The 72,089-nt window shown below is 44.7% G+C and overlaps 1 protein-coding gene and 1 non-coding gene across 2 annotated transcripts; one reads left to right on the top strand and one right to left on the bottom strand.

Annotated features, from left to right (window-relative positions):
- Nucleotides 1–17,655: 17,655 nt before the first annotated feature.
- LOC125538390 (1,4-alpha-glucan-branching enzyme 2, chloroplastic/amyloplastic-like) lies at nt 17,656–38,574 on the bottom strand. The gene is made up of 22 exons (XM_048701645.1): nt 38,309–38,574; nt 38,062–38,207; nt 37,109–37,338; nt 36,626–36,724; nt 36,509–36,551; nt 36,268–36,327; nt 35,730–35,810; nt 35,534–35,650; nt 35,267–35,350; nt 34,485–34,606; nt 33,551–33,670; nt 32,039–32,168; nt 31,834–31,944; nt 31,542–31,670; nt 29,158–29,261; nt 28,618–28,762; nt 22,370–22,517; nt 22,123–22,223; nt 21,715–21,792; nt 20,772–20,927; nt 18,255–18,329; nt 17,656–18,143 (listed from the first exon to the last, which is right to left on the bottom strand). Exons 1-22 carry the CDS (start codon nt 38,454–38,456, stop codon nt 18,060–18,062), a joined length of 2,511 nt encoding a protein of 836 aa, XP_048557602.1. The 5' UTR covers nt 38,457–38,574; the 3' UTR covers nt 17,656–18,059.
- Nucleotides 38,575–46,191: 7,617 nt separating this feature from the next.
- Nucleotides 46,192–46,273, top strand: TRNAS-AGA. Its single transcript has one exon. It is a non-coding gene; the product is annotated as a tRNA-Ser (tRNA).
- The last annotated feature ends 25,816 nt before the right edge of the window (nt 46,274–72,089 follow it).

The following is a 72,089-nucleotide window of genomic DNA, read 5'->3' as shown; positions in this document are numbered from 1 at the left end:
TTACAAGAACATGATCAATCTCATACATCACATATCATTCATCACATTCTTCTTGGCCATATCACATCACATAGCATACCCTGCAAAAACAAGTTAGACGTCCTCTAATTGTTGTTTGCATGTTTTACGTGGCTGCTATGGGTTTCTAGCAAGAACGTTTCTTACCTACGCAAAAACCACAACGCGATATGCCAATTGCTATTTACCCTTCATAAGGACCCTTTTCATCGAATCCGATCCGACTAAAGTGGGAGAGACAGACACCCGCTAGCCACCTTATGCAACTAGTGCATGTCAGTCGGTGGAACCAGTCTCACGTAAGAGTACGTGTAAGGTCGGTCCGGGCCGCTTCATCCCACAATGCCGCTGAATCAAGATTGGACGAGTAACGGTAAGCATATTGAACAAAATCAACACCGACAACTACTTTGTGTTCTACTCGTGCATAGAATCTACGCAATAGACCTAGCTCATGATGCCACTGTTGGGGAACGTAGCAGAAATTCAAAATTTTCCTACGTGTCACCAAGATCTATCTATGGAGAAACCAGCAACGAGGGGAAGGAGAGTGCATCTACATACCCTTGTAGATCGCTATGCGGAAGCGTTCAAGAGAACGGGGTTGAAGGAGTCATACTCGTCGTGATCCAAATCACCGGAGATCCTAGTGTCGAACGAACGGCACCTCCGCGTTCAACACACGTACAGCCCGGTGACGTCTCCCATGCCTTGATCCAGCAAGGAGAGAGGGAGAGGTTGAGGAAGACTCCATCCAGTAGCAGCACAACAGCGTGGTGGTGGTGGAGGAGTGTGGTACTCCAGCAGGGCTTCGCCAAGCACCGCAAGAGACGAGGAGGAGAGAGGGGTAGGGCTGCGCCAAGAAGAGATCAAATCGTCATGTGTTGGGCAGCCCCAAACCTCAACTATTTATAGGAGGAGGGGAGGAGGGTGCGCCCCCTCTAGGGTTCCCACCCCTAGAGGGGCGGCACCAGCCCAGATCCCATCTGGTGGGGCGGCCAAGGGGAGGGGGAGAGGGAGGCGCACCACTAGGTGGGCCTTTAGGCCCATCTGAGCCTAGGGTTGCCCCCTTCCACTCTCCTTGCGCCTTGGGCCTTGGTGGGGGGGGGGCGGCACCAGCCCACCTGGGGCTGGTCCCCCCACACTTGGCCCATGCAGCCCTCCGGGCTGGTGGCCCCACTTGGTGGACCCCCCCGGGACCCTCCCGGTGGTCCCGGTACGTTACCGATAAAATCCGAAACTTTTCCGGCGACCAAAACAGGACTTCCCATATATAAATCTTTACCTCCGGACCATTCCGGAACTCCTCGTGACGTCCGGGATCTCATCCGGGAATCCGAACAACATTCGGTAACCACGTATATCTATTCCCTATAACCCTAGCGTCATCGAACCTTAAGTGTGTAGACGCTACGGGTTCGGGAACCATGCAGACATGACCGAGACGTTCTCCGGTCAATAACCAACAGCGGGATCTGGATACCCATGTTGGTTCCCACATGTTCCACGATGATCTCATCGGATGAACCACAAAGTCGAGGATTCGATCAATCCCGTATTCAATTCCCTTTGTCTAGCGGTATTGTACTTGCCCGAGATTCGATCGTCGGTATCCCGATACCTTGTTCAATCTCGTTACCGGCCAGTCTCTTTTACTCGTTCCATAACACATCATCCCGTGATCAACTCCTTGGTCACATTGTGCACATTATGATGATGTCCTACCGAGTGGGCCCAGAGATACCTCTCCGTTTACACGGAGTGACAAATCCCAGTCTCGATTCGTGCCAACCCAACAGACACTTTCGGAGATACCTGTAGTGTACCTTTATAGCCACTCCGTTACGTTGTGACGTTTGGCACACCCAAAGTATTCCTACGGTATCCGGGAGTTGCACAATCTCATGGTCTAAGGAAATGATACTTGACATTAGAAAAGCTTTAGCATACAAACTACACGATCTTTGTGCTAGGCTTAGGATTGGGTCTTGTCCATCACATCATTCTCCCAATGATGTGATCCCGTTATCAACGACATCCAATGTCCATGGTCAGGAAACCGTAACCATCTATTGATCAACGAGCTAGTCAACTAGAGGCTTACTAGGGACATGGTGTTGTCTATGTATCCACACATGTATCTGAGTTTCTTATCAATACAATTCTAGCATGGATAATAAATGATTATCATGAACAAGGAAATATAATAATAACTAATTTATTATTGCCTCTAGGGCATATTTCCAACAGCTCGACCTTTCGGTCTCCGTGTTCCGAGGCCATATCTGTATATGCTTGGCTCATCAAGTATAACCTGAGTATTCCGCGTGTGGAACTGTTTTGCACCCGTTGTATTTGAACGTAGAGCCTATCACACCCGATCATCACGTGGTGTCTCAGCACGAAGAACTTTCGCAACGGTGCATACTCAGGGAGAACACTTCTTGATAATTAGTGAGAGATCATCTTAAAATGCTACCGTCAATCAAAGCAAGATAAGATGCATAAAAGATAAACATCACATGCAATCAATATAAGTGATATGATATGGCCATCATCATCTTGTGCTTGTGATCTTCATCTTCGAAGCACCATCGTGATCACCATCGTCACCGGCGCGACACCTTGATCACCATCGTAGCATCATTGTTGTCTCGCCAATCTTATGCTTCCACGACTATCGCTACCGCTTAGTGATAAAGTAAAGCATTACAGCGCAATTGCATTGCATACAATAAAGCGACAACCATATGGCTCCTGCCAGTTGCCGATAACTTGGTTACAAGACATGATCATCTCATACAATAAAATTTAGCATCATGTCTTGACCATATCGCATCACAACATGCCCTGCAAAAACAAGTTAGACGTCCTCTACTTTGTTGTTGCAAGTTTTATGTGGCTGCTACGGGCTTAAGCAAGAACCAATCTTACCTATGCATCAAAACCACAACAATAGTTTGTCAAGTTGGTGCTGTTTTAACCTTCGCAAGGACCGGGCGTAGCCACACTCGGTTCAACTAAAGTTGGAGAAACTGACACCCGCTAGCCACCTTTGTGCAAAGCACGTCGGGAGAACCGGTCTCGCGTAAGCGTACGCGTAATGTCGGTCCGGGCACTTCATCCAACAATACCGCCGAACCAAAGTATGACATGCTGGTAAGCAGTATGACTTATATCGCCCACAACTCACTTGTGTTCTACTCGTGCATATAACATCAACACATAAAACCTAGGCTCGGATGCCACTGTTGGGGAACGTAGTAATTTCAAAAAAAATTCCTACGCACACGCAAGATCATGGTGATGCATAGCAACAAGAGGGGAGAGTGTGATCTACGTACCCTTGTAGACCGACAGCGGAAGCGTTAGCACAATGCGGTTGATGTAGTCGTACGTCTTCACGGCCCGACCGATCAAGCACCGAAACTACGGCACCTCCGAGTTTTAGCACACGTTCAGCTCGATGACGATCCCCGGACTCCGATCCAACAAAGTGTCGGGGAAGAGTTCCGTCAGCACGACGACGTGGTGACGATCTTGATGTTCTACCGTCGCAGGGCTTCGCCTAAGCACTGCTACAATATTATCGAGGATTATGGTGGAAGGGGGCACCGCACACGGCTAAGAAAACGATCACGTGGATCAACTTGTGTGTCTAGGGGTGCCCCCTGCCCCCGTATATAAAGGAGCAAGGGGAGGAGGCCGGCCGGCCCTATAGGCGCGCCAAGGAGTCCTCCTCCTAGTAGGAGTAGGACTCCTACTAGGAGGGGGAAGGAAGTGGAGAGGGAGAAGGAAAGGGGGGCGCCGCCCCCCTTCTCCTAGTCCAATTCGGACCAGGGGGAGGAGGCGCGCGGCCCACCCTGGCTGCCCTTCTCTTTCTCCACTAAGGCCCATATGGCCCATTACTTCTCCCGGGGAGTTCCGGTAACCCTCTGGTACTCCGGTTTTCTCCGAAATCACCCGGAACACTTCCGGTGTCCGAATATAGCCGTCCAATATATCAATCTTTATGTCTCGACCATTTCGAGACTCCTCGTTATGTCCGTGATCACATCCTGGGACTCCGAACTAACTTCAGTACATCAAAACTCATAAACTCATAATATAACTGTCATCGAAACCTTAAGCGTGCGGACCCTACGGGTTCGAGAACAATGTAGACATGACCGAGACATGTCTCCAATCAATAACCAATAGCGGAACCTGGATGCTCATATTGGCTCCTACATATTCTATGAAGATCTTTATCGGTCAGCCTGCATAACAACATACGTTGTTCCCTTTGTCATCGGTATGTTACTTGCCCGAGATTCGATCGTCGGTATCTCAATACCTAGTTCAATCTTGTTACCGGAAAGTCTCTTTACTCGTTTCGTAATACATCATCTCGCAACTAACTCATTAGTTGCAATGCTTGCAAGGCTTATGTGATGTGCATTACCGAGAGGGCCCAGAGATACCTCTCCGACAATCGGAGTGACAAATCCTAATCTTGAAATACGCCAACCCAACATTTACCTTTGGAGACACCTGTATAGCTCCTTTATAATCACCTAGTTACGTTGTGACGTTTGGTAGCACACAAAGTGTTCCTCCAGCAAACGGGAGTTGCATAATCTCATAGTCATAGGAACATGTATAAGTCATGAAGAAAGCAATAGCAACATACTAAACGATCGGGTGCTAAGCTAATGGAATGAGTCATGTCAATCACATCATTCTCCTAATGATGTGATCCTGTTAATCAAATGAAAACACATGTCTATGGTTAGGAAACATGACCATCTTTGATTAATGAGCTAGTCAAGTAGAGGCATACTAGTGACGTTTGGTTTGTCTATGTATTCACACAAGTATTATGTTTCCGGATAATACAATTCTAGCATGAATAATAAACATTTATCATGATATAAGGAAATAAAATAATAACATTATTATTGCCTCTAGGGCATATTTCCTTCAGTCCAAGCCCTACCTGTCGAACTAGTCAAACAACTCATCGACCTCGGCCTCTATCCTGCTGTGATGATCCTCCACATCCTCCTTCTTAGGCGTCGTGTCCATTTTGACGTAGCACTACTAGGGAAAACCTTATACATAGAATATTACCAGCAGCGCTCTTCAAAATACGATGCTACTGCTATTTAGCAGCAGCGCGTTCCGGGAAAACACGCTGCTGAATAGAAAATAGCAGCAGCGCGTCATCTCTAAACCGCGCTGCTGCTCCCATTGCCATGACCTCGCCGTCCAGCTAGTTATAGCAGTAGCGCCTTATGCCTTACGGCGCTACTGCTATTCTCCTTAGCTGTAGTGCTTTCTCATGCCCGCGCTACTACTAACCCTACCTTATCCCCACACGTACGGCCGACCCTGTCTCTCTCACTCACTCTCCCTCTCTCAGTCACTCCCGCCCGCGCCGATAACCGTTGTTGTTCGTCGCCGCCACCGGCCGCCATCGTCCGTCCGCCACCGAGGTACTCCCTCCTTCCGTCCCTCCTCCTCCCACCGTGCCCTCCTCCCTCCTCCTCCCTCTGCCTGCGGCCGCCCCCTCCTCCCTCCTCCGCCGGAAGCCCTCTCCCACAGCCCCTCCATCCTTCTCCTCCGACCGCCCCTCCCTTCTCCTCCTCCGGCCGGCCCCTCCTCCTCCTCCTCCGGCCGCCCCCTTCCCCTCCTCTCTCCTCCCTCCTGTTGGGGAACGTAGCAGAAATTCAAAATTTTCTACGCATCACCAAGATCAATCTATGGAGTAATCTAGCAACGAGGGGAAGGAGAGTGCATCTACATACCCTTGTAGATCGCTAAGCGGAAGTGTTCAAGTGAACGGGGTTGATGGAGTCGTACTCGTCGTGATCCAAATCACCGATGATCCTAGTGCCGAACGGACGGCACCTCCGCGTTCGACACACGTACAGCCCGGTGATGTCTCCTACGCCTTGATCCAGCAAGGGAAGAAGGAGAGGTTGGGGAAGACTCCATCCAGCAGCAGCACGACGGCGTGGTGGTGGTGGAGGAGCGCGGGACTCCAGCAGGGCTTCGCCAAGCACTACGAGAGACGAGGAGGGAGAGGGGTAGGGCTGCGCCAACAGGGGAGGAACTTCATGTGTTGGGATGCCCCTTTGCCTCCACTATATATAGGGGGAGAGGGAGGGCTGCGCCCCCACCCAGGGTTTCCACCCTAGGGGTGGCAGCAGCCCCAATCCCCATCTGGGGTGGCGGCCAAGTGGGGGGGAGAGGGAGGCGCACCAGGCATGGGCCTTAGGGCCCATCTGCCCTTAGGGTTTGCCCCCTCTTCTCCCTAGGCGCATGGGCCTTGGTGGGGAGGCGCCCCAGCCCACCTAGGGGCTGGTACCTTCTCATACTTGGCCCATGTATGCCTCCGGGGCCCGTGGCCCCTCCCGGTGGACCCCCGGACCCCTCTGGTGGTCCCGGTACACTACTGGTGATGCCCGGAACACTTCCGATGGCCAAAACCATACTTCCTATACATCAATCTTTACTTCCGGACCATTCCGGAACTCCTCGTGACGTCCGGGATCTCATCCGGGACTCCGAACAACATTCGGTAACCGCATACATACTTTCCCTATAACCCTAGCGTCATCGAACCTTAAGTGTGTAGACCCTACGGGCTCGGGAACCATGCAGACATGACCAAGACAACTCTCCGGCCAATAACCAATAGCGGGATCTGGATACCCATGTTGGCTCCCACATGTTCCACGATGATCTCATCGGATGAACCACGATGTCGAGGATCCAATCAATCCCGTATACAATTCCCTTTGTCCAGCGGTATTGTACTTGCCCGAGATTCGATCATCAGTATCCGATACCTTGTTCAATCTCGTTACCGGCAAGTCTCTTTACTCGTTCTGTAACACATCATCCCGTGATCAACTCCTTGGTCACATTGTGCATATTATGACGATGTCCTACCGAGTGGGCCCAGAGATACCTCTCTGTTTACATGGAGTGACAAATCCCAGTCTCGATTCGTGCCAACCCAACAGACACTTTCGGAGATACTTGTAGTGAACCTTTATAGCCACCCAGTTACGTTGTGACGTTTGGTACACCCAAAGCATTCCTACGGTATCCGGGAGTTGCACAATCTCATGGTCTAAGGAAATGATACTTGACATTAGAAAAGCTTTAGCATACGAACTACACGATCTTTGTGCTAGGCTTAGGATTGGGTCTTGTCCATCACATCATTCTCCTAATGATGTGATCCCTTTATCAACGACATCCAATGTCCATGGTCAGGAAACCGTAACCATCTATTGATCAACGAGCTAGTCAACTAGAGGCTTACTAGGGACATGTTGTTGTCTATGTATCCACACATGTATCTGAGTTTCCTATCAATACAATTCTAGCATGGATAATAAACGATTATCATGAACAATGAAATATAATAATAATAACTAATTTATTATTGCCTCTAGGGCATATTTCCAACAGTCTCCCACTTGCACTAGAGTCAATAATCTAGTTCACATCGCCATGTGATTAACACTCATAGGTCACATCGCCATGTGACCAACATCCAAGAGTCTACTAGACTCAATGATCTAGTTCACATCACTATGTGATAAACACTCAAAGAGTTTTGGGTTTGATCATGTTATGCTTGTGAGAGAGGTTGTAGTCAACGGGTCTTGCCATATTCAGATCCCTATGTATTTCGCAAAACTTTATATCGTAGATGCTGCTACCACGTTCCACTTGGAGCTATTCCAAATTTTTTCTCCATTATACGTATCCGGTGTCTCTACTCAGAGCTATCCGGATAGGTGTTAAGGTTGCATTGACGTAACTCTTTACGTCGAACTCTTTATCACCTCCATAACCGAGAAAACATTTCCTTATTCCTCTAAGGATAATTTTGACCGCTATCTGGTGATCTACTCCTAGATCACCTTTGTACCCTCTTGCCAGACATGTGGCAAGGCACACATCAGGTGCGGTACTTCAGCATGGCATACCGTATAGAGCCTATGACAAAAGCATAGGGGACGACCTTCGTCCTTCCTCTTTCTTCTGCCGTGATCAAGCTTTGAGTCTTACTCAACTTCACACCTTACAACTCAGGCAAGAACCCCTTCTTTGACTAATCTATTTTGAACTCCTTCAAAAACATGTCAAGGTGTGCGTCTTTTGAAAGTATCATCAGGCGTCTTGATCTATCTCTATAGATCTTGATGCCCAATTTGTAAGCAGCTTTATCCAGGTCTTCTTTTGAAAAACACTCTTCAAACAACCGTTTATGCTTTCCAGAAATTCTACATTATTTCGGATCTACAATATGTCATCCACATATACTTATCAGAAATGTTGTAGTGCTCCCACTCACTTTCTTGTAAATACAAGTTTCTAGCAAACATTGTATAAACCTAAAAGCTTTGATCACTCCATCAAAACATATATTCCGATTCCGAGATGCCTGCTCTAGTCCATAGAAGGATTGCTGGAGCTAGCATACCTTTTAGCATTCTTAGGATCGTCAAAACCTTTTATTGTATCACATACAACTTTTCTTACGAAAACTGGTAAGAAAGCTTGTTTTGACATCCATCTGTAAGATTTCATAATCGAAAAATACAACTAATGCTAACATGATTCCGACGGACTTAAGCATCGCTACGGGTGAGAAATTCTCATCGTAGTCAACTCCTTGAACTTGTGAAAAGACTCTTTCCCACAAGTCGAGCTTCATAGACGGTAACATTACCGCCCACGTCCGTCTTCTTCTTAAAGACCCATTTATCTCAATGGCTTGCCGATCATCGGGCAAGTCCACCAAAGTCCATACTTTGTTCTGATATATGGATCCTATCTCGGATTTCATGGCTTTTAACCATTTTTCAGAATACGGGCCCACCATCGCTTCTCCATAGATCGTAGGTTCATTGTTGTCTAACAACATGATATCTAAGACAGGATTACCGTACCACTTAGGAGTAGTACATGTCCTTGTCGACCTACGAGGTTCGATAGCAACTTGATCCGAAGCTTCATGATCACTATCATTAACTTCCTATTCAACAGACGTAGGCGCCACAGAAAACATCTTTCTGTGTTGCATCACTCTCTGGTTGAAGTAAAGATTCGACAACCTCATCAAGTTCTATCTTCCTCCCACTCAATTCTTTCGAGAGAAACTCCTTCTCGAGAAAGGACCCGTTCTCAGCGACAAACAATTTGCCCTCGGATCTGAGATAGAAGGTATACCCAACTATCACCCTTGGGTATCCTATGAAGATGTGTTTGTCCGCTTTGGGTTCGAGCTTCTCTGGCTGAAGCCCTAAGCATCGCATCCCCAAACATTAAGAAACAACAACTTTGGTTTCTTGCCAAACCAATGTTCATATGACGTCGTCTCAACGGACTTAGATGGTGTCCTATCTAAAGTGAATGCAGCTGTCTCTAATGCATAACCTCAAAATGAAAACGGTAGATTGGTAAGAGACATCATGGATCGCACCATATCTCGTAGGGTTTGATTACGATGTCCGAACACACCATTACCTTGTGGCGTTCCAGGTGGCTTCAACTGTGAAACAATTCCATAATGTCTTAAGTGATTGCCAAACTCATAACTCAGAAAATCCCCTTTTGATCAGATCGTAGGAACATGATCTTATTGTTATGATGATTCTTAACTTCACTCTAAAGTCGCTTGAACTTTTCAAACATTTCAGACTTGTGCTTCGTGAGTGAAAATGAGAAAATAGCGATATCCACCGCATGCTCCAATTCTCATTGGATCACACACATCTGCATGTATGATTTCCAACAAGTCACTTGCCCGTTTCATTGTACCTGAAAACGGGGTCTTAGTCATCCTGCCCATGAGGCATGGCTCGCATGTGTCAAGCGATTCAAAATCAAGTGACTCCAAACATCCATCGACATGGAGTTTCTTCATGCATCTTACGCCAATATGACCTAAGCGGCAATGCCACAAGAAAGTGGTACTATCATTATTAACCCTACATCTTTTGGCGTGAACATGTGTATCACCACGACGGAGATTCAATGAACCATTCACATAGGGTGCATGACCATGAAAGGTATCATTCATGTAAACAGAATAACCATTATTCTCTAACTTAAATGAATGACCGTATTGCAATGAACATGATCTAATCATATTCATGCTCAGCGTAGACACCTGATAACATTTATCTAGGTTCAATACTAATCCCGAAGGCAGATGGAGCGTGCGATGGTGATCTCATCAACTTTGGAAACACTTCCAACACACATCGTCACCTCGCCCTCAGCCAGTCTCCGTTTAGTCCGTAGCTTTTGCTTCAAGTCACCAATAATAGTAACTGAACCGGTATCCAATACCCAGGTGCTACCAGGAGTACTAGTGAGGTACACATTAATAACACGTATATACTTCGTTTAAGTTTCCAGCCTTCTTATCTACCATGCATTTGGGGTAATTCCGCTACCAGTGACCGTTCCCCTTACAATAGAAGCACTTAGTCTTGGGTTTGGGTTCAACCTCGGGTTCCTTCACTTGAGCGGCAACTGGTTTGCCATCCATATGAAGTTTCCCTTCTAGCCCTTGCCCTTCTTGAAACCAGTGGTCTTGTTAAACCATCAACACTTGATGCTCCTTCTTGATTTCTACCTTTTGCGGTCTTAAGCACCGCGAACAGCTCCGGGATCAATTCCATCCCTTGCATGTCATAGTTCATCACGAAGATCTAGTAGCTTAGTGATAGTGTCTAGAGAACTCTATCAATCACTATCTTATCTTGAAGTTTAACTCCCACTTGATTTAAGTGATTGTAGCACCCAGACATTCTGAGCACATGCTCACTAGCTGAGCTATTCTCCTCCATCTTGTTGGCAAAAGAACTTGTCAGAGGTCTCACACCTCTCAACACGGGCATGAGCCTGAAATCCCAATTTCAGCTCTTGGAACATCTCATATGTTCTATGGCGTTCAAAACGTCATTGGAATCCCGATTCTAAGCCGTAAAGTATGGTGCACTAAACAATCAAGTAGTCATCAGGATGTGTCTGTCAGGTGTTCACAACATCCATAGACGACGTTGTAGGGGTTTGCACATCGAGCGGTGCATCAAAGACGTAAGCCTTTTGTGTAGCAGTGAGGACACTCCTCGGACTACGGACCTAGTCCGCATCATTGCTTACAATATCTTTCAACTTAATCTTTCTCTAGGAACATATTGAAACAGGGAGCTACAACATGAGCTATTTATCTACAACATATTTGCGAAGACAATTCAGACTATGTTCATGATAATTGAGTTCATCTAATCAAATTATTTAATGAAATCCCACTCAGATAGACATCCCTCTAGTCATCTAAGTGAAACATGATCTGAATCGACTAGGCCGTGTCCGATCATCACGTGAGACGGACTAGTCAACATCGGTGAACATCTTCATGTTGATCGTATCTTCTATACGACTCATGCTCGACCTTTCGGTCTTCCGTGTTCCGAGGCCATATCTGTACATGCTAGGCTCGTCAAGTCAACCTAAGTGTATTGCGTGTGTAAATCTGGCTTACACCCGTTGTATTCAAACGTTAGAATCTATCACACCCGATCATCACGTGGTGCTTCGAAACGACGAACCTTCGCAACGGTGCACAGTTAGGGGGAACACTTTTCTTGAAATTTTAGTGAGGGATCATCTTATTTAAGCTACCGTCGTTCTAAGCAAATAAGATGTAAAACATGATAAACATCACATGCAATCAAATAGTGACATGATATGGCCAATATCATTTTGCTCCTTTTGATCTCCATCTTTGGGGCTCCATGATCATCGTTGTCACCGGCATGACACCATGATCTCCATCATCATGATCTCCATCATCGTGTCTTCTTGAAGTTGTCTCGTCATCTATTACTTCTACTACTATGGCTAATGTTTTAGCAATAAAGTAAAGTAATTACATGACGTTTAAGTTGACACGCAGGTCATAAATAAATTAAGACAACTCCTATGGCTCCTGCCGGTTGTCATACTCATCGACATGCAAGTCGTGATTCCTATTACAAGAACATGATCAATCTCATACATCACATATATCATTCATCACATCCTTTTGGCCATATCACATCACAAGGCATATGCTGCAAAAACAAGTTAGACGTCCTCTAATTGTTGTTGCAAGTTTTTACGTGGCTGCTATAGGTTTCTAGCAAGAACGTTTCTTACCTACGCCAAAACCACAACGTGATATGCCAATTTCTATTTACCCTTCATAAGGACCCTTTTCATCGAATCCGATCCGACTAAAGTGGGAGAGACAGACACCCGCTAGCCACCTTATGCAACTAGTGCATGTCAGTCGGTGGAACCAGTCTCACGTAAGAGTACATGTAAGGTCGGTCCGGGCCGCTTCATCCCACGATGCCGCCGAATCAAGATAAGACTAGTAACGGCAAGTAAATTGACAAAATCGACGCCCACAATAACTTGTGTTCTACTCGTGCATAGAAACTACGCATAGACCTAGCTCATGATGCCACTGTTGGGGAACGTAGCAGAAATTCAAAATTTTCTACGCATCACCAAGATCAATCTATGGAGTAATCTAGCAACGAGGGGAAGGAGAGTGCATCTACATACCCTTGTAGATCGCTAAGCGGAAGTGTTCAAGTGAACGGGGTTGATGGAGTCGTACTCGTCATGATCCAAATCACCGATGATCCTAGTGCCGAACGGACGGCACCTCCGCGTTCAACACACGTACAGCTCGGTGACGTCTCCTATGCCTTGATCCAGCAAGGGGAGAAGGAGAGGTTGGGGAAGACTCCATCCAGCAGCAGCACGACGGCGTGGTGGTGGTGGAGGAGCGCGGGACTCCAGCAGGGCTTCGCCAAGCACTACGAGAGACGAGGAGGGAGAGGGGTAGGGCTGCGCCAACAGGGGAGGAACTTCATGTGTTGGGCTGCCCCTTTACCTCCACTATATATAGGGGGAGAGGGAGGGCTGCGCCCCCACCCAGGGTTTCCACCCTAGGGGTGGCAGCAGCCCCAATCCCCATCTGGGGTGGCGGCCAAGTGGGGGGGGGAGAGGGAGGCGCACCAGGCATGGGCCTTAGGGCCCATCTGCCCTTAGGGTTTGCCCCCTCTTCTCCCTAGGCGCATGGGCCTTGGTGGGGAGGCGCCCCAGCCCACCTAGGGGCTGGTCCCTTCTCACACTTGGCCCATGTATGCCTCCGGGGCCCGTGGCCCCTCCCGGTGGACCCCCGGACCCCTCTGGTGGTCCCGGTACACTACCGGTGATGCCCGGAACACTTTCGGTGGCCAAAACCATACTTCCTATACATCAATCTTTACCTCCAGACCATTCCGGAACTCCTCGTGACGTCCGAGATCTCATCCGGGACTCCGAACAACATTCGGTAACCGCGTACATACTTACCCTATAACCCTAGCGTCATCGAACCTTAAGTGTGTAGACCCTACGGGCTCGGGAACCATGCAGACATGACCGAGACAACTCTCCGGCCAATAACCAATAGCGGGATCTGGATACCCATGTTGGCTCCCACATGTTCCACGATGATCTCATCGGATGAACCACGGTGTCGACGATTCAATCAATCCCGTGTACAATTCCCTTTGTCCAGCGGTATTGTACTTGCCCGAGATTCGATCGTCGGTATCCGATACCTTGTTCAATCTCGTTACCGGCAAGTCTCTTTACTCGTTCCGTGAAACATCATCCCGTGATCAACTCCTTGGTCACATTGTGCACATTATGATGATGTCCTACCGAGTGGGCCTAGAGATACCTCTCCGTTTACACGGAGTGACAAATCCCAGTCTCGATTCGTGCCAACCCAACAGACACTTTCGGAGATACCTGTAGTGAACCTTTATAGCCACCCAGTTACGTTGTGACGTTTGGTACACCCAAAGCATTCCTACGGTATTCGGGAGTTGCACAATCTCATGGTCTAAGGAAATGATACTTGACATTAGAAAAGCTTTAGCATACGAACTACACGATCTTTGTGCTAGGCTTAGGATTGGGTCTTGTCCATCACATCATTCTCCTAATGATGTGATCCCGTTATCAACGACATCCAATGTCCATGGTCAGGAAACCGTAACCATCTATTGATCAACGAGCTAGTCAACTAGAGGCTTACTAGGGACATGTTGTTGTCTATGTATCCACACATGTATCTAAGTTTCCTATCAATACAATTCTAGCATGGATAATAAACATTATCATGAACAATGAAATATAATAATAATAACTAATTTATTATTGCCTCTAGGGCATATTTCCAACACCTCCCTCCCTCCCTTGTCTCTGTTTTTGCAAATCATAGGTAACTAGTTTATTTAGTAAGTGATTATTATAACTAGTTTATTTATATTAAGTGCTTAATAGAACTAGTTTATTTAGTAAGTGCTTAATAGAACTAGTTTATTTAGTAAGTGCTTAATAGAACTAGTTTATTTAGTAAGTAGTTAATAAAACTAGTTTATTTAGTAAGTAGTTAATAAAACTAGTTTATTTAGTGTTAGGATTATATATAAGATATTTTCAAATGTTTTTTTTTCATATTTTGAACCATTGAAATGCAATGACCATCGATAAGTGGCCTATGTTTTGCCGGAGTGTTGATTAATTTCCGTTCCGGCAAATTTCAGGCGCTCAATATGTCCTTTTTTAGCAAAGGTCATGCCGGATTTTTTGGGTTTTGCCGTCGAGTTATAATCTTTGAATTTTGAACACAGGAGATGTCTGATGACGATGGGATCCCGGAATGTGTGTACTGCTACGATGACCGAGGTGTGTGCGACAGGTTTCCTCACCTGCAAAACGATAGGTTTTTCACCGTGAAGCTGGAAGAGACCTTCGATGTTTGTACGGTACACAACTACAAGCATTTCATCGTAATTAATATCATCACTTGTGCTTCTTTTGTTCAACGTGTAATTTATGGATTTCTTTCAATTCGATTAGTACATCCCGTGCCATGCTAGACCATATGTATTGGAGAAGTTTGGTTTTGGTTTAGATGACTTTGAGAATGTGGAGACGAGAAGGGCTCACTTAGGAACTAAACATGGTTATGAGTTTCTGGTTAAGTTCTACAATGCGGTCGATCGCTCCCATTTTCATTGCTCTAATTGGGAAGCTCTCTGCAAGTCATATGGATTTGAGGAGGGAATGCGAATAAGATTTGATATTCGTCCCGAGGATTATGATGATGATGATAATATCGACATCTGGGTGGATGTGGATATGCCTCCAGTTTTGCCTAGATGTGAGTTTGCCAAACTAATTTGTTAAGTTCAGTAATTTATGTTGTTAATTTAAAACTATTTGGTGTTCGTCCGTACTAAACTTATTTATTTATAATTTTCAGCTTATTTCTTATCTTCAAGAAATACTCAGAAGGTAGTAGAGAACACATACTACAACTATGACTCCAAGCTTAATTGTGAGGAGAAAGGTTATCTTGTCTCATTCATAGAAGATGTTGAGGCCTTCAAAAACAGTCACTCTATCAGCCCAAATTATACTAGATACGTGCCACTAGTCCATACATTGCTTGATGATAACTTCATTGCCAAAAACTTGGTAAGATTTTGTTAATGATGGTAACTTCATTGCATAAATTATTCTTAAGTAAACCATTGCTAACTATATATGTTACTATTCCATTTTTGAACAGAGGCTCCCGAAGTAGGTTGTGCCTGATATGCTATTTACCGAAGGTGATATGCATATGGTTAGCTTACGACCAACTCCTTCGGAGGCTTACCATACTGCATACTCGATTTCTTCAAATGATGGAAGGCTCAAAATCAAAGAATGGAGCAAAGTGATGAATGCGCACACGCAAATAATTGGAGACAAAATGAATGTGCGCAAGCCACAAGTTGGAGATAAGTTTATGTCTATTCTCCATTATGGTGAAGGACCGGTTTATCTGTTTTATGGTATTTTAGCTAGGAGAGAGGAGTAGGTTAGCTTATATATGACTACAATGTCTTAGACTTGATGGTGATGCTGAGTAGGAGTAGTGATTATGATTACTATGATGATGATGATGATGATGATGATGAGGAGTTGTTATTATAACTAGTGACGAAGTTGTTATATGACATTGGACGAAAATGATGATTATGAGGAGTTATGTGACAATGATGTATTATTATGATAAGTTGTTAATGATATTATGATGATGATGATGATAAGTTATTATGTCATTGGGTGAAAGAACCGCCGATTAGTTTCAAATGGATGGATCCAAAGTGACCATTGGTTACTTTGGATCCATGCACTTGAAACTAATCCAAGGTTCTTTCACCTAGTGATTTAATAACTCATTATGATATAAAAACAATCTCTAAATTGCTACTGTATGAAAAATTGTATACAGGTATATGAATACGGCCTAAAATTCAAGAGAAATGGAATAGGGAATGATAGTAGTAGCGATTGTTTTTGAAAGCGCTACTAGTAATTAGCAGTAGCGCTTGACTAGGCAAGCGCTACTACTAAGTAGATATAGCAGTAGCGAGTGCCTGTAGGCGCTACTGCTAAGCATTAGCTATAGCGCCTTATCAGTAGCGCGCCTACCCGCGCTACTGATAGGCCAAAAACCGGCGCTACTGCTAGGCTTTCCCCTAGTAGTGTAGAATGAAAGCTCCGCCACCATGCCGAGTTGGCCTTGGCAAACTTTGCCATGTACAACTGATCATTGGTCTCGCCCAGCAGTGCGCCTTCTCCTCCTCAAGGGACACAATTTACATGGGCGAGGTGAGGAGTTATGTGTGGTCGGCCTCCTCGGGAAGTCGAGCTTGGCCAACCTCCGGCTATACTGGACCGCCACCGCGTCACACATGCGCGCGGTGAGCTCCGGGGTCTTGAAGGTGGCGAGCCACTTTTGCACTCGCCACTCCACCACCACCCCCGAAGATGGAGGAGGATTAGACGGCCGAGGAGGCCTACATTGCGGACCTCGAGGAGTCCGAGCGCAAGGAGCTCACCAAGTGCCCTAGCCATTCATAGACGCTAGCCGAATCGGCGGCCAGGGTAGAGGCGAACACGTCTCCACCGGCAACAACCATGCCCACACATGTGGAGGAGCTGTGAGAGCTAGAGGGCCAATCTTGGTTGTGGACGAGCACGACACCGATGTAGGTGTCGTGCATGCCCGTGTGGCTAGGCGCATCCGATGAGTAGGCTGAGCAGCACACGTTGGAGGTCAAGGCGCAGCAAGAGGTAGCGGCACAAGATATGCAACAGCAGGCGGCTGGGTTGGCAGCCTTCCAGTAGACGTTGCCATGGATGCTGACACCGGTCTTCATCGACCTGACCGAGGAGGACGCCGCCGCCTAGATCTATCATTGTTGGATGGCTGTTTATTTTAATGTTTTCTAGTTTTAATTAATGTAAGACTGACTTTGGTGGGCTCTTTTTTTTTTAATTCCAAAATACGCCCCAAGTGTGAAATGCGTCGGTCTGCGTTGGGCGCATCTATAGGCGGCAGACAAAATAAAAATGATAAATCTTTTGTACGTGTGGGTTGGCCGGTTGGAGTTGCCCTCAGCAAAAAGATCTTTTAGCTCTAGATCATCTAGCTTTTGGGATTCTTCAATCCCTGATTTTATTTCTCATCTTCTTGTAAAAGACATGTCAATTATTTGAGGAATAGAGTCTATTAACTGTCAAAAAAATTTACAAAAGTAAAACCTCTATGCTAAACTGCCAATTTAGAGGATAGTAGCCATGGTTTACGACCACAAAAGTTTAAGGAGGCATGGGTATTTGGGGGAGGTTTCCTCGCTGATCCATAAAATGATAACACAGATGAGCATGTTTTCCTCGCAACGCCCTGGGAATTTGGGAGCACAGAGCACATCATCATGTTGTCTTGTCTATCCAGGACTCGTTGAAGCAAAAACCCTTATTAAACCTTGCACCTGGTTGTATTGACCATACGATTTTTTCTTGCTAGTGCTAGCAACAACAGCGTGCATGCGTATGCTGCACTTTGCTGTTTAGTTCATTGGAGCATAGACAACACAGGTTCTGCTAGGAGTGTACACTGAGAACGAATGGGGCCTGTTGTCATGTTGGCAGTCCTGCAAGTTACATGTGAAGCATATGTTACTTCAGGTTTACCAGGAATGAGATTACACAAGTACTCGTAGTATACTACGTAGAAGCAAACCACATCTGAGGAAAAGGCTTACAGAAGTGAAGTGCTCTGCAGTGTGATGGATCCTACCAAATCCACCAAAGAGTCCGGCGTCTGAGTCTAAGACAACCTGGTAGAAAGAATACAATTTCAGCACACCCAACACAAGAAGGTATATCTGTGCCTGCTTTAGAATCAGAACTAATTCGAGGAATTTTGAGTAAATTCCAAAACATGAATAGGCTGAACAATACACTCGGAATAAAAACTTTGCACTCTCGACCCCCGCGTCGCTCCACTTGGGCGACTCATGGGAAAATCTAGCACCGCTGCCAGGCTCCCCCGCCAGCACCTCCCTTCCTCCGCCGCTGCCGCTCAGATCTCCGTGGTGGCAGCGGGCCCTACTCTGAACGTGGCACCGGGCGGACTCACGGTGGACATGCGGTGTTGCTGCGTAACTGTGGTCGGCCGGGCGGCGGCTGTCATCGCGCACGCTAGTGTGGGTTGCGCGCTTGCAGGGTGCTGGAGGTGCCGAGGTCATCGCAGGCCTAGCTGGGTTCTTGGTCGCAGCGCGCGCGGGGCGGTTCCCTTCATCAGCGAACCTGGCTAGGTGTCGTTCTGGGAGGCGCGCTGGCTCGCACAACTTCGGTCCGGGGAGGCGGCAGCTTGGGCCGTCGGGTGGCGTGTGGTGTGCTCCTGGTGGTGCCGAATCCGGGGTCCTGGGTGTCGAGCTGCAGGGGATCTGGCCAGGGAGTGATCGGCAGGTGCAGGCGCAAGGAGGATGGGGCGGCGGCCCTAGGCTGTGGACGTTGGCGCGGTGGTGCCTGCCATTGCATGAGGTGCTATGGTGGGTGCTACGTGCGGAGGTGGGTGGTGGTTGCGGGCATGGTTGGCGGCAGCGTCTACAGTGGCTCGTCACACACGGGCGTGTGGTTCGGATGGTGGCCGATGCGGGAGTGGTGGAGCCTCGGGCGAAAGCCCAACTGCACTTTGGTTGGTGTCGAAGACGATGGCGACCGTGGGCGCCGCCCCCTCCCTGGAGGCATCATCGTGGGTGCTTTGGCTCATCTCTTGCGTTCACTGCCGTTGGTTCCTCCAGACGAAAGTTCGAGCTCCTGGAGTGGGTGATGGTGGCATCCTCATCACTTCCTCCTTGGAGGCATCGCCTTAGGAGGCCATGGCCTAGCCAGACAAGCATGCACCGCGTGACATTGCGGTGTGCATAGTGGACGTCATGGTCGAACCATCGGCTAGTGTGGTGCACGGCCTCGGGGCTGGCATGGAAGTCGAAGTGGTGGCTCCAGATCTTGACGTCAAGGAAGGGTGTCAGGCATTGGTCACTTGGGTGGTAGTGCCGTTGGCCAGCCTGGTGTGTGGCCTCAGGGCCAGTGTCGAGGTTAGAGCAGCAGCTTTGGAGATGGTTGCAGGATGTCGGCTCCAGTTGCTTGGGTTCACAGCCCCTCGCCTGGTGCGCGGCCTCGGGGTCGGCGTGTATGTTTGTTCTTTCTTTTGTAAGTCGGAGTGGCGACTTAGAAAACCGTCATGGTGTTGTAGGGTGTCGGCTCTGGTTGCTTGAGTGACTTCTGTCATCGACTCATCTGGTGCACGGTCTCAGGGCTGTCATGGATGTCGAAGCGGCGGCTTCGGATCTGGTTGTAGGGCGTCGGCTTCGGTTGCTTGGGTGGCGGAGCCGGCGACTCGTCAGGTGCATGGCCTCACGAGCGGTGACTTAGAAAACCGATACATTCACGATGTATCGGTTTTGAGACAATTTTCCTTATTAACGGGCCAATTCTTATTCTTCTTAATGAAAAGGCAGAGCTCCTACTGGTTGCTCGAAAAAAAAGCAGGCTGAACAATGGGAGGATCAAAAGATTAGGCATAGAACAACCCAACATAGGTGGTATTCTTTTTTTAAGGGTAAAGAACTTTATTCATCATATAATAGTCAAGTCATTTACAAGTAAAGATGAAATAAAACTATTTGTTAAGCTTCGTGCACTAGCCAATGCAACCAAAAGTCCGAACTGATAAAAAGGGCTAGGCAATCCACATATACATTTCAACACCTCCTCTCACGTGTGACGCGAGAAGTCAACACGTGAATAGACTCAAAGGTATGGCTACACAGAGGGGGGCAACAGCAATTTTTGAATAAATTTCGAGAGCCATGACTTGAACTCAAGACCTTAGGCCCTAATACCATGTTGAGTTTCATGCACTAGCCAATGCAACCAAAAATCCGAACAGATGAAACACTTCAACAGTATCCAACATAGGCGGTGAATTGTTAACTGAGATTGTGATTAAACTTGAAATATTTGTGAGAGAGATATTAATTCCAACAGGTATAAAGCATTTGGATTTTGCTTACTATGTTTGCTCGTACTACAAAAGCAACCCGATAAAGGTTTTTTCTAAAAACAAGACCGAAACAGAACCTAGTCAGACTACCAAGACCCCCCACACCTATCAGCGTATTCAAGGATGAGCATGAGATAATGTGTATAGTACAAGTGTACAGCAAAGAAAACTAACAAACTTAACATGGGGAATGGCAATAGCTGAATACCTTGTACTTCCCAGGCTTTAAACAGCCAACCCGGTAGTCGAAATAGCTATTACTCCAGTGGAAGTTGAACACAAATACCAAGTCCCCTTTTTCAAACACGATCACCTTATCTTCCTCATGTTTCCGAGATACGTACTGGTGGTCTGATGTCATAAACTGCAATTACATGGCCTGTTTCATCAGCGAATATTCATAGGTGCCACATAATGAACTTACTAGGATCTGCCTACGTTACCAGATATAATTTGAAGGCAAGAAAGCAGTAGTAGAGGTACTGTAAATACACTACCCCAATTTCAAATCTGAGTTTAGCACTCACAAGTGAAGACAAATCAAATGTTTTCAAAGGAGGAGAAAATGTGCAGCTTTCTCCTGACATTGTTGAAGTATGGAGATAATAGAAAGGAAAACATGGACGACTGATCCTTAATAAAGAAACAAAGGAAGATTATAGTATTATCCCCCACTGCCTTCTGTACTAATTTAATTGTTCTATCCAGCATATATGAAGGTAACTGTTCTGTTAAGGTTATCTTTTAAAAGAAAGGCCGTGTACTCTTCCTTATTTTAATAATGTAGGGAAAAGAATACAAGCACCAGGCCCCTAAGGAGGGAGGACACCTTAGAAACACCAGTATGATTTTGCTATTTTTTAAGCTAAATAATTAAGACGGACAACATATTAAAATGATTAATACAAAACGAGAGTACATGAATACAAAATGCTGCATTTTCTTATGTGGATTAGTTCATCAGATTTAGTGCATGTCCCTTGTACCATCATACCAAACTCCTCCTAATGTGACAGTTTAAATGAATATGAATAGAATGACATACAGAAAGAATGAAAGACCAACTCCTAATATGATGTTTTTAGTGGGAAAGACGCGAAATGATGGCGACTCAACCTACAGGAAAAGAAAATGATGTAAATAGTACATACGCCATATTTTTCCTCAAGATGCTGCATCGCCTGATCAAACTGCTGCATACCATGATACCTAAGAAATTCTGCATCACCCTGACAAGTAAAGCAAGGGAGATTTTCTTATCGATGACTCAGTCAAAAATATGGCTAAACTTCGACATATTACTTCTTCAATCAATACATTGAGAGATGTAAAGCTTTTGTGTTTCCTCAAAAATATAATAGTGATACTACTACCCAAATGCTAATGAGAATAAGAGCAGAGAACCAAGATGAACATCATATATGGTACCTTGTTTAATAAAGCACTAGAGAAGAGGTAAAAGAAGCTCTAAATTGACTCACCTTTTTAACCAAAACTAAATTGACTCTATGGAGGTAGAAAAATTACTGTTGTTAGTTAACACTCGAAAGAAAATTTACCAGGTCAAATCTTCGACGGCATTTGTCGTAACTGTTGTTGTTTCCTGGGATGAACTTACCAGTTGGAAGTACTTGTGGGCCTCTTGGAAAGTCTATCCATTCTACAAAATAAAAGTTTGAAACAAAACCTTAGAATTAATGCCTTCCTCAGACATTAGAACTACCATCTCAAGATTCAAGTGAAATGTCTGGTCAAGATTCAAACAACATGCAACAAAATATTTAAACTCTATTTAAAAAAACTCACCAGGATGCCCGAACTCATTTCCCATAAAGTTAAGATAACCCTCTCCTCCTAAACCCATTGTGATAAGTCTAATCATTTTATGCAGTGCTATTCCACGATCAATATTAGGTGTCGAAGGTCCGTTCAGAGCCATGAAATCATACATATCCTGCATCAGTAAAACATGAGGTCTCCTGTCATTCTTTAGTCAAAATTTATGATGGTGTGCTTCCACATGTACTTTCCTATGAACAATTAAATCAGATAAATCAATGAAGTCTTCAAACAAGGAAATCCCAGTTGTCAAAGGCTTAGTTATGAATATCATTCTATCAGACAAAAATACTGGTGTCAATCATTCTCAGGTGCAAAAGATTTTAAGAAATGCGGGATAAAATGATCGCAGATGCATACAACTGATATGAGAGAAAGCAGGGGCACTTGTCTAGCTAAACCAATAATCTAGCTCTGCCACCGTTCTCCCCCCTACCACCGCCGCATCCCTCTCTCCTTGCTGGCCTCATGTCTCCCTCGGTTCCAAGCGTGACAGGAGATCCAGCCCATGCTGGAGGTGATGGTGGCCACGAGTGAAGATGTTCCCCAGCATGGCGATGCAGCATTCTCATCGGTTTGTCTGGCATGCGCAAAGGCCGGCAGTGCCCAAGCGGCATTGTCCCTTGACAGCCGCATGGATATCGGGGCCTGCCCTCCTCCGGTCGGTGTGCGAGGGGGATGGAGTTTGCTGTCAGTGAGACGCAAGGGGTTGGGGAGTTTTCCAAAAGGCGTGCTTAGTGTGCGATGACTGATTTGGACGACTGTGCACCCGTGGTCAGCCGGAGGCAAAGGTTTGGCGTGTGGCCTGACGTGGTAACCAGCATGGTGTAGAACATTAAATGGCGCATGTCCTAGGGCATCACTAGTAGCGGTGAGATAGTTGTCAATAAATATTGCCATATAAGATTTTATGATGTAGCAAATATTGAGAATAGAAAGCAATGTTGTATATGGATGAATCAATAATCTTTGTGGTGCGGAGCACCCTAGGGTCATCACCATGGTGTTGGCTCGCCAAGGGACACACACAAGACATATACAAAGGTGAATTATATCCTTTATGTGTGCCTACTTGGTTCTCTCACGGATGGTGTGCTACTTGACCCTCCTTCATGTGTGCATAGGTTTGAGCCGAGCTTCACGTCGGTCAAGGAGGAGTGTAAGCACAAGAGTACGCCTACACCATCTGCGAAGGAAGCATGGAAGTAGAGGCGGAAGCACACGACGAAGGAGATGGGCTGCTAGAATCCAACAACCAGACAAAAACCTCCTTTGGATCACCGTCCAACCCTTCGTCCAGCTACGACGCGCAAGGCAACGGAAGCTAAATTGGCGAAGCCGGACTGTCCGGCTTGGAACCCAGACTGTCCGGCTTGGAACCCAGACTAGCTCCTGGAGCGAGCCCTTCGAGCGGCGCATGTGGAAGCTCTTATCTGAATCAGCTACAACGGCCAGACTGTCCAGCATGACCCTGGACTATCTGGCCACTAACCCGGACTGTCCAGCCCGTGTCTACGTGCAAAGCAGGCTAAGTGCCATGTATCCCTCTTCTACTTACCTCCTTCGTCCCTAACTATATAAATCGTACCATGGACTCACATTAGGGTTAGCAAAGCATTAAACTAGAACTTGGGAGAGCTTTGCTCCTTGTATCTCCTAGAGGAACAAGGCCTCCTAAGGGAGAAGGACTCTCCATAGGATCATCACGGCCTCCACCCTCCTAGGGTATGGAGAAGAACATCCAAAGTAAGAACATCTCTCTTAGAATTTGGGAAGAACCGTACCTTTTTACTCTACCCTTTGTGATTTTCCCCTTTGCCGCCTCCAAATTATGAAGATTGGGACAAACCATAGGGCTTGCCCTACATCATTTGGTATCATGAGCTTGCACGATTTAGAGCCCCTCCTCCTCATCCTTCTACCCTAATTTTGTTTTGTTCTTACCTAATTTGAAAATCCCCACCAAAAATAGCTCCACCCAATTTCTTACAATTTGTGGTTCTTGTGAGATTTTGTTGCTTTTCGTCCATGGATTTGATGTGTTGCTCATAGATCTGGCCTCCCTTTGCGTTGCTTTAGCCAATTTCTTCCATTTCCACCCAAAAAAATTCTCCCTCCCAATTTCGAGATCCAATTTCCACCGAAGAACAACTGAAGTTGACCTACCCAAACTGCCCGGACTGCCAACGCCCATCCGGCCACCAACTTGGACTATCCGACCTCCCCTGAATATGCTGAAATTTGTTCCTCTTTCGCCCCTTTTTGATTTGCAGTTATTCTTCCGCTTTGGTTCTCGTTACCTAAGGTGATTTGGCTGCTATAGGGACTGCTTCACCATCTACAACAACCTTTGACTCCGCTGCAACAATTTCATCAACGACACCAACCACTCCATCCTTTGACACCATAAGCAAAAGCAAGGCCGGTTGCCTCTGACCTCGACAAAGGTATTGTGTTGACGAATGATTCCGTCACACAATGTCTTCCCTTGCCATTGCACTTGATAGCCCGACCAATCTTTGCGAATACCTTAAACCTATAGAGACTAGTTATCTGAGAATTGTCGGGCCTCGTTAACTTGTGCGTCGTAGTGATACATTGCCTCATCTCGTGTACCATAGTCACTCTGTACATATCTTGGATACTTGTTTTTCATATTTGATCCAGGCTCAAGGAAAGTGGTAAAGAAAGAGATAGCAAAAAAAAGAGTGAAATAAAAATATATAAAGCAAGCTTATAAGCAAAAAGAGTGAGCATCAAAAGATATTTGTGACAAGGATACCTGGATAGGAAAACAATACGCTTGTTCCTATAGGTTGGTGCACAAGCACAAATCTAGCCCACGAGAGCAATCAAGCTAGCGTCTCTCCTATTGCTTGTGCAACACGAGCTTAGTCATTCCTAGGAAAAAAATTGTATGCTCATTCCTTGGTTGCACAAGCACCATTTATCTTTGCGTGTGTGTATCCATTTGCTCTATCTCTACTCATTGATCCACTTGTACCACATCTGCATTTTTTGATCTTACTCAACATTTTCAACATCTTGATCCACTATTGCATGATATCGTGCAACTAAGCCCTACCAAGCTACTCGATAAGCCTTTTGTGTGTAGGTGAGCTTGAACAAGGTTTACCAATTGTAATCTCTTAGTATTCCATAGTGTGAGATTGCTTGATCCTTCACCAACATAGGAAAGAGGTAACTTTGGTATTGATCTTTCTCTTCTCCACTCACACTTTGCTCAAGTGTCAATATGAATAGGGAAGGGCACATCACCACCGGTCTATGCCTACACCAAAAACTTCGACGCCGAGATGGACTGTTGGGACACCAAGATTGACGCACAACTCTCTTTCAAAACATGTTGAACCACCGTGAGTCATCAAGATCACACCAGCATCGACACCTCGAAGTCCAAGAGCAACATCAAGCTACACACCTTCGCGACGATGGGTTCCAAGGCCACACCGTTGACCGTGAACGCCATCAACAAGAAGAATGCCACCTACAAGAAGAGCGCTTCCACACACTCCAAGTGCATCATGAAGAGGAACGACCATGACATCAAGAAAACAACGCATGACGCCTACAAGAAATGTTCCCTTCAAGAATCTACACCAACAATGGACACAATACTACATCAAGCAACATGTCTCTTCCTAGAGCTACAAACAAGTGATACTCCTTCAAGCTCCAACGCTCCGACGACTACATCACGTAGACCACCAACTACAAGCAAGGGTGACCGCTCCATCTTCGAAGACACCTTGCGACAGTGACGGGATGGTTGAGCATGGGACTTACCCTTCAAACATGTCGGCGTATGGTGATGAGTTGAGAGACACTTTCACCCATATTGAACATGAGAGCGAATTCACCAAGGCAAGCACAAGAGTATGCCTACCACCATCTGCGAAGGAAGCGTGGAAGCGGAGGCGGAAGCGCACGGCAAAGGAGATGGGCTACTGTAATCCAACAACCGCATGTAAACCTCCTCTGGATCACCGTCCGACCTTTAGTCCAGCTACCACGCGCTAGGCAACAAAAGCTAAATTGGTGAAGCCGACTATCCAGCTTGGAGCCTAGACTATCCGGCTCCTGGAGTGAGCCCTTCGAGCAACGTCTGCGGAAGCCCTGATTTGGACAGAGTTACAATGGCCAGACTGTTAGGCTTGCAACCCGGACTTTCCATCCCATGCTTGCATGCAAATCGGGTCAAGTGGACATGTATCACTCTCCTACCTACCCCCTTCATCCCTAAGCTATATAAATTGTACCATGTATTCAAATTAGGGTTAGCAAAGCATTAAACTAGAACTTGAGAGAGCTTGCTCCTTGTATATCATCCTAGAGATCATAAGACCTCCACCCTATTAGGGTTTGGAGAAGAGCATCTTGCAAGGCCCCACCTATTGGAGATTTGGGAACTCTATCCTTTTTACCCTTACCTTTGTTGTGTGTGAATCTATATGTGTATATTAACTTGGATGCCTTGAGAGGACATGTGTGATGAGAACATTATTTGAGTGTTTCCACTTTAGATCTATGTGTTCTTTCTGAATTTCCCCTTTACCACCTACAAATTGTGAAGATTGGGACAAACCATAGGGCTTGCCCTACATCACTTAGCGATACCTAGGAGCAATCTTATATATCCTCTCACCTCCTATTCAACAAGCTAAATACCCTCCATTGGAGTATTTGTAGGTTAGCTTATTGGCTGATGAGGTTACTATGTTTTGTAACAAACTAACATTCTACAAGTTATTCGAGATGCTCTTAGTTCCCATCCAGCGTCATCTTGCGACATGTATAGATGAATGTACCTGGCATCATTTGTCATGCTTTACCCAGGGTTGATGATGTGTGCTCTAGAGGTGTTGTCGTACATCCGGACCTCACTGCAGGTATAGGTTTCCAAATACATAGGCTCCTAGACCATGTTCCGGCTCGTTGCAGTCAGTCTATGTTGGTCCTGATGTGAAGTGCATGGTAGTCTTTGTTGGTGGGAATGGCATGGCAATCAGGCTGTCGAGCTAGTGTGATTGTGGGTGGTGATACGATTTTGTGAAGGAGCCTTTGTGGGGCTGCAACCATGGCGTGAGAGGTGGTCATGCGGCTTCGGACGAAAACCATCCCCGACAATGTAGATGCTGGGAGGATATATAGTGCTCCCAACACTTAGGCACTCTCATTCCCCAGTCTAGAGAATCATTTTTAAATGTTTCAAACGATTCTAGAAAAAAAGTTGTGAAAGTTCATAAGATGTGTCTATGGCCCCTAAAAAATTGAAGTCAAAATACTTAGAGGAAAAAGACAAATTCATCATGAATAGAATCAAAAACAAAAATGACAATGTTCACATCTAGATTTGTCTTTTGTGTTGTCCTATAGGTATTTCGAGTTTGCATTTGTACTTTTTAGGGGTTGCAAACACATGTTTTATGAACATTCACAAAAAAAGAATTTTTTTTTGAAACATTTAAAATTGTTTTTTCTAGACACTGGAACACTTAAATGTTAGGGGCACTTGATATTCCCACTGTCACTGATGATGATGGTGACGCCTTCCTAACACCGTTTCCACCTTGGGGGCATTGTCAAGGAATACCAATTAGCACGGTTGATGTTGATACCTTTCCGATAACTTTGTTCTTCGAGGTTTCCTTCAATTGGTATGAACACAAGCCTTCGCTCTTCCAGCGGTTCCTACTTGCATCAGCCATGTGCCAATCCCGTGATGTGGCATCTTGGGGGCACGATCGAGTACGGTTGCGGATGTAAGTTTCAATAGATATAGGATATGGCAATGTGTGATGGTTCACCATTCAGGCGGCCAGGGTGGTTGGCGGTTCCGAGGTGAGACTGGCAGTGTAGGGGCCATTGATTCTATCCAGAGCAGGGGCAACCCAGTGCGTTTGTGTGGTTGGCATTTAGGCTAACAGTAGTTCGGTAACGTGTCTAACAACCGTTTGATTGTGGACTTCTCTTGAGTGGTCGGTTGTCGCCTATTCTTAGGCTGGTAAATACTTTCATTCTATAAATGCATAGGCACAAACTTTGCATACTTTTTGAGAAAAAAATATAGCTTGCATTTTTGTGGTGGAGGAAAATCAAGAGAGATAAGTATTCTTAAAAAAGCATAGATGTAAGGAAATTGACGAAACAACATAAATGGTAGTAGGTAAAGTCTGGACAAATAATGTGGTTACCTTGTCCATCAACCAGAATGCAATAGTCTTGTCTCCAACCAGTGCTTGATCGTGACTTTCGGCATAAGTAACACACTTTTCCAACCACCTTCTATTTGTTAGTGTGTGCACAATATTACCCATCTCCCAAGCTTCATCATTTCCTCTGTTTAGAATAAAATGTTGCAATTCATGTTTCAGATACAAGATACTTCACATCAATAACCAGAACACAAAACCAAACTTTTACAGTTCCAAAACAGAAACTTGAAACAATGAGACAATAGAAATGATGAGAGATGCAAGTAAGGATATAGCATATTAAAGAAGTGTAATATCATTATAAGAATTCCTAAAGTTAGTATGTGTATTCTACTTTTGTTATTATATACTGCATAAACTACAAAATAACGATACATGTTTTTGGACATTCATGTGAAAGTCCATATGTGCAATAGTGTTACACAAAGGAACATTTTAATTGCATTAACATACACTGTACAGTCAGATCTTCTGTCCAATAAAATATTAACATATACATACCAATTATGAAACACTTACTTGAGAAGTTCAATCCATTTGTCGGCAACAGCCATATGTAAGCGATAGTCAAAACCAACCCCACCAACTTGAACAGGAAGGGCAAATGTAGGCATTCCACTAACCTGAGAATTCAAATGAAAAACCAACACCTCAGTTGAACAATTAAGTTATTATTGTTGAACGTTAGATGAATCTTAGACCATATTATATAATTAATAACTCTTGCATAATCTCGAAGACCCATTAGTGGTTTCATGAAATGGTTGGAAATTTAGTCCAACCCCAGGAGTGGAGGAGAGTTTGGACCAGTATATAAGAAACTCTCTTCCAGGACCCATTGGAGCATGAGAAGAGGAGTGATACACGTGTGCATTTTCTCTGTGCCACGCAACAGAACCATGCACCGAGGCTGTGCCCCTAACAAATGTTGGATATATCAATAAGGTTATTGGGGAGCGTGTCTCCGTGATGGCTCCCTTCCGTCCTTTTGCATCCATGACTTCGACTACTTTCTTGACTTTCCCAACCAAATCCATGGGCGGGAACAATGGTGCCTTGAAGAAGGCCACCAATGCCAATGTTGTTGTTGCCACGGCCCTAACCCCTAAGTTTTGCTACGGGAGGGTATGATCCATTCATCCCACTTGTGCTTGGTTCGTCAGTTTGTAGTACTCACTATGTTAAGAGATATGCATGTTTTATGCAGGCACTCACATGTTGAAAAATTGCTGATATATCCAACAATTCGTTGCTTATTTCTGGGAAGTTCTATTTATTTATAGAAGTTGTTGATTTTCATCTGACTTTCATGAAAAGTTAGGAGTCTCACTCAAGAAAAAGAAAAGTTGTCACTACATGAAATGAATAGAAAATAGTTTTCCACGGCAAGAATTTTTTTTCGAGTAACCGACGAAAGCTCTGCCCTTTCATATAGGATAGAATTGACCGGTTAACAAGAAAAACTAGCTCAAAAACGGTTGTCACACACACACACCAGCCCCAAGGCTGCACCCCAAATGAGCCGGCGACTCAGTCACCCTAACGACTCGAGTCAGACACCATACAACACGACCTGGAGCCGCCGCCCTGGCGTACAAACCTCAACAACACACAAACATACACACACATCGGTCCCAAGGCCACGTACCTGTCGAGACGAGTCGACCACTCTGTAACTCAAGTGACCAAAATCGATACCCTATAACATAAAGGGCGTTCTCCCGAGCCGCCGCTCCTGCTACCACACCAGCCCTGAGGTCATGTACCCAACGAACCGACGACTCTGCTACCCAAGCGACCAGACTCAGCACCATATGCAACACAAATGCACTCTCCGGAGCTGCCTCTCTTGCTTCCACACCAACCCCGAGGCTGTGTTTCTGTCAAACCGATGACGAACCTTCAGGACCACACCAACCACTGACGCCTAACAGAAATCTGGACCTCCAAGACAACATCCCCAAGGGGGGAGCGACGGTTACGCCGCCACCGGCCCATCGCCCACTCCGGCCAAATCCAAAGCTTGTGTTTTCACCAGAGAGCTCGAGATACAAATGCGCAGGGAGGTAAAGGGGCTCCACACAACGCCTTCAATGAGGATAGCGACGTCTTAGGACACCAGCGGCAGGTTGGTGCTACGTATTTACCTGAAGTTCACCATGCCCTAAGACATTGCATCAAGTCCGTCCATCCGCCGAAACCCTAGCCGTGTGCACCAGTCACCTCGCCACCGCCAACAACCACTACCACCATGGCGCCACAATCAGCCGAGCGCCTCCATCCCGACCCCCAGTGCACCACCCGCTGCGACGAATCACCCCCTGAAGCTACCGGAGAAGCGCCCACTTCGACGACCCGAGGACGCTGCCCCGGCATCCTCACGCACCACCCGGTCCGGGCAAGCAGCAGCCACACCCGAACCTCGGCCCACGGGCCCGCAACAGCCACCGTCCCGCACGAAGCCACTCGAGGCCAGATCTGGCCGGACCTGGCAGCCCGCACGCCCTCCGAGCCTGAGCCACACAACCGCACAATCGCTGCACCTCCGGACGCCAGACACGCCGCCACCGCAGACTCGGGCCACTGCCGATGCCCAAGCTGCCACAAACCGCTGCAGCACAGTTCTGGGCAGGGGGGTGCGTTCTTTCTTTTGTCTCCACTTCAGAAACTTGACACTATCTAATGCAATGCCACGTCAGGAACTTGATTCCCCATGGCTCTCAAGTCTCAACTCGATATAGCTACTTCAAAGTAATGGCACAATGTGCACTGCATTTCAAAATCTAAAGCAACTTCTGTATGCACCTCCTGTAAGAATGGACAGAATAGCCTAAACTACAAAAAAGATGACCACAAATAGTTCTAACAAGTTCATATTGAAAGATGACTACAGAAACACTTACATCTTCACCGATAGTTACCGCTTCGGGATAAAACCCATGAATTAGATCATTCACCAGCATCAAGTAAACGACCGCATCTACATCAGTGGCAAAGCCAAAGTATTCATGGTAGCTCCCTGTAAAGGTTACCTAAAATAGAGTGCAATAATTTAGAAAAAAAAGAAGTAAATTAGGTTCCAAGCTCAGATAAAAATTGATACTATAACATAAAAGGAAATATTAGCTAGGTGTAATCTTATCAAAGTTGCCCAGGTAGTCAAGATAGAACAAGGACAATCAAGCAATGAATTACTTGTAATCCATGGTGGGTATACATCATGGAGGTCGCGCCGTCGAATCGGAAACCATCAAACTTATACTCCTCTAGCCACCATCTTGCATTGGAAAGTAGAAACCTTATAACCTGTATAAAGATAACAATGTTGGAATATCAGTTGGAAGATTAATTATTGGATAAATACATGACAGATGGCAATAGAAGTTCTATAGTCCCATACTTCCTTATTCCCGTAGTTGAACACACGGGAATCCCACATCCAATGATGGCCCCGTGAACCGCCATGAAAGTAATGTGTATCCGTGCCATCAAAACCATTCAACCCATCCAAGGTATTATTTGACGCGTGACTGTGAGAAACAGAAAACCAAAAGTAAAGCTACGCAAGAAAGGATGGAGTAAATCAACCAGGATTACCAATGGGTTAAGGGTGATCTCAGCCCAAAGGTAAAGCTACAGAACAAAAAGGGGCTTTGAACCAAGACATAAAATAGATTAAAAGTTACAACCATAGTTTTAAATAGCGAGTTATGCCTCTTAGCGGCGGACCTCTTCTAAACGCTATAGCGCACTATGTACAATGTTTGATCATGTATTTGGACTAAGGTCCCTTAGCGCGGGATCTTCTAAACGCTATAGCATGCTATAGTGGAGCTATATCGCGCTATTTAGAATCATGGTTAGAACCTATCTGATTTGCACATGCATGAACACAAGAGTTCGGTCCAAAGCTGGCATTGTACTATGTAGGTGTAGGCACAAGGAGGCTGTCCAATTCATTTAGAGATAAGTTATATTCTTAGTTTGCTTGAATGTCTAGTTAGCTAGTGTCGAGGAGAAGTGGTTTCACCGTGTTTGCCCGTGTGCGCGTGGACTGGACGATCCATGCCTGGGTGACCAACTTCCCTAGATGCACTACCCCTGATTTCCTCAAAGGGAACCGTGCATCTACCAACTTAGAGGAGTTTATGTCATACGCTGCAAGAAGCACATGAAGGAAGGACAACACCTTATGCCCAATGGCATCCAGCCCAAAATGAAGGACATGTTCAACGTCTCAAGGCCTGGATTTTTCTACTTAGCTTGATCAAGATATCTCGTCAAGATCGGTCATATAGAACTCATCGAGTTGATCCTTAACTTGTTGAGTTCCTAAGGGTAACCCCAAATTGAAATCTATCTTGAGATAATTTCATATAAGGAGTAAAGCTATTACCCGCATCAAGGGGAGCCCAAACCTGTGGGTAAGACGTGTGTCCCGTGTTCCTCGGACAACCCGTGGTTATTTTCCACTCCCACACAAATCTATGGGCGACTACCTGCAAATTACCCTCGACAGCTAGCACCGACCGTGGGAGCTGAAACCAACTTGATGCCTTGTTCTTTGCACTGGCATCACTATACTTTATTTCCAAACAAGCTGCTGATTTTACCAAGGCTAATATTAACTCGTTCTCTATTCATTTTTTTGTATTGTAGTATGAAATGATATGTGATCAACCAATTGTTCGATTTGTGAGATCAGTACTTCTGTCGTAAAATCAATAAGTATGTAATTTTCTATATTTCATAGTAATTGAAAATACTTAACATGTAAAATGTTCTTTTAGCAATTTATACAAACTGGATGATGCTTTTACTGTTCCAATCTAGGAGAGAGGCCATAGGAACTGAAATAAAGAATTAAGATTAATGTGAACCTAACACGCCAACGGCAAATTACATTAAGTACCTGTGAACAACATCCATGAGGACAACCAAGCCAAGCTCGTGAGCTCTATCAATCAAAGATTTTAAATCTTCTGGGGACCCAAAACGGCTACTTGGTGCAAAGAAATTGGTAACATGGTACCTGCAATAGAAGTAAAAACACATAAAAGTGGTATTGTATTAATTGTCAAACAGGAAAAAAAGCAGCACTTAAAAGACAAATATGATTTGAAAGTTGTTACAGCTTCCATGTCATTGGAAAAGAAGTTAATATGATATACTCCTATATAACAAATCATTATGCTAGTATGGTGAGGAACATACTACCGCCACTCTATGCAAACATGGTCATTATGTGTGTAATCGCACTGTTATGTGGCTATCTGTGCAGTATGTTATTTTAGACCAAATCAACCAGTGATACTTCCAGAATGTCGACATAGAGTTGTCCACTCATAAGATATCTACTCAGAATGAGAACACAGGAAGTAGCAAGAAGCAGCAGTCTCTCACATCTATACCAATATAAAAAGACCCAAAGGGGCAGATCCAAACCATCTCAACCGTCAAATCATGTAATCTAGCAGTTCAAATCGCTCCAATGTTGAGCACCAAACATGTTTAACGCTCTAATTACCTATCACTATCATTGGTTATAAACATGTTTAGACTCAACGCTATCCCATGAAATCTGTCATGTAATTAATATTTTACCATTCCCGCGAAGAAAGCAATTAATATCTTAGCAAATATCAATGTGCCATAAATATATTTTACCTAATATAACGTGCCACTAATATCCTACCTAATACGTGCATTGCACACACATACTTTACTAGTAAGAAAAAGGAAGAGAATAGCTGAAAAGTTAATATAATAGTATAGTTGCTAAAGTTGAAATATGTTCCATGGACAAAAAATAACTAAAAGAATCAGAAATCGACCCAGAGAACTACCCAAAGCTTCCATAGTATGAGTGCTCTTGGATTGCCATTATTTGCACTGCATTGTACCCAAGTCTTTTAATTCTTGGAAGCACCTCATCCCGAAAGTTTGCATATGTGTTGATCTTTGGTTCCTGGTTGCACAAAGAAACAAGTAATTGCCCATGTGTTAATGTAAAAAGGCTACCAACAAGCATAATCTATTTATTATATTATTAAAACAAGAGCATAACAAGCCACAAAATTCATCCGCATATGCCAAATTATCTCAATCGTTGATATACCATCGGTCTTAATTATAACGTTCAGGATTCATAAGTTGATATATAAAATAACCATTTATATAGGAACAAATGTAAATACAAATGTTTGTAAGGAATGAGGTTAATTAAGTTGTTGATGAAACATGTAATATAGTGAAAAAATGAACTTTAATAGCAAAAGATGTAACATTCACAGTTACATCAAGTAAAACGTTCGAACAAATGGACACCAGCTTTTGATGCTACACAATCTAGTACTTCTCTCGAGCATTCAAAACATCCTATTTGACTGAAATGACACTATTCCAGAATGTTTTTTCAGATTTGTATTATCTAGTTCTAGATTGTCCACAGTTACATTTTTCAGATTGTATTAACCAAGTGGCATAACACATAAATTTATGATAAGTTTTTTACTTATAAAACGAAAGAAGGCCAACAACACAAAAATACCATTGTAACAACCTGTAAATTAACTTGAATTGCATATAGCTAACTTCATTTATGGAATACAGGGTAAAGATGAAATACCGGGCTACTCATGCCAACATGTGTTTCATATATCCGCAATGATTTTGGTCGTTTAGGTTGAGGATGCTTGAATACATACTTCTCCTGCACATGCATGTAAGAATTTCATAACTGGTTAGTGAATAGAAAACTAAGATGCCAACAACAAATAAGAAGTAGAACAACTTGAAATAACACTTGGGAAGCTTCGTGAGAAAAACAAATCATAATTTTCTTTCCAATTAAAAATATCTGAAATCTAAAAGCACAGAAGACGAAGTAAAATACCTCTTCGGGAGGATCATAATATATTCCATTGTATGGTATATCTCCTGGAGTCTGCACGGAGTACTTGATCCAAGCAGGAATTGAATCCTTTGTCCCAGATGGAGTACCCATTCGCACCTAGATGTTCAAAAGAGCTTCTGAGTAATACAGAACATGTTCCTGAGCCTAACACGGTTGGCGAGGAGAAGAAAACAACCTTCACCCGTGAGCCGTGAGGAATTGGTGGCGAACCGTCTGCATTGTTTGGCAGAAAAATCTCCCAAATACCCAAGTCATTCTGAAAACAATTAAATTGAATATGAGCATTTGTAAATCCATATCAACCACATGGAGCTACAGTTCACGGGTTATCCAGTCAGCCTACTCCAATACCATTACTATGTAAAACCGCTCAGTGTCTTGCAATAACCAAAATCATTAAATCATGTCTAAATCATCAAAAATATTTGTGCAGCATTACTTATATAAAAGGGTAACATGCATGTTGTCAATTTGACGTTATACAACAAAAGCATCATCAACATTGATATCTAGTAATTAATGGGCTCGTGCAACAGGCAAGTGAAAGAATAGAGTCTAGTGACTTTAATACTCCTAAACACTTCCAACTATATTCACAGCTCAACTCCGGAATACATATAAGGTGTATATTCAACCACATTTAAATAGTAAGCAGATCTTAAGAAACAAATTTACAAAGAAAAAATTATATATTTGTGAAACTACATGCATACTTTGCTCATATGGTCTGCATTTGGATCCCAATTGTTGAAGTCGCCAACTAATGCTGCAGACTGCAATTGGAAGCAAGAGTTAGTTCTTAATAAAGCTAGTTGTGCAACTTAATATGCTGTTCATCTGGGAAGTGCAAAATCCCCAACCTTAGGATAGCAGATGAGCACTAATTATTCACAAGCAGTTGAAAGATAGAACTAGTATACTTAGGTAAACGATCAGACAGTCAGAAGAACATACATCTGCTCCAGGAGCCCATTCTCGGTAAGTGATACCTTCAGCGCTGCATGGGAAGAGGAATGTAGATACGATACAGAAAAAAGGTAGATACATACTTATCTAGTCAAGAAATTTCACCTGCGCACAAATCCAAACTTCTCGTAACCGCGGGAAAATACATCCATGCCTCCTTCGTGTTCATCAATGTCTGAACGTATTCTCCTATATAGGCTGTATCTGTTTTTGATCCATTAAGGCACAGTGAGACTGCTAGTACAGTTTGATCTGGACATATGGGTTTCATCCTTACAAAAGCAACACAGGGGAAATGAAGTGGCATTGTTGTTCAATTGGCATAGATACTGAAAAAACATAGAACCCATCAAGACATATATTAATCAGTGTACCCAATTACAATGGGTGCTTATCGGTAGCTCACATTGCAGTTCTTGCCACTTTCCTATTTTTGTTCGGTTACCATGTCACCTCAGAGCCATGAACACACAAGAGCGACTACGAACTTCAAGAGTTTTGTGTCACAGCAAGCAGCCATTCACATCTTATCAAAGACTGTAAATTGTATTTAAAGTTTAAAGTGCACACAATAGAAGCGAAGCATACCGATACTCAAGATGGTACTTAAAGTCTCGGAGCGTTGGGTCAATCTCGTATATTTGCTGTCCATTTCCCGGTGGTGGCAGAATGCGTAATTTCTCTCCCGTAGATGATTCTTTGTCCATTCTGCTCGTGCCTTCAGCATCAATTTCTTCAGTAACCTGATTTGTCTCTGAAGACCAAATAGTATCTTCACCTCCATCCTGTAGGCTTGTTTCATCATCGATGAATGGAACCTAACACGATGTGAAGGACAAAAAGTTCAGACGAACTGTGGCACACATAGTTGTAAACCAACCTACCGTGTAGGCTTCGCATATGGTGTTTTGTCTTAGATTTCAATTGTCATGCAGGCAGGTACTAGCAAGATAATAATACCCATTCCCCAACAAATTAGAAAGAGGATGTACTGCGACCTACGTGTGAAATAAGCAAATCTTTAGTATATAATTTCGCCGGATAGCAGATTTTGTATTTCAGTTCTACTCCCTCCGTTCGGAATTACTTGTCGCAGAAATGGATGTATCTAGAACTACGTCTAGATACATCCATTTCTGCGACAAGTAATTCCGAACGGAGGGAGTATTAAAGTTTCAACTACTACTGAAATTCAGTGAATTTCAGTGATTTTAGTTTACATCTCAGCCAAAGGACCAAAACGCTTCACTTGAAACTCAACCAATTAGTTGAATTTTTTTATTTTTAAAAAAAGGCATTTGAATTCTTGTATACAACTGAAACTACCAGAATATTTTGACCTAAAAGGTAGCACATATTTCGGTGTCTACCAAATTATAGGAATTCAGTGAATTTCGTCTGACGTCTCAATGAAAGTGAAAGCCGTAGCAAGTAAACAGGCATTTCAAGTGAACCATAAAAATACGGTGGCAATACTAGTTTACTCAGGGTAATATGTCAACTACCTTCAGATCGATGCAAAAAAAGAAAATAAAAACTACCTTCAGATCATCAGAGTCGAACTGAACGGGACCGTGGATGGAAGGCGGTGTTCCGCCACTACCGCCGTCAGGGATCATCACCTCCCCGGACGGCCCACCCGCGCGCATGACCACGCGCCATCCAGAACCTCCGACGCCGACGGCACCTACAGACATCACCACACCAGGAGGGAACGTAAGGTCGCTGAACCGCAGCCCGCTACGAATAAACGAGAATGGGAGTGAGGAAGGTAGCGCCAATAATTACGGGGTGAACGGGTGCCCTTGTTGCGGCCGAAGAGCAGCGATGGCGACTGCAGCTCCACCCCGCGCCCCCTCCGCTCTGGCCCGCCGGATCGAGGAGCCGACGGCCGGGCGAGGCCCGCCGCGGAAACTGCGAATGCCGGCGACGCCATCTCGTCGCCGCCGCCGCAGCCGGATCGGATCCAACCTAACTGCCCGACTGACCCCGCCCCGTCTCCTGCTTAAACCCACGCAAGCGAAATGCGGAGGCACAGGGGGGTGGTGTTCTAAGATTGGGAGGGGCCGGAGGGCGGATGCTATATACTACTAGCACGGGGAGAGAGTGGGACTAGGAGGAAGCGGACGGAGCCTTCACGCGAGAGTGGCGGCGTGGTGGCCGCCAGCGGGTGGTGCGGGCAGCGCGCGCGCGGGCGGACGGCTGCATGGATGGTAGCGTGGGAGTGGGACGCACCGGCGAAGAGGTTTGGGTTTTTGCGGTGGTGTGATCGCGGACGCGCGCGGCAGGAGAGGACGGCGTCGCCTTGCGCCCAGGTGCCACGTAGGACGGTAGGGTAGTGACGAGTGAGTCAGTTTTTTTTGTCTTTAAAAATCATTTTTTTTACAATCGAGTGAGGCAGTTTGTTGGCGAGCGCGTGCGAGGCTACAAAGCTTGGCATCTCGGGCGGATCACCAAACAGACATCATCGCCAATATCATCCAATTGAAGTTATCAAATGTTTGGTATCAGATGTTGGTCTTGTGTAGTTTGAATATTGAAAATAATCAAAGAAAAATACTCCGGTGTTACTCCGAGTCTCCGACAGCTTTTCCCTCGCTCCTCCCCTGTTTCTGGTACTTGATCGTGGTTGATGTCGTCTTTGTTGGTCGTGGTGGACTTGCTTGTGTGCCTCCTGCTCCGATTTGTGTCTATGCACCCCACGGTCCTTCTTTTATGGCCTTGGTGGCAGCCAGCCCGGCGATGGTGGGTTTGTCGCCTCGTTGCTCGGTGATATCATGCCTTCTTCATGTGTTCTTTGGGCTTTAATCAATGTTGTCGTTGTCGTGGCCGTGTTGGTATAGTGTTGTTGTCGACTGTAGTCTTATGCACTGAAAATGTTTTCCTACTTTGTTGTCATGTGTGGTGCCCTTGCTCTAGTTTAGGCTGGTTTTGTTGGTTTATTAATTGTGAATCATCAATGGTTTGGTTTCTTTAGTTGGGTTATCCCTATGTGGTCTTTATAATGGTCTTGCCTTCTTTGACGTTATACCATTGCTCTCTTAATGAATCACATGCAAATCTCTTACATGGTTTGAAAAGAATCAAAGGAAAATATCGCAGTGCTTCTAACTCAAAGATAAATATTTCAATGCAACTATAATCAAATAAAAGTATTACAATCCAAATATATAATTACTAAATAAATAGTTCAAATTTGATTTCAATTAATTCGGACACATGTTCTAATTGTCCATATGAAACGCTAAAAAATTCTCAACGAGATCATTCTGAAGCTACATATGAGTTTCTCGATTATGATTCTGATGATGCAGTTTGAGAAATTCCTCATATGTCGTAGATTCTACTCTGGAAGCTGTACAGAATCACCCGTGTTTTAAAATTTCAGACCATGGCACACTCCCTCACCCTCATCCTCCACAATTATGTTTATGCATGATCACGCAATTTGTCATCACCTCCCACGGTGTCTCTGGATCTCATTGTTTAGCAGCCCCGCAAACAACTGCAAAACGAACTCCTAGCACTCCAAATGCCCACTCCACATCCTTTCGAGCACCTTTTTGTCTTGCATCAAAGTGATTTTGTTACCTCTTGGATCGGAGATGGTCTTGACAATTGTCGTTCATGAAGGATATATATCGTCACAAAGACAATACCCCATGTTGTAGTCATGCCCATGGATGGTATAATTGCACGCAGGAGCTTCGCCCGCACACAACCAGGCAAACAAAGGAGACCACTGCAGCACGTTGTTTCAATTGTGAGATCCTGACATTCCAAAGAAAGAGTGTCGAATCCAGAGGTCTTGTGATGCAAGTGCTTCAAGAATAATGGTAGTATTTTTGTGATGGCCCCAGTATTGCCCTTATTGAGCATATGGTCATTTGTTTCATTTTTAGTACATGCATCCCGAGATCCGAGCATACCTGGAAACTCTCTTGATTCTCCAAGTATCGTGATTCTTGTTGTGTCTTTGTCACTTGCTTCTCTCAAGTACTACGGACGAAATACCTTGTCCACTTCAGGAGCAAAACTAACCATAGCCTCCATTTAAGTGCATCTAGTGAAGGAAATATGCCCTAGAGGCAATAATAAAGTTATTATTTATTTCCTCATATCATGATAAATGTTTATTATTCATGCTAGAATTGTATTAACCGGAAACATAATACATGTGTGAATACATAGACAAACATAGTGTCACTAGTATGCCTCTACTTGACTAGCTCATTGACCAAAGATGGTTGAGTTTCCTAGCCATAGACATGAGTTGTCATTTGATTAACAGGATCACATCATTAGGAGAATGATGTGATTGATATGACCCATTCTGTTAGCTTAGCACTTGATCGTTTAGTTTACTGCTATTGCTTTCTTCATGACTTATACATGTTCCTATGACTATGAGATTATGCAACTCCTGATTACCAGAAGAACACTTTGAGTGCTACCAAACGTCACAACGTAACTGGGTGATTATAAAGGTGGTCTACAGGTGTCTCCGATGGTGTTCGTTGAGTTGGCATAGATCGAGAATAGGATTTGTCACTCCGATCGTCGGAGAGGTATCTCTGGGCCCTCTCGGTAATGCACATCACTACAAGCCTTGCAAGCAATGTGACTAATGAGTTAGTTACGAGATGATGCATTGCGGAACGAGTAAAGAGACTTGCCGGTAACGAGATTGAACTAGGTATTGAGATACCGACGATCAAATCTCGGGCAAGTAACATACCGATGACAAAGGGAACAACGTATGTTGTTATGCGGTTTGACCGATAAAGATCTTCGTAGAATATGTAGGAACCAATATGAGAATCCAGGTTCCTTTATTGGTTATTGACTGGAGACGTGTCTCGGTCATGTCTACATAGTTCTCGAACCCGTAGGGTCCGCACGCTCAAAGTTTTGTGACGATCGGTATTATGAGTTTTTGATGTACCGAAGGTAGTTCGGAGCCCCGGATATGATCACGGACATGACGAGGAGTCTCTAAATGGTCGAGATGTAAAGATCGATATATTGGACGACTATGTTCGGACACCGGAAGTGTTTCGGGAGGTTTCGGACATATATCAGAGTACCGAGGGGTTACCGGAACCTCCCAGGGAGTATATTGGGCCTAATGGGCCCTAGTGGGAGAAGAGGAGGGGTGGCCAAGGGCGGCCACGCACCACCTCCCCCTCTAGTCCGAATTGGACAAGGAGGGGGGCGGCGCCCCCCTTTCCTTCTATCCTTCTCTCCCTTCCTTCCCTTCTCCTACTCCTACTTGGAAGGGGGGAGTCCTACTCCCGGTGGGAGTAGGACTCCTCATGGGGCGCGCCATAGGAGCCCGCCCCCTCCCCCTCCTCCACTCCTTTATATACGGGGTGGGGGCACCCCTTGGAGACACAACAATTGATCATTGATCTTTTAGCCGTGTGCGGTGCCCCTCTCCACCATAATCCACCTCGGTCATATCATAGCGGTGCTTAGGCGAAGCCCTGCGTCGGTAGCTTCATCAACACCGTCACCACGCCGTCGTGATGGCGAAGCTCTTCTCGGAAGCTCTACTGGATCGTGAGTTCATGGGACATCACCGAGCTGAATGTGCGCTGAACGCGGAGGTGCCGTACGTTCGGTACTGAGGATCGGTCAATCGTGAAGACGTACGACTACATCAACCGCGTTGTCATAATGCTTCCGCTTACGGTCTACGATGGTACGTAGACAACACTCTCCCCTCTTGTTGATATGCATCACCATGATCTTGCGTGTGCGTAGGAATTATTTTGAAATTACTACGTTCCCCAACATCTAGTGCCCATGGTTTTGGTGTATTGATAACAAAATTAGTTAAGGATTAATATGTCTGTGTATACACTGGTAAAAGTCCTTGAAGATTTGGTTTAAACAATGATAGTGACCTCTAAAATGTGAAGGAAACATAGAAGAGTTCAGCATGCCATTTGTGAAGAATTAGCCGAAGAACTAGATCGTCAAGACTTAGTATTTTTATAGTTCTTTTTATTCTACATTTAGTCATATGACACTTTATACTATTAAAGGGGAGGGGTCCAGGTGATAAAAAGACAATATTTCCAAAGTTTTCTCAATCCAAACCTATTTCTCCGAGTGAAGACTTTGGAAATCTCTTTTAACACATAATATTTTTATTCAGTGTCCGAAATGATATTCTTCGGGACGCTTTAGTCGAAGTCGTCGCTGAAGAGTTAGAAAACCAACAGTTTGGTTCTCCCACCATGAGGAATTTGAGAGTTCAATTTTCCAACCATTGCCTTGCTGGCGACAGATGGTTGGCAGGCCTTCCCTGTCCAACGGTCATGCCGGCCCTTATGCTATGACCCCGACTATAAATAGCCACCCATTTCCACCATAAGTTGGATGGTTGCTTCAAGTGAAATTGAGACAAGTGTCGACTGAGCAACCCATGCTGATCATGATTTTGAGTGAATCCTTTGTGAGGAAAAACTCAGTGTGTAATAGCCAATGTGATTTAGCATCACTGAAGAATATGTGTGAGCTCACTGAAGGACTTGTTACTCTTGAAGATTGTGATCTTCTAGACGGTTAGGCGTCAGTTCAGAGCATCCAATAGTAATTGTGGATTGTCGGGCGAACAAGTCTATGAAGGTTTGGAGATCTCCCATGATTGATTGGGCGAGGTCTAAGTGATATTAGCTCAAAGAGAACAGGGTGAAGACTCGTTCTTCCGAGTTCAACCCCCCCCCCCCCCCCCCCCCCCCCCCCCCCGCAATCACACGTAGAGTTATCACAACAACTTGAACTGGTGCAAAAAAATTGAATGTCTTCACTGAGCCCCTGGTCCCATATTCTTCGGTTATGTTTACTTTAAATAATTTGCATGTTCTAAAGAATTTGATCGCCCCTCTCTCTATGAAGACTTTCATTGAATACTTTGAGGATCCACTTCATTTTCTTATGCTTGGCTTATTCAATGTTGTCGTGATGAATTGTATGTGTTCTTTGTTAAGATAGTTTACACATTCAATTTCATCACCTGCATGCCATCTACCGTTCTGATGACTCTGATTGCATGCACTATTTAGTTTAATCTGTTATATTCTGTTTAGTTTAACTCGTTGTTCTTTGAAGAACTGGTTTCTTTGAATAATTTCTTAAAATCTCTCATTCACTCCCTCTAGTCGATTAATCATTCTTATAATTGGTAGCAGAGCAAGATGATCTCTTATTCTGTGTGATTTACTTTATAGTTATGCCGACTAAAGAAAATTTCAGGACTCCCGCCAAGCGCCCAATCTTGATGGCACAAACTACCTGTATCGGAAGAATAAAATGTGAATGCACCTTAATGATGTCGGTGAAGAACTCTGGAGAGTGATTGTAGAAGGTTAAGTGATTCTTGGACCATCCAACGTCACTCAGGACGACAACGAAATAGACAACTTGATGCTTAAGCTAAGGACCTAATATGTGATTGCCTCATCAAAGGGCAGTATGGTTGCATCGGCTCTATGAAGACCGTCAAGAAAATATGGGATTGGCTATAAAACATCAATGAAGGTATCTCAACAGGGTTGATAAGGTCATGTTCTTTGTTGTGTCCCGTGGTCAATTAAAGGTAAAAGAAATGACACAATAAGAAATTCATAGCATGTGTAGTAAACCCGCGGCTCTACAAAATGGGTGTCCTTAATTAACCACATATAGACCACTATAATATTTGTGATGTTTTTTAAAAAGGAATATTGTACTATTTTACAACAAAAGATACTAGATTTGGATGGCATGGTTCTGTTACAAATAGCAAGGAAACATGGACAATCAAGACCATTCTATTTCTTTTTTTTAACATGGTACAGACGCAGATGCTCATACAAACACATGTACACTCACCCCTATGAATGCACACACGCACACCCTACTCCTACGGCCACCTTTGAGAGACTGAGTCGGCATATCATCTTGAGATTGTTGAAGTCATCATAGGCATCTTCGTAATCGACAGGAACGTCTCCTCGCACTAAACACGCATCGCCGAAAGGCCTGGAATAAAATCAGGAAAATCTAAGCACCAGTGTCAAGTCTAGGACTTGAACTCTGATAGGTTGAGGATACCTATCCTACTAACCATCCAACCATAGGTTGGTTCGCAAGACCTTGCTATTTCAGAAGTACTACTAGATGCTTCTTCCTTTTTTCAAATAGAGGGACAAGATACATAGTCATACTGTAATTTCTATTAGTTCAAAAATATGAATTGGGCCCTCGTATAGATCTAGCTAAGACATCATACATGTGTTGCATTTAGAGCAAAATTTTACTTCGACCGGGGATAGAAATATGAAACCTTTAGTCATATAATCAAATTAGCTTATGCCTTAATTAATCTACTTTGGAAACTATTTGTTTTGTGAATTAAAAATATATGAAATTAAATATTGATATTCATGCATTTAGATTGTCTATTGGTCAGCTGAGCAAGCACTAAAGGAAATGAGGGGAGGGGGCCTGAAGTGTTCCAACGGCTAAATAATTTATTCGTGCTAGGGAGCTACAATAGTGAACGGTTTGCACCGGAAGAAGATGAAGAGACAACGGCGTCAGATGTGTGTCTAGCTTCTCCCTCATATCCGTAGACGTGGAAGACCTAGCCGGTGAAGCTTCTTGATGGGCATGCTGCCATGGGGGTTTGCGCTCCGAATGGCTAGAGCCGAACTAACGTCAATTGGTCGTGGGGAGAAGTAGTGCATGATACTTCCAGTGAAGAAACTTGGTTTAAATAAATGGATGTGACTCTGGGTTCGTACTATCCATGTGTTATAGTTAAATTTCTAAATCACAACTCATCATTGGACGATATGCATAACATGAAAAAATAGGAGAAGTCTAAGGGAATTGCCACTTTGTTACTCGGACATTTGTTTTTGTTTATTTTCTCATATATATATATACACCATATTACTTTCTCTATGTTTCTTGTGGACACAAAAGCGTTATCTTTGTTGACATCGAAGAATAAGGAGACAAACATTGTCATTGCACTACATGCATCTTGTAAATAAGAATTTTAGTATGTCATTATCTCTCAAGATTGGTTAGAAGCATTTCATTTGTAACTCAGAGGTACAATGTACTAGACTCTTGAAGTGGTGACAATGCTAGAGCAATGTGGTAAAGAGAATGGAAGTCAAGGGTGTAGGAGGACCCAGATGAAATATGTTACTTTGTTTTCATACAAGGATATGGTGGTTAAGGAGACATGACGATTGCCAAGGATGAAAGAAGCAGGAGAAAACCGAACCCTATATTAATTGAAACCACATGCCATCATAAATGGCATATATTTGGGTCTATATTTTTTATTTCGTAGCAGCACACAGGCATTCAACTAGGCTTTACTAAACCGGCAGTTTGCTTTTGTAAGTAATGGTGTTGTCTTTTACCCTAACAAACAAAGAAGCATACATTGAGATGTCTTGAATCATCATATATTTTCTTGCTAATATGAGTACCAATTGATAGAGTACGAAAAATTGATTTATTAAGTAATATGTTTTGCTGTCATAATGCTGACCCCGAAGTACGAAACACGACAGTCACGTCTAGCATTGCGGATTATGGAGATGACAGGCCTGACAAAAACACCGTATATATAACACCGGGTGCAGTCGTCAACACAAGCAGTGGGCGTGCCAGAGTGGTTATTGGGTATGACTAGAAATCATATGGGCTTTGCCCGCGTAGGTTCGAATCCTACCGTCCACGCGTTTTTTTCGTATATAAATGCCTCAATTTTCGGAGCAGATCACGCCGACCCAAGGTGGTGGAATATTTTTTTGTAATTTATTGTGTACATCTGGATATTTTAGCAAATTATATTTTATCTGCCAAGCTTTAAATCATTTTTTGCAATTCATCTGTACTTTTGGATATTTTATTTAGTAGATTATATTGATCTGCCAAACTTTACTAATTATTTCGGAGCAGATCACGCTGACCCAAGGTGGTGTAATCTTTTTTTTGTAATTTATTGTGTACATCTGGATATTTTAGCAAATTATATTTTATCTGCCAAGCTTTAAATCATTTTTTGCAATTCATCTGTACTTTTGGATATTTTATTTAGTAGATTATATTGATCTGCCAAACTTTACTAATTATTTCGGAGCAGATCACGCTGACCCAAGGTGGTGTAATCTTTTTTTTGTAATTTATTGTGTACATCTGGATATTTTAGCAAATTATATTTTATCTGCCAAGCTTTAAATCATTTTTTGCAATTCATCTGTACTTTTGGATATTTTATTTAGTAGATTATATTGATCTGCCAAGCTTTACTAATTATTTCCATCGAGGACCACATATGATTTGGGTGGTGTTGAACAATTAGTGTTCTTTTCTTCAAAAGTGGACGAAGCCGGATCCAAAATTCATTAAGGCCAATGTTGATGCTGCATTTTTTGAGGATGAAGGTTCAGGTGCAACGGCGGTCGTGCTACGTAATGGTTCGTTCCTTTTGCACAATGTCGATTTGTTCCTTTTGCTGCAGATGTGATGACTATGGAAGCTATGGCAATAAAGGATGGACTAATGCTTGCTAATTCACTTGGATTCAATCGGGTAGAAGCTGAGTCTGATTTACTGAATGTGATCAATTTTTGCACTGGCCAAAGTCAATGGTGGGATGCGGCTACATCTATTTTTGCAGATTGTGTTGATACGGCGTTTTTAATTGGGAAGGTCAAATTTAAACATTGTTATCATTTGGTAAATTTTGTTGCTATAGTTTTTGTAATAAGTGTTTGAGTAGCTGGGTGAATGATCCCCCATATTGCATTGTTGATAAACTCTTAAACGATGTATCTGTTTTCTAATTCAATAAAGCTAGCCATCATATCCTTTTCTAAAAAAAATGAACAATTAGTTACTCCCTCCGTTTTTACATAAAAGTTTTTTTAAGATTTCAATACGGACTACATACGGATGTTTATACACATATTTTTAAATAGTAGATTCACTCATTTTGCTCCGTATATAGTCTATATTAAAATCTCTGAAAAGACTATTATTTAGAAACGGAGGAGGTAGTATTTATGTACAAACAAACTGAGTTCTTGTTTTTGGAAAGTATCAGGGAATCCGATAATTAACTACATCTGGCTTGCAATAATTGATTACTTTGTCTGTAGTGAACAAACTATTAATGCAAAAATATATAACGGATGAGTGTTCTAGAGAAAAATATCTATATTCTTTCCTTTCTAGAATACTCATAAGCATGTGTATCATATATTGTTTTAGCAGTATTACCATGGAATAAAACTATGTTTTATCCTGCAAAAGTAAAGAACAAGCGGCAAAGAAGCCGGATACAACGTGGTTTGGCCATTACCACACCAATCACAAGGATTGATATCCACATCCACCGAACACATCCATCACGTGAACTACGATACGATGCTACACCTAGGTCAACCTCATGCCAAAGACGATGAGCGAGGCAAGACACATAGCAACCAAGCCACATCACAACCGACGCCGGAGACCTCTACAACAAGATCAAGACTCAATGACAACACATGCCAACTTACCCCACCAATTGCGCCAAGAAAAAGTCGACAAGTGGACGATGGGGCCTAGGAAGACCTAAAGACGATGTCGTCAGGAGGGCGCCAATGATGGTGTACATTGCGCCTCGGAGGCCCACGCCCAGAGTAGTAGCCGATACCGACTTGAGCCATGTCACCGGGACTCCTCAAGCTACAAGACGGCCTCCAATGAATTAACGACGCTATGACGTCGCCGCCTCCTAGTCTAGAGCTCGGACCAAGGGTTTCCCCTGAGCACGAGGGAGGGAGTCGAATCGGGGCCAAAGCAACGCCTCCAAGGAGGGAACGGCGTCCACGGACGTCGCCATTGCTAGGCCCGGTGTTACGAAACAGGAATCTCTCCGAGCCCAAGATCACAAAAATCCAAAGTTCCGGAGTTGTTCAATCAGGTCGACCAACACTATAGGAGGCGTCGCATTACGCAACACAACCGCCTCCACCACCACCTCGCACACGGAGCTGAAACCACCCACCGCCAAGACCACCACAGACAACCAACCCTCCAAGCCACCATGCTCGCCGGGCCTAGGCCACCAGTGTCAAGACCGCCTACAACCGAGAGGAGGCAATGTGCCACCATCGCACTGGCCAGTGTCACCGGAGCAACGCTCGCCCAGCACCGTGCCCCACGGCCAAGGACAATCCCACCACAAACGGCGCCTCGAGCCTCGCCAACGGGAGAGACAACACCACAATCCGCCATGCTCCGCCACAAGAGTCGCACATCCACCGCACCACCATCCACCTTCTCCACGGGGCAGCTACCCCGGTACCTCCTCCACCCTCCAGCCACGGCCATGACAAGCCGAGCCGTCGTCCCTGCGCAGGCACAGGTCCAGATAGGAGGAAGCCCCCTCGAGACGCTGCCTGGACGACTGCCTGCCTCCTCGAGCCGCTGCTTTCACCTGGACCACCCACTACTAGGGAAAAGCCTAGTAGTAGCGTGGGTTTAATGCCTATTAGTAGCGCGGGGAACCGTGCTACTAGTAAGGCGCTACAGCTATTACTTAGAAGTAGCGCGTGCGGCACACGCTACTGCTAAGACATATAGCCGCGGCGCGTGTTTATCCAGTGCTACTGCTAATCTAACTAGTACTAGCGTGTTTCCTGCCCATCGCTACTAGTATTATGTAACATCCCAAATTTTCAATTTGGAATGTTATACATTAGGTCATCACCGCATATCATATTTTATTTGCTTTTGGCCTGATCCAGAAATTCTACGCAACTCAAGGACCCACGGAGAGAGTTGGGGATTTCGTTATTTTCATATTTGGGTTTTTCTCAAATTTTGAAAATAGGATCATTGATTTTATTTATTTTTTCTTCAATTATTTCTATAATAAAATATGAGAGAGAGAATAAAATGACTTTCTCAAAATAAAGAAATATTGAAGGTTTAATAAAAAATCAAGTAAGATTTTTATTTCGGATTTTCTCGCTATTTTATTTGAATTTAGGAAAAATTGCATGTTTTCAAAACTGCATTTTAGGGCCAAGAAAATGTTCATCCTGTTCTAAATATTTTATTCAGACGGTGAAAATTTGTTTTGGCATTTTTAGATTTTTATTTATTTTTCTAGAATTTATTTTCTATTCGGTGGAATTATTTAAAAAAAATGCGCGAGAGCCTGACTGGGCCAAGGCCCAGCCGAGCCGGGCCGGCCTCGCCAGCGCCACCGCCAGCCCTGCCGTGTCGCTGCCGAACTCGGGGAGTCCGACCCCGAGCCGCCTCCGCTGTCGCCCCTTCCCCAAGCCGGCCGAGCCCCCCTCCTATAAATACGCCGCCACCCCGCCGCCCTCACCCCGTCCCAGCCCTGCCGAGCCGCCTAGCGTCGTCGCCGCCCAGCCCCGCCGAGCCACCTAGCGCCGCCGCCGCAGCCCCGCCACCCCGCGTCGTCCCGCCGGAGCCGAGCCGGAGGTATAGCCGCCGTTGCCGCCGTGGTCCGTGTTTTTAAACCCGATCCGTTTTTTAGAAACCCTAGTTTGGTTTTTTTATAAATCGGTTTTCCCGGTTTATTTGTTTAGCGAGCGTTCGCTCGTTCATTCGTTTTAACGAACGCGTTCATCGTTTAGTTTCAGAAAATGAACGTTTGTTCGTTAATCTGTTCGTCAGCTTTTCTTTTTCTCGGATTTTCCATGGTTATTTCTGATCGCTATTTCTGATCCGATTTTTGTTTTAGTTTATCTTTTCGCTCTTTTATCGGAATCAGGGGATTCAAGCGCCTGGAGTTTCGTCTCGAAACCCTCTTTCCGTTTAACCAACTCAAACAAGTTTTTTGCATCTGTAAAATTTGACTTAGATCCAGATTAGTAAACGAAGTTTGTTTCTTTTGTTGTTTGACTTTCGTTGTTTCGTTCGATTTGATTCTTTTTGCAAACCGGAGTTCTTAAGTTGAACTTTCTAGTTAGTTTTCTTATTTGAGTTTTACCCGTGCATTAGATGAGTACTTATTGTATGCTTGTTTGTTTGCGATAGAGTACCCGGAGTGCGCCGCTTGCTACTTTGAATTTATAGGTTTCGCGGATCATCAGCAAGGCAAGTAACACTTTGATCATACCTCTTTACTACCCAGTTTTATTGCATTAGATCAATCCTCAAACAATTGCATGATTAGGATCTAATTAAATTGTGGGTTTTGGGAAGTAGATGAGGTAGTACCTATTACCTGTTTTATTATCAAACCCTTGGGAGTTACTTCTACGTTTGCTTATTATGCCATGCTATGCTAGTAGACGTGGATTGGGTGAGTGTATCCATGACATATGTGAGATTGATAAATTAATGGTTTATTTAAGGTGGCAACTTAAACACTCATCTGGGTGGATTGAGGCACCTGGGTATTCCAGCGATTGCCTGTTTTTCTTTATGGACCTCCACCCAGGCTCAAAGGGATCATGAGATTATTCATACTAGAAACTTCCGTGTGCAGCCACAAGCTACTATGGGCTCTAGCATAGTTAACTAAGTCATGCGAACTCTTAAAGTGGTAGACTAGTAGATGTAGGGGATGTAGGTTGGTACTGTCTACCCGATCGTAAGGTGCTAGCACTTCTAAAAGACTATGTCTCGGTCATCCGTTTCTCAAACATCATGCAGTGCGAGAATCCCAACGGAGGAGATCGAGTCTTGTGGGGAAAAGTGTGCAAACCTCTATAGAGTGTATAAACTAATCATGGTTAGCCGTGTCCCCGGTTATGGACGTCTTGAGTATCTAGTACTTGGATTATCATGTGAATCTCATCATGTTACTTTAAATTAATATTGTTGGGTTTTAATGATGATACTTAATTGGGATTGAGAGGATGTCTATCTTCTCAATGTTTAACAACCACCATGATAGTTAAATAAAATTTATTCCTTTGCAGTAGGGAAAAATTGGCTTTATGCAAAAACTGTAACCATAGAGCTTTCCACCAGCCAAATATGCATGTAGTATAGCTTTATTATTTCATTACTCTCTATGTGTTACATTGCCAGCATATTCCATGTGCTGACCCATTTTTGAGCTACAGCGTTCATGTTGCAGACTTTTCAGACGACGAGTAAGGTGCCTTTAGGTCGTGGTTCTATACTCAGTGATGCCGTTGGAGTTGATGGACTCACTTATCTTCCAAGCCTTCCGCTGTTATCGTTATTAGATGGCCTTAAGCCATATTTATTGCAATAAGTTCTCTTTTGAGACATTCGATGTAATAAGTGTGTAATTGCTACTCTGTTATAAATCCTTCAAGTACTGTGCGTGTCAGCATTACTGATCCAAGGATGACACTAAAGCACAGAGATCAGACTGCTTGAGGTCTGGTCGCTACAAGATGGTATCAGAGCCCACGCTGACTGTAGAACACGACCACTAAGCTAAAAGCCCTAGATCACTACTCACTCTTCTCATTTCTGACTCCTCGTCTTTTCTACTCTTTTAGGATGGCGGATGCAAGGAACAAGTTCACGCAACCAGATGAAGATACACCCTTTGGACGTCACTTGAAGGAAGTCACTAGATACCTGAACATCGGAGTACCAAGCTTCACCGGGACCTACAACACCACTTTACCTGAAGAGGAACGCTGGATGATTCAAGTTCAAGTTCCAGGAAGGACGTTCATGCCCGTCACTGAGCCCATCGAGTTTTCCTTTGATGCACCAACCTGGAGTCTAGGAAAGAGTATGGCAGCCCACATCACTATGGGGCGCATTGGAGAAGTTTACCACAAGGATCTCAAGGATACTATCTATCAGATTTGTGGGCACCGAGATGAGCAATGGGAGATGATTAGCACCAAGAAGGATAGATCAATTGCAGCTTTCATCCAGGAGTTAAACTAGCACATTTGACGCCAGGAGAACCAGATATGCGCATGCATGATAGACCTGAAGAAGGCCATGACCAAGATCACGGAGCTGGAGGAAGAACTCAAGTCTACACGCGATGGATATGAGGAGGAAATAGCAACACTAGTAGAGAAGAGTGATGATCTGAAGAAGAAGCTAAAAGTGTTCATGGGATTTCCCGCAACTGGAGGAGAAGACGAAGATTACACTTGTCCAGAGAACTACATCACCATCGACGACACCGACTCAGACCCGGACGATAGTGATGATGACTATGTTGATGAAGCTGGAGCAGATATCATGGAGTCTTCATTGGAGCAGTTTTTCTAGTCGACCACCATATCAGTAGTAGTATTCTCCCATGTATCTAGTATAGCCCGAGCACTTTTGTAACGATAGATAGACCGTTGTATGCCCTTGTTTGATTGAATGAAGTGATTTTGTTTGCATTTGCCTCATGTGCATATGGGTAGTGTTTTCCCTCTAGACCTCATTCTATTCTATAGTCTCATCTTTTCTAAACCCCAGATGCCTCTGAGACGTGACAATGGTTTTGCTTTCCCACCGGAGCTCACTCAGTTGATCCAGCAGTAGAATACGTTGATGCAGTTGCTAGTCCAGAATCAGAATCAGGGGAACAACAACAACAACAACCCACCGCCACCACCTGTTGATCACTTAACCCGTTTTCTTAGGCTGAATCCGCGAGTGTTCTCTAGTAGCACCGAGCCTATAGTAGCAGATGATTGGCTCTGCAAGATTGGAAGGGAGTTAACCACTACAGGATGTACTAATGCTGAGAAGATGCGCTTTGCCGCACATCAGTTAGATGGACCAGCAGCATCATGGTGGGAGAATTACACTATCACCTACCCTATAGCCACGGTGACATGGGACCAATTTCAGCAGGCTTTCTATACCGCCCATGTTTCAGCAGGAGCTATGGCCATGAAGAAGCGTGAGTTTCGCAACTTGCGCCAAGGAGGACGGACAGTTGGTCAGTATGTGGATGACTTTAGTAAGCTAGCACGTTATGCCCCAGATGACGTTGCTACGGATGCAGGTAAGCAGGAGAAGTTTCTGGAAGGACTGAATGATGAGTTGAGCATGCAGTTGATGGTAGCAAGCTTCAACAACTATCAGGAGTTGGTAGATCACGCTCTTATGATTGAAGGGAAACAACAGTAGATTGAAAACCGCAAGAGGAAGTATGGACAAGGGCAGTACAATTCTGGAGCTCAGCAGAAGCCACATTTTACCCCTAAACCGGGAGGACATTTTCAGCATACCCACGGAGGAGGCAGCTCGCACAATCATAATGGCCCCAAGAATGGTAATGGGAATGGAGGAAGCAACGGCCAGAACCATACCAACCCATCAACACCAGCCAAGAGAGACCTGAGCCAAGTCACTTGCTATAAGTGCCAGAAGACTGGACATTACGCCAATGAATGTCCTGAAGCCCAGAATGGAAATGGCAATGTAAGATCTGGGAAGAAGCCGAACCCTTTCAATAGGGGACAGGTGAACCACGTTAATGTGGAGGAGGTTGAAGCTCAGTCAGATGCAGTAATAGGTAAGTTTTTGGTTAAGTCATTTACTGCACTCGTCCTTTTTGATACTGGTGCATCGCATTTATACATCTCAAGGGGATTTGTGGATAAGTATAAACTGCCAACCCAAGCCCTTAGGTCACCCATGTTAGTAACCTCGCCTGGAGCAGAGTATATGGCTAGTCTATGGTGTGATCGGTTACCATTAAGGATTGGTAACTATGTATTCCCCTCGGACCTAATAGTATTGGAATCTCAAGGATTGGATGTGATATTAGGCATGGATTGGTTATCGAAGTATGGAGGGAACATTGAATGCGCCAGTAAGTCAATTTTTCTTACGATGCCAGAAGGATGAAGGATCAAGTATGTATCCCGGCATGTGCCGAAGAGGACCCAAGTAAGTTCCTTATCAGGAGTTGTGCAGGAGGAAGTACCAGTGGTGAAGCATTTCCCTGACGTATTTCTAGAGGAGTTGTCAGGCATGCCACCGGATAGAGATATTGAGTTTTTGATTGAGCTTTTGCCACGCACATGGCCCATATTTAAGAGACCATACAGGATGCCCGCAAAAGATTTGGAGGAGATTAAGAAGAAGATTAAAGAGTTACTAGATAAAGGTTATATTCGCCCAAGTTCTTCGCCTTGGGGATCGCCAGTACTTCTAGTGGAGAAGAAGGATGGATCGTTAAGGATGGTTGTTGATTATCGAGGATTGAATGAGGTAACAATCAAGAACAAGTACCCACTGCCGATGATCAATGATCTGTTTGGTCGATTACAAGGAGCTAAGGTATTTTCCAAGATCGATCTGCGATCAGGATACCATCAGTTAAAAATACGAGAGCAGGATATACCTAAGACGGCTTTTACCACTAAGTATGGGCTGTACGAGTATACCGTTATGTCATTTGGTCTGACTAATGCACCTGCATATTTCATGAACATGATGAACAAGGTGTTTATGGAGTTTTGGGATAAGTTCGTCGTGGTGTTCATTGATGATATTTTGGTCTACTCAAAGAATGAAGAGGAGCATAAGGAGCATTTGCGTTTGGTACTTGAGAAGCTCAGAGAACATCAGCTATATGCCAAGTTCAGCAAATGTGAGTTTTGGTTGAAGGAAGTTGGATTCCTCGGACACGTTATATCCGGAGAAGGTATAGCAGTAGATCCCACCAAGGTTGTCACTGTGACAAATTGGGAAGCACCAACAACAGTTGGAGAGATCCGGAGTTTTCTTGGACTTGCAGGATACCACCGGAGATTCATAGAGAATTTCTCAAAAATTGCGAAGCCTATGACGGAGTTGTTGAAGAAGGATACCAAGTTCAAATGGACTGAGGAATGTGAGGCCAGTTTCCAGGAGTTGAAGAAACGTTTGGTTACCTCGCCAGTGTTGATTCTGCCAGATCAGCGCAAGGATTACGAAGTATATTGCGACGCTTCACGTCGAGGACTTGGAGCAGTGCTTATGCAGGAGGGAAGAGTTGTTTTGTATGCTTCACGACAGCTGAAACCTCATGAGTTGAATTATGCCACGCATGATTTGGAGTTAGCAGCCGTAGTGCATGCATTGAAGACTTGGAGACATTTTCTTATTGGGAACCATTGTGAAGTATACACGGATCACAAGAGTTTGAAGTATATTTTCACGCAGAAGGAGCAAAATCTCAGGCAAAGGAGATGGTTGGAGCTCATCAAGGATTATGATATGAGATTGCATTATCATCCCGGAAAGGCTAACATAGTAGCTATTGGAAATATGCCCTAGAGGCAATAATAAAATGGTTATTATTATATTTCCTTGTTCACGATAATTATCTATTGTTCATGCTATAATTGTGTTATCCGGAAATCATAATACATGTGTGAATATATAGACCACAACATGTCCCTAGTAAGCCTCTAGTTGACTAGCTCGTTGATCAATAGATGGTTACAGTTTCCTGACCATGGACATTGGATGTCATTGATAACGGGATCACATCATTAGGAGAATGATGTGATGGACAAGACCCAATCCTAAGCATAGCACAAGATCGTGTAGTTCGTTTGCTAGAGCTTTTCTAAGTGTCAAGTATCATTTCCTTAGACCATGAGATTGTGCAACTCCTAGATACCGTAGGAGTTCTTTGGGTGTGCCAAACGTCACAACGTAACTGGGTGGCTATAAAGGTACACTACAGGTATCTCCGAAAGTGTCTGTTGGGTTGGCACGAATCGAGACTGGGATTTGTCACTCCGTATGACGGAGAGGTATCTCTGGGCCCACTCGGTAATGCATCATCATAATGAGCTCAGTGTGACTAAGTAGTTGGTAACGGGATGATGTGTTACGGAATGAGTAAAGTGACTTGCCAGTAATGAGATTGAACAAGGTATTGGGATACCAACGATTGAATCTCGGGCAAGTAACATACCGATCGACAAAGGGAATTGAATACGGGATTGATTGAATCCTCGACATCGTGGTTCATCCAATGAGATCATCGTGGAATATGTGGGAGCCAACATGGGTATCCAGATCCCGCTGTTGGTTATTGGTCGGAGAGTTGTCTCGGTCATGACTGCATGGTTCCCGAACCCGTAGGGTCTACACACTTAAGGTTCGGTGACGCTAGGGTTGTAGAGATATTAGTATGCGGTAACCCGAAAGTTGTTTGGAGTCCTGGATGAGATCTCGGACGTCATGAGGAGTTCCGGAATGGTCCGGAGGTAAAGATTTATATATAGGAAGACCAGTTTCGGCCACCGGGAAAGTTTCGGGGGTCACCGGTATTGTACCGGGACCACCGGAAGGGTCCCGGGGGTCCACCGGGTGGGGCCACCTATCCCTGAGGGCCCCATGGGCTGAAGTAGGAAGGGAACCAGCCCCTGGTGGGCTGGTGTGCCCCCCTTGGGCCTCCCCCTGCGCCTAGGGTTGGAAACCCTAGGGGTGGGGGGCGCCTCCACTTGGCTTGGGGGCCAAGCCACCCCTTGGCCGCCGCCCCCCATCTAGATGGGATCTAGAGGGGCCGGCTCCCCTGGCCCCTATATATAGTGGAGGAGAGGGAGGGCAGCCGCACCCAAGTCCCTGGCACCTCCCTCTCCCTCCGTGACACCTCTCCCTCTCGTTGGTGCTTGGCGAAGCCCTGCCGAGATCCCCCTGCTTCCACCACCACGCCGTCGTGCTGCTGGATCTCCATCAACCTCTCCTCTCCCCTTGCTGGATCAAGAAGGAGGAGACGTCTCTCCCAACCGTACATGTGTTGAACGTGGAGGTGCCGTCCGTTCGGCGCTCGGTCATCGGTGATTTGGATCACGACGAGTACGACTCCATCAACCCCGTTCTCTTGAACGCTTCCGCTCGCGATCTACAAGGGTATGTAGATGCACTCCTCTTCCCCTCGTTTCTAGATGACTCCATAGATTGATCTTGGTGATGCGTAATTTTTTTTTAAATTTCTACTACGTTCCCCAACAGTGGCATCATGAGCTGGTCTATGCGTAGTTTCTATGCACGAGTAGAACACAAGTTGTTGTGGGCATTGATTTTGTCAATTTACTTGCCGTTACTAGTCTTATCTTGATTCGGCGGCATCGTGGGATGAAGCGGCCCGGACCGACCTTACACGTACACTTACGTGAGACTGGTTCCACCGACTGACATCCACTAGTTGCATAAGGTGGCTAGCGGGTGTCTGTCTCTCCCACTTTAGTCGGATCGGATTCGATGAAAAGGGTCCTTATGAAGGGTAAATAGAAATTGGCATATCACGTTGTGGTTTTGGCGTAGGTAAGAAACGTTCTTTCTAGAAACCTATAGCAGCCACGTAAAAACTTGCAACAACAATTAGAGGACGTCTAACTTGTTTTTGCAGCATATGCCGTGTGATGTTATATGGCCAAAAGGATGTGATGAATGATATATGTGATGTATGAGATTGATCATGTTCTTGTAATAGGAATCACGACTTGCATGTCGATGAGTATGACAACCGGTAGGAGCCATAGGAGTTGTCTTAATTTATTTATGACCTGCGTGTCAACATAAACGTCATGTAATTACTTTACTTTATCGCTAACCATTAGCCATAGTAGTAGAAGTAATAGTTGACAAGACAACTTCATGAAGACACGATGATGGAGATCATGATGATGGAGATCATGGTGTCATGCCGGTGACGACGATGATCATGGCGCCCCGAAGATGGATATCAAAAGGAGCAAAATGATATTGGCCATATCATGTCACTATTTGATTGCATGTGATGTTTATCATGTTTTACATCTTATTTGCTTAGAACGACGGTAGCATAAATAAGATGATCCCTCGCAATAATTTCAAGAAAGTGTTCCCCCTAACTGTGCACCGTTGCTAAGGTCCGTTGTTCCGAAGCACCACGTGATGATCGGGTGTGATAGGTTCTAACGTTCGCATACAACGGGTGTAAGCCAGATTTACACACGCAATACACTTAGGTTGACTTGACAAGCCTGGCATGTACAGACATGGCCTCGGAACACGGAAGACCAAAAGGTCGAACATGAGTCGTATAGAAGATACGATCAACATGAAAATGTTCACCGATGATGACTAGTCCGTCTCAGGTGATGGTCGGACACGGCCTAGTTGACTCAGATCATGTATCACTTAGATGACTAGAGGGATGTCTATCTGAGTGGGAGTTCATTAATAATTTGATTAGATGAACTTAATTATCATGAACATACTATAAAATCTTTGCAATATGTCTTGTAGATCAAATGGTCCACGCTAATGTTGTCCTCAACTTCAACGCGTTCCTAGAGAAAACCAAGCTGAAAGACGATGGTAGCAACTATACGGACTGGGTCCGGAACTTGAGGATCATCCTCATAGCTGCCAAGAAAGCATATGTCCTTGAAGCACCGCTAGGTGAAGCACCACCCCCAGCAAACCGAGACGTTATGAACGCTTGGCAGTCCCGTGTTGATGATTACTCCCTGGTTCAGTGCGGCATGCTTTACAGCTTAGAACCGGGGCTCCAGAAGCGTTTTGAGCAACACGGAGCATATGAGATGTTCCAAGAGCTGAAAATGGTTTTCCAAGCTCATGCCCAGGTCGAGAGATATGAAGTCTCCGACAAGTTCTACAGTTGTAAGATGGAGGAGAATAGTTCCGTCAGCGAGCACATACTCAAAATCTCTGGGTTGCACAACCGCTTGTCTTAGCTGGGAGTTAATCTCCCGGATGATGCGGTCGTTGACAGAATCCTTCAGTCGCTCCCACCTAGCTACAAGAGCTTTGTGATGAACTTCAATATGCAGGGGATGGAAAAGACCATTCCTGAGGTATATTCGATGCTGAAATCAGTGGAGGTGGAAATCAAAAAGGAACATCAAGTGTTGATGGTGAATAAAACCACTAAGTTCAAGAAAGGAAAGGGTAAAAAGAACTTCAAGAAGGACGGCAAGGGGGTTGCTGCGCCCGGTAAGCAAGCTGCCGGGAAGAAGCCCAAGAATGGACCCAAGCCCGAGACTGAGTGTTTTTATTGCAAGGGAAGTGGTCACTGGAAGCGGAACTGCCCCAAGTACTTAGCGGACAAGAAGGTCGGCAACACCAAAGGTATATGTGATATACATGTTATTGATGTGTACCTTACCAGTACTCGCAGTAGCTCCTGGGTATTTGATACCGGTGCGGTTGCTCATATTTGTAACTCAAAACAGGAGCTGCGGAATAAGCGGAGACTGGCGAAGGACGAGGTGACAATGCACGTCGGGAATGGTTCCAAGGTCGATGTGATCGCCGTCGGCACGCTACCTCTACATTTACCTACAAGATTAGTTTTAAACCTCAATAATTGTTATTTAGTGCCATCTTTGAGCATGAACATTGTATCAGGATCTCGTTTAATACGAGATGGCTACTCATTTAAATCCGAGAATAATGGTTGTTCTATTTATATGAGAGATATGTTTTATGGTCATGCCCCGCTGGTCAATGGTTTATTCTTATTTAATCTCAAACGTGATGTTTCACATATTCATAGTGTGAATACCAAAAGATGTAAAGTTGATAATGATAGTCCCACATACTTGTGGCACTGCCACCTTGGTCACATTAGTGTCAAACGCATGAAGAAACTCCATGCAGATGGACTTTTGGAGTCTCTTGATTATGAATCATTTGACACGTGCGAACCATGCCTCATGGGCAAAATGACCAAGACTCCGTTCTCCGGAACAATGGAGCGAGCAACCAACTTATTGGAAATCATAGATACTGATGTGTGCGGTCCAATGAGTGTTGAGGCTCGCGGTGGCTATCGTTATGTTCTCACCCTCACTGATGACTTGAGTAGATATGGGTATGTCTACTTAATGAAACACAAGTCTGAGACCTTTGAAAAGTTCAAGGAATTTCAGAGTGAGGTTGAGAATCAACGTGACAGGAAAATCAAGTTCTTGCGATCAGATCGTGGGGGAGAATATTTGAGTCATGAATTTGGCACGCACTTAAGGAAATGTGGAATAGTTTCACAACTCACGCCGCCTAGAACACCTCAGCGTAATGGTGTGTCCGAACGTCGTAATCACACTCTATTGGATATGGTGCAATCTATGATGTCTCTTACCGATCTACCGCTGTCATTTTGGGGCTATGCTTTAGAGACTGTCGCATTCACTTTAAATAGGGCTCCGTCAAAATCCGTTGAGACGACACGGTATGAATTATGGTTTGGGAAGAAGCCTAAGCTGTCGTTTCTAAAAGTTTGGGGATGCGATGCTTATGTGAAGAAACTTCAACCTGAAAAGCTCGAACCCAAATCGGAAAAATGCGTCTTCATAGGATACCCTAAAGAAACTATTGGGTATACCTTCTACCTCAGATCCGAAGGCAAGATCTTTATTGCCAAGAATGGATCCTTTCTAGAGAAAGAGTTTCTCTCGAAAGAAGTAAGTGGGAGGAAAGTAGAACTTGATGAAGTATTGCCTCTTGAACCAGAGAGTGGCGCAACTCAAGAAAATGTTCCTGAGGTGCCTGCACCGACTAGAGAGGAAGTTAATGATGATGATCATGAAACTTCAGATCAAGTTGCTACCGAACTTCGTAGGTCCACAAGGACACGTTCCGCACCAGAGTGGTACGGCAACCCTGTCCTGGAAATCATGTTGTTAGACAATGGTGAACCTTTGAACTATGAAGAAGCGATGGCGGGCCCAGATTCCGACAAATGGCTGGAAGCCATGAAATCCGAGATAGGATCCATGTATGAAAACGAAGTATGGACTTTGACTGACTTGCCCGATGATCGGCGAGCCATAGAAAATAAATGGATCTTTAAGAAGAAGACAGACGCGGATGGTAATGTGACCATCTATAAAGCTCGGCTTGTCGCTAAGGGTTATCGACAAGTTCAAGGGGTTGACTACGATAAGACTTTCTCGCCCGTAGCGAAGCTGAAGTCCGTCCGAATCATGTTAGCAATCGCCGCATTCTATGATTATGAGATATGGCAAATGGATGTCAAAACGGCATTCCTTAATGGTTTCCTTAAGGAAGAATTGTATATGATGCAGCCGGAAGGTTTTGTCGATCCTAAGAATGCTGACAAGGTGTGCAAGCTCCAACGCTCAATCTATGGGCTGGTGCAAGCATCTCGAAGTTGGAACAATCGTTTTGATGAAATGATCAAAGCATTTGGGTTTACACAGACTTATGGAGAAGCCTGCGTTTACAAGAAAGTGAGTGGGAGCTCTGTAGCATTTCTCATATTGTATGTGGATGACATACTATTGATGGGAAATGATATAGAATTCTTGGAAAGCATAAAGGCCTACTTGAACAAGTGTTTTTCAATGAAGGATCTTGGAGAAGATGCTTACATATTAGGCATCAAGATCTATAGAGATAGATCGAGACGCCTCAGTAACGCCCCGAGACCGTTGCGCCAGGTGTCGTCCAGTTATTCGCCATCGTTGCCATGTCATTCGCTTGCGTGTTGCATTTTATCATGTCATCTTGTGCATTGCATCATCATGTTTTCGAAACTTATATTCGTCCGGGTTCTCCGTGTTCTCTCCGTTGTCCGTTCTGAGCCCAGACACACTTGCACGTGCCCGCGGCATGTCCGAAATATTATTTTATAAGTGGCCGGAAAATGTTCTCGGAATGGGTTGAAAGATGGCGTGCGGTCTTATTATAGTGTAGATAGACTGCCTGTCAAGTTTCATCGCGTTCGGAGTCCGTTTGACGCCCCAACGGATAACTATAGCGGCAGTATAGCCGGTCTAACGTCGGACGTTTTCGGTCTCCGAAAACTGTTGCCGGGCTTTCCCTCTCTTTCCTCTCTAGACCGTCTACACAGCCCACTACCTACCGTCAGGTCCAACCTAACCTCTCTCGTCAGCCCGCAGCCCCCCTCGCGCGCGTCCGAAAGTTGTCCCGAACCCGACCCGAACTGTCGCCACCGTTGTGTCCGGATCATCCCCAAACATCTACAAAACGTCTCCGTTTTGTTAATTGGGCCCCCTAACCTAATTATCCGGGTTTGTCCGATTATGATCGGATGGACCGAATAGCCCCTAAGCCTAGTCCACCTGCTATATATTCACCGGACCAAACTCTAGTCAAACCCTAATCCCTAGGGGATCTGTCCCTTCACCGCCGCCGGACCAACCCTCTCCTCGTTTTTCCTTCCTGTCCAACCACCAATCCTGTAGGAGCCCGAGCTCCTCTGCCCGCCGCCCCTCTCCTGGAGACGCGAGCGCCCAAGGCTCCAGCCGCCCGAGCACCAGCCAGCTTGCTGGAGCAGACCACCGGCTACCAGGACCGACCTCCCCTGCTCCTTTCTTCTTCCCTTCCTTCTCTCTGCCTGCTTTCCCTTCCCCGTTCTCAACTCTCTCTTTCTCTGTCTCATTTTGGACAGGGAACCGAAGGAGGCCGCCATGGCCTTGGAGTTTCACCACTGCCTCGTCGCCTGGATCCATTGCTTCGTCGCCGTCTAGGACCACCGCGAGCCGCCGCGGATCCGCTCCTTCCTCCACCCGTTTTCCTCGTCGCCGGCACCGACGTGGAGCCGCACTAAGACGCCGCCGCTGCTCTGCGTCCTGACAAGCAGAGGACGAGGCGCCCACTCGCCTGTGCTTCGCGTTGACCGCAGCCGTCGCCCTGCTTCACGAACGAGGCCGCCCCTCGTTGACTTGGTCCAGATCCAGCGAGCCGAGCCCAGCAGCCAGCCTGCCCAGTTCCTTCGCCTCACGCGGGCCTCCTTGCCTCTCCAAGGTCCAGCCTGCCGGCCTCTCTCCTCTCCACCGAACGGGCCAAGCCCATGGGTGAGCCTCACTGCTGCGCCCCCTCCCACTGATGGGCCAACCAGATCCGGCCCGAGATGTATTTTTTTCCGCAAAACGTTTTAGCTAATTTCCTGAGTACTACCCGTTTTGCAGAAAAGTCCCTGTTCTTCATGCATTTAATAACTCACCAACCATGCATCAAATGTAAAAACTTAATATATGAAACTTTCTTAGATTTTCATCTAGTTTCATAACATGTCATTTTCACCCATGTTTAAAATGTTTAAAATGATGTTTGTTTAAATTTGCTCCTATGCCATGCTAAAATGGTTTAATTCATAACTAAATAACCGTAGCTCCGTTTTTAACAAACTTTATATGTAAATGGGGTAAAATTTTGCCTAGTCTATCATGGTGACATTGTTTTGCATGCCTAACAACTCTAAAATATGGTTTAGGGCAGAACAGGACCTAACCTAATATATGCACATGAGGAGTTTTCAGACTTGTTGTTTTGTTGTTCCGGCCTCATTTAAACTTGCCTAGATAGGTAGTTTTCATTTGCTTCACCCTCTTGCCATGTTTAACAACATTTAATATTGTTGGGTACATAAACGAGATCGAACTAAATAACTTGAACATGGTGTTTCGTCAATATGCAGCGGAGTTGCATATTGAGCTCCACTTAATTTGTAGGATTGCTTGTGCACTTTGCCATGCCATGCCTCATTAAACCGGACATGCATCATACTTGGTTGTGCATCATGCCATGTTGATGTGATGGTTGTTTACTATGTTGTTTGCTCCTTTTCGGTGTTAGCTTCTTCGGGTTGGTTCCGACAACGTCGCGTTTGTGAGGACCCGTTTGACTTCGTCCGTTTATCTTCTTCATGGACTCATTCTTCTTCCTTACGGGTTTTCTGCCAAGATGACCATACCCTTGAAATCACTTCTATCTTTGCTTGCTAGTTGCTTGCTCTTTTGCTATGCCTATGCTGCGATACCTACCACTTGTTTATCATGCCTCCTATATTGTTGAACCAAGCCTCTAACCCACCTTGTCCTAGCAAACCGTTGATTGGCCATGTTACCGCTTTGCTCAGCCCCTCTTATAGCGTTGTTAGTTGCAGGTGAAGATTGAAGTTTGTTCCTTGTTGGAACATGGAGATGTTGTTCCTTGTGGGAACATGTTTACTTGTTGGGATATCACAATATATCTTATTTAATTAATGCATCTATATACTTGGTAAAGGGTGGAAGGCTCGGCCTTATGCCTGGTGTTTTGTTCCACTCTTGCCGCCCTAGTTTCCGTCATATCGGTGTTATGTTCCCGGATTTTGCGTTCCTTACGCGGTTGGGTTATAATGGGAACCCCTTGACAGTTCGCCTTGAATAAAACTCCTCCAGCAATGCCCAACCTTGGTTTTACCATTCGCCACCTAGCCTTTTCTTTCCCTTGGGTTCTGCAGACTCAAGGGTCATCTTTATTTTAACCCCCCGGGCCAGTGCTCCTCTGAGTGTTGGTCCAACCTGTCAGCTGCCGGTGGCCACCAGGGGTAACTCTGGGCTGGCCTACCCGTACCTAAGACAATCTGAGTGTGCCCTGAGAAAGAGATATGTGCATCTCCTATCGGGATTTGTCGGCACATTCGGGCGGTGTTGCTAGTTTAGTTTTACCTTGTCGAAATGTCTTGTAACCGGGATTCCGAGTCTGATCGGGTCTTCCCGCTAGAAGGAATATCCTTCGTTGACCGTGAGAGCTTGTCATGGGCTAAGTTGGGACACCCCTGCAGGGATTTGAACTTTCGAAAGCCATGCCCGCGGTTATGGGCAGATGGGAATTTGTTAACGTCCGGTTGTAGAAAACCTGAAGTTGACCTTAATTAAAATGGATCAACCGCGTGTGTAACCGTGATGGTCTCTTCTCGGCGGGGTCCGGGAAGTGAACACGGTGTTGGAGTTATGCTTGACGTAGGTTGTTCTAGGATCACTTCTTGATCATACTTTTATCGACCATGCTTTGCCTTCTCTTCTCGCTCTCTTTTGCGTATATTAGCCACCATATATGCTAGTCGCTTGCTGCAGTTCCACCTCATACCTTTTACCTTACCCATGAGCTTAAATAGTCTTGATCGCGAGGGTGCGAGATTGCTGAGTCCCCGTGACTCACATATACTTTCAAACCAGTTCGCAGGTGCCGATGAGTCCTTGCAGATGACGCAACCAATCTCAGAGGAGCTCGATGAAGATCTTGTCCTTTGTATTGTTTTGTTCTAGTTGATCAGTAGTGGAGCCCAGTTGGGGTCGATCGGGGACCTTTGTCGCATTTGGGGTTCTTCTTTTATTTTGGTTCCGTAGTCGGACCTTGATTGTATCTGGTTGATGTAATGCTTTATTCATGTAATTGTGTGAAGTGGTGATTGTAAGCCAACTATGTATCTTTTTCCCTTATGTATTACATGGGTTGTGTGAAGATTACCTCACTTGCGACATTGCTTTCAATGCGGTTATGCCTCTAAGTCGTGCTTCGACACGTGGGAGATATAGCCGCATCGAGGGCGTTACAAGTTGATAATCAGAGCCTTCCCCGACCTTAGGAGCCCCCACTGCTTGATCGTTTTTAGCAGCCGTTGTTGAGTCTAGAAAAAAATGTTTTGAGTCATTTAGGAATTATATATCGGAGAGTTTAGGAATTCTTTTTACTCCCCAGTCCCTTCATCGCTCTGGTAAGGCATCCTGACGTAGAGTTTTGACTCTTCTCTTCTCAAATTTCACTAAAAAAAATTAGGATCACACGGGTATCTTGGAATCGTTTCGATGGATTTGTGACGAGAACATTGTTCTTGGTGCCTCCTGTCATTTAGGGGTTGTGGCAGTGTCCCAGGGAGTTGAGCTCTGAGGTGTTGTCGTCACAATTTTATTGTTGCAGTTCTGGAATACCTGAGTTTAGTTTCGCCGACATAGAAAATCTCTTTTATGCAGTTGTTGGTGAGATAACCTCGACGCCACCCAGTACTGGGGCGGGAGTTCGGGAGTATTGCCATAACTTGTATAACGGATGCTTTTCGAAGGTTGAGGTAGACGATTTCCGAAGGTTTCTTGGTTATGTGTTGAAGGATGGATACAACTGGATGTAGGATTTGCTCGTTTTGGGTGAGATATTATGCTTCCCCTGTATCCCCAACACCTGATTGCATAACTGGAAAGTTTCGGGAGTTTATAAGTGGGAATTCAAGTAGCTCTTAGGATATCTTTCCGACGGATATATGATATGAAATTGGGGTTCGACGTCTAGTGGTCCGCCTATTCACGGTTGGTTTTACAGTGGTCTCGTTGTGTCTTAAAGAGTCCTTGGCTATGCCGACTCGGGGACGCTTCGTATGTCATGTGCACTGCCTTGTATATGATGGTGCTGTACGATCGAGCCCGTGTAGGTCCCACCATGAAAACTTCGGACGAAATCTCTATCATATGTTTGTTCCGGTTTAGTCTGCAAGCCAATCCTTTGTTTTGTTTTGAGTTGTGGTATTCAAGTTGCTTCAATGTCAAGTGTTGATTCCATACCTTCCCCAAATGGTGTTCTCATACTCCGATGTGAATACTAATCCTTCTGGATAATCGAGATTGTCTTGCCAATCCTTTTCAACCGGTGTGTCTCTCTTCAAGTGGATCCGATCATTTCAACATCAGCAAGATCAATTATCATTTCTTCTCAACGGTGTTCGTTTCGTTCTCAACGGTGTTTTCCCACCCTCCCTCCCCTTGTTTCTTCAAGGACTCAGATTTCTTCTTCAAGTATCCATTTTATTGATTGGAAGTCTCTCCATGTTTTCCGTCAATGTCCTTATCCGGTGATTCTCATGAAGATCCTAACGGAACCTCAAGTTCGTCATTCTTCATTCTTTTCTTCTCCGGTGGACTCAATTCAAGCTTTGGTATTGAGCATAGTCTTTTCTTTTTGCCCAATGCTTTTCTTATGCCGGTGCACCTCATAATCATTCCCTACTTGCTATTCATTTGTTCTGGAGTGCTCAAGATATCCCGAAGATTCGTGTTTCCACTCTGCTTTCGTTCAAGCTCTTTCGAGGATGTTATCTCATTCAAGTCATTTAATTCAACCGGTGCATTCTCCTTTTCAAGTAATCTTTTCAACGGTGTATCTTTTGAGTGGGCCCTAACCCACAGGTCTTTTTCCAGGATCTTACCTGACTCTTCTTATTTTCCCGGAGCTATCCAAATTTCTTTTCGAAGTGTGACGTAAGAATGAATTTTCATCAGTCAGAGGGTTTCTCTAAGATCTTTCAAATTCTTTTCATCGTTGGCTCAACCTCTTCGTTTTGATTCTTCCGGAGTGCCTAAATAATTCATGGTGGTGTTTCTCATCGTCATTCTCTGCATTTGAAGACCGAAGAAGAGTTTCTCTTAAATCTTGCTCCATTCTTTTCAAGATTCATGGTTCTAGCTTGATGTCTTCCTCTCATAATTGTTTTCTTTGTGACTATTCTTTTCACCCATCCGGTGCAAATTTAGGAGTCTTTTCAGTTTGATTCTCCGGAGGCCATCATCTCATTATTATTCATTCCAGCTTTCAGCTCTCGTTCTCCAAATCTTACCGGTGCATCATTCAAGTGATCTCTAATCAGTTCATGATCCCTTCGTTCTCATGTATCAAATTCCCTCAAGTATCTTCATTCGTTCTTTAATTCCTTCTTCCTGGTGTTTCTTTACCTTTTCTTCAATCGTTCTCAATTCTTACGGTGGTTCGTTCAAGATCTCTTTCCTTGGTTATCATATCAATTTGTTCGTTGTTTCATTCTACCGGTGGATCGTTGAAGACCTTCCCAAGTTTATGTTATATCTCTCTTAATCCTTGATACGAGAATAAGTAGTGTGTCAAATCCATTGATTGTCATCAATTTAATTGGTGAAGGATAAGCATAATGCAATTCTTATTCTTGTTTCATCCAAATGATTAATTCCCTATTCCGGAGGCTCATCAAATTCTTGATCTCAATTGTTCATCTTCTCTTTTCCCAGAGTTCCAACCTTTTTTTTCAACTATTTCATCACGGAGATCCATCTAAGTCATTATAAGGTTTCACCTTGTGTTTCCAACTTCTCTTTATTTTCGTTATTATCTTTGTTTACCGGAGTTCTTCATGGAGGCTCTACATGATGGTTCATCAAGGACTTAATTCCTTCTCGAAGTGTTCATCGAGATTCTTTTTCAGACGAGCTCATGTATTCTCCATCTTTCATTCCAAAGTGCAATTCGTTCTACCTTATCTTTTGAGGTGGTGTTACGTCATTTTTGACAATTGTTTGGTGTTTCATGATTCACAAGTTGTCAGGAATGAGATATTTAAATCCATCATTTTCAATTCGTTCATGAGATCCTTTACAACCCATCAATCTATTCATTGGAATTATCTTGGCTTATATTTGACCTAAACCTTTCCCTGAGGATTGTTGCTATTTATGGTGCTTATAAATGACCCAAGTTCTTCATTTATCCTCTCGGTGAGATAAGTTTCTCGTCTCCTTGTTCTTATCAATCCAATTTTTTCCCGTGAGTGGCAGGTTGTCACCTCATAATTTGAGATGTATTCCATAAGACCATATCAAGGTTATTCTTTTCATTGTTGGTGTTCCAACAACTCCGCTCGACCCGTCTCCTCAGGATGCCTTATCAAGCTCTCTTGTGGCATAAGATGGCACTTTCTTCACAATTCTCCTATTTCAATTATCTATCTTCTATTCTTTCGTTCCGGAGGCACTTTGATGTTGTTCTTTTCAACCTTCATCTTGTGTTGTCTAAGATCATGTCCCTTTCGTGCTTATCCTTTCAACCGGAGTGTTGTGTCCCTTTGCTCAAGCTCTTTCATTTTATCAAGTTTTTCATCTCTTTTAAACCAGAGTGCTATCCGAGATCTTTCTTACCCCTTGTTCCATTCATTCAATAGTTCCGGAGGCAGTATGTTGTTGATCTCATCAAGCATCCTATCATCTTGTCAAGTTCTTGTTAATTCCTTCCATTTGCAGTCGGAGTGCTGTCCAAATTATATCATTCTTAATCCTTCTCTATCTTGTTTTAACCGGAGTGGTTTCAATATATATCTTGCCTTTCAACCTCAAGGTTTTTTGCAATGTTCTTTGTTCCTCTCTTCTAACGGAGTGTTTTCAACTTCGTTCATCTCAGTTGTATTCTTTGCTCGAAATTGTTCAACCTCGCAAGGTTCTTTGGTTTCACTCATTGGTAAAAGAAGCAACTTAGTTTTACCTCTTCTCGTTCTCTTCCGTTTTCCCCTCCGTCGCCATTCTAGATCTCGGGACGAGATCCTCTCGTAGTGGTGGAGTGTTGTAACGCCCCAAGACCGTTGCGCCAGGTGTCATCCAGTTATTCGCCGTCGTTGCCATGTCATTCGCTTGCGTGTTGCATTTTATCATGTCATCTTGTGCATTGCATCATCATGTTTTCGACACTTGCATTCGTCCGGGTTCTCTGTGTTCTCTCCGTTGTCCGTTCTGAGCCCAGACACACTTGCACGTGCCCGCGGCATGTACGAAATATTATTTTATAAGTGGCCGGAAAATGTTCTCGGAATGGGTTGAAAGTTGGCGTGCGGTCTTATTATAGTGTAGATAGACCGCCTGTGAAGTTTCATCGCGTTCGGAGTCCGTTTGACGCCCCAACGGATAACTATAGCGGCAATATAGCCGGTCTAACGTCGGACGTTTTCGGTCTCCGAAAACTGTTGCCGGGCTTTCCCTCTCTTTCCTCTCTAGACCGTCTACACAGCCCACTACCTACCGTCAGGTCCAACCTAACCTCTCTCGTCAGCCCGCAGCCCCCCTCGCGCGCGTCCGAAAGTTGTCCCGAACCCGACCCAGACTGTCGCCACCGTTGTGTCCGGATCATCCCCAAACATCTACAAAACGTCTCCGTTTTGTTAATTGGGCCCCCTAACCTAATTATCTGGGTTTGTCCGATTATGATCGGATGGACCGAATAGCCCCTAAGCCTAGTCCACCTGCTATATATTCACCGGACCAAACTCTAACCAAACCCTAATCCCTAGGGGATCTGTCCCTTCACCGCCGCCAGACCAACCCTCTCCTCGTTTTTCCTTCCTGTCCAACCACCAATCCTGTAGGAGCCCGAGCTCCTCTGCCCGTCGCCCCTCTCCTGGAGCCGCGAGCGCCCAAGGCTCCAGCCGCCCGAGCACCGGCCAGCTCGCTGGAGCAGACCAACGGCTACCAGGACCGACCTCCCCTGCTCCTTTCTTCTTCCCTTCCTTCTCTCTGCCTGCTTTCCCTTCCCCGTTCTCAACTATCTCTTTCTCTGTCTCGTTTTGGACAGGGAACCGAAGGAGGCCGCCATGGCCTTGGAGTTTCGCCACCGCCTCGCCGCCTGGATCCATTGCTTCGTCGCCGTCCAGGACCACCGCGAGCCGCCGCGGATCCGCTCCTTCCTCCACCCGTTTTCCTCGTCGCCGGCACCAACGTGGAGCCGCACTAAGACGTCACCGCTGCTCTGCGTCCTGACAAGCAGAGGACGAGGTGCCCGCTCGCCTGCGCTTCACGTTGACCGCAGCCGTCGCCTTGCTTCCCGAACGAGGCCGCCCCTCGTTGACTTGGTCCAGATCCAGCGAGCCGAGCCCAGCAGCCGGCCTGCCCAGTTCCTTCGCCTCGCGCGGGCCTCCTTGCCTCTCCAAGGCCCAGCCTGCCGGCCTCTCTCATCTCCACCGAACGGGCCAAGCCCATGGGTGAGCCTCACTGCTGCGCCCCCTCCCACTGATGGGCCAACCAGATTCGGCCCGAGATGTATTTTTTTTCCGCAGAACGTTTTAGCTAATTTCCTGAGTACTACCCGTTTTGCAGATAAGTCCCTGTTCTTCATGCATTTAATAACTCACCAACCATGCATCAAATGTAAAAACTTAATATATGAAACTTGCTTAGATTTTCATCTAGTTTCATAACATGTCATTTTCACCCATGTTTAAATTTTTTAAAATGATGTTTGTTTAAATTTGCTCCTATGCCATGCTAAAATGGTTTAATTCATAACTAAATAACCGTAGCTCCGTTTTTAACAAACTTTATATGTAAATGGGGTAAAATTTTGCCTAGTCTATCATGGTGACATTGTTTTGCATGCCTAACAACTCTAAAATATGGTTTAGGGCAGAACAGGACCTAACCTAATATATGCACATGAGGAGTTTTCGGACATGTTGTTTTGTTGTTCCGGCCTCATTTAAACTTGCCTAGATAGGTAGTTTTCATTTGCTTCACCCTCTTGCCATGTTTAACATCATTTAATATTGTTGGGTACATAAACGAGATCGAACTAAATAACTTGAACGTGGTGTTTCGTCAATATGCAGCGGAGTTGCATATTGAGCTCCACTTAATTTGTAGGATTGCTTGTGCACTTTGCCATGCCATGCCTCATTAAACCGGACATGCATCATACTTGGTTGTGCATCATGCCATGTTGATGTGATGGTTGTTTACTATGTTGTTTGCTCCTTTCCGGTGTTTGCTTCTTCGGGTTGGTTCCGACAACGTCGCGTTTGTGAGGACCCGTTCGACTTCGTCCGTTTATCTTCTTCATGGACTCGTTCTTCTTCCTTACGGGTTTTCAAGCAAGATGACCATACCCTTGAAATCACTTCTATCTTTGCTTGCTAGTTGCTCGCTCTTTTGCTATGCCTATGTTGCGATACCTACCACTTGCTTATCATGCCTCCTATATTGTTGAACCAAGCCTATAACCCACCTTGTCCTAGCAAACCGTTGATTGGCCATGTTACTGC

This window comes from Triticum urartu, chromosome 2 (genome assembly GCF_003073215.2).
Source record: "Triticum urartu cultivar G1812 chromosome 2, Tu2.1, whole genome shotgun sequence".
Taxonomy (NCBI): domain Eukaryota; kingdom Viridiplantae; phylum Streptophyta; class Magnoliopsida; order Poales; family Poaceae; genus Triticum; species Triticum urartu.
The sequence above is the reverse complement of the archived record's forward strand: the minus strand, read 5'-3'. Positions and strand labels throughout refer to the sequence as shown.

Bases quoted from the DNA above. Each gene is read 5' to 3' on its own strand.
- LOC125538390 (XM_048701645.1), bottom strand. From the start codon at position 38,456: ATGGCGTCGCCGGCATTCGCAGTTTCCGCGGCGGGCCTCGCCCGGCCG. The intron at 31,945-32,038 runs GTATGGGACTAT...ATCTTTATACAG, and splicing joins TCAACTACGGGAATAAGGAA to GTTATAAGGTTTCTACTTTC. The intron at 22,224-22,369 runs GTGAGTTTTTTT...TTTATTTTGTAG, and splicing joins AAATGAGTTCGGGCATCCTG to AATGGATAGACTTTCCAAGA.